This window comes from Rattus norvegicus, chromosome 2, assembly GCF_021556685.1.
Source record: "Rattus norvegicus strain SHRSP/BbbUtx chromosome 2, alternate assembly SHRSP_T2T, whole genome shotgun sequence".
NCBI classification, from domain to species: domain Eukaryota; kingdom Metazoa; phylum Chordata; class Mammalia; order Rodentia; family Muridae; genus Rattus; species Rattus norvegicus.
In genome coordinates, this window is record NC_141535.1 from 43,946,910 (window position 1) to 44,018,998 (window position 72,089).

Below are 72,089 nucleotides of genomic sequence, written 5' to 3' on the forward strand. Positions count from 1 at the left end.
ATCACCCTGTACAAAGCTTAAGTCCAAGTGGATCAAGGACCTCCACATCAAACCAGACACACTCAAACTCATAGAAGAAAAACTAGGGAAGCATCTGGAACACATGGGCACTGGAAAAAATTTCCTGAACAAAACACCAATGGCTTATGCTCTAAGATCAAGAATCGACAAATGGGATCTCATAAAACTGCAAAGCTTCTGTAAGGCAAAGGACACTGTGGTTAGGACAAAACGGCAACCAACAGTTTGGGAAAAGATCTTTACCAATCCTACAACAGATAGAGGCCTTATTTCCAAAATATACAAAGAACTCAAGAAGTTAGACCGCAGGGAAACAAATAACCCTATTAAAAAATGGGGTTCAGAGCTAAACAAAGAATTCACAGCTGAGGAATGCCGAATGGCTGAGAAACACCTAAAGAAATGTTCAACATCTTTAGTCATAAGGGAAATGCAAATCAAAACAACCCTGAGATTTCACCTCACACCAGTGCGATTGGCTAAGATCAAAAACTCAGGTGACAGCAGATGCTGGCGAGGATGTGGAGAAAGAGGAACACTCCTCCATTGTTGGTGGGATTGCAGACTGGTAAAACCATTCTGGAAATCAGTCTGGAGGTTCCTCAGAAAATTGGACATTGAACTGCCTGAGGATCCAGCTATACCTCTCTTGGGCATATACCCAAAAGATGCCTCAACATATAAAAGAGACACGTGCTCCACTATGTTCATCGCAGCCTTATTTATAATAGCCAGAAAATGGAAAGAACCCAGATGCCCTTCAACAGAGGAATGGATACAGAAAATGTGGTACATCTACACAATGGAATATTACTCAGCTATCAAAAACAACGAGTTTATGAAATTCGTAGGCAAATGGTTGGAACTGGAAAATATCATCCTGAGTGAGCTAACCCAATCACAGAAAGACATACATGGTATGCACTCATTGATAAGTGGCTATTAGCCCAAATGCTTGAATTACCCTAGATCCCTAGAACAAACGAAACTCAAGACGGATGATCAAAATGTGAATGCTTCACTCCTTCTTTAAATGAGGAAAAAGAATACCCCTGGCAGGGAAGGGAGAGGCAAAGATTAAAACAGAGACTGAAGGAACACCCATTCAGAGCCTGCCCCACATGTGGCCCATACATATACAGCCACCCAATTAGACAAGATGGATGAAGCAAAGAAGTGCAGACCGACAGGAGCCGGATGTAGATCGCTCCTGAGAGACACAGCCAGAATACAGCAAATATAGAGGCGAATGCCAGCAGCAAACCACTGAACTGAGAATAGGTCCCCTATTGAAGGAATCAGAGAAAGAACTGGAAGAGCTTGAAGGGGCTCGAGACCCCAAAAGTACAACAATGCCAAGCAACCAGAGCTTCCAGGGACTAAGCCACTACCTAAAGACTATACATGGACTGACCCTGGACTCTGACCCCATAGGTAGCAATGAATATCCTAGTAAGAGCACCAGTGGAAGGGGAAGCCCTGGGTCCTGCTAAGACTGAACCCCCAGTGAACTAGTCTATGGGGGGAGGGCGGCAATGGGGGGAGGGTTGGGAGGGGAACACCCATAAGGAAGGGGAGGGGGGAGGAGGATGTTTGCCCGGAAACCGGGAAAGGGAATAACACTCGAAATGTATATAAGAAATACTCAAGTTAATAAAAAAAAAAAAAAAAAAAAAAAAAAAAAAAAAAAAAAAGACTGCTATATCCTAAGTAGGGACTCTTTCTCTTTGACTTATGTCCTAGTCAAACACAGTCAAGTTTTGTGACTTAACCCCACAGTTATAGAACCCAATGACCAATATAAGTTTCATTCTGTTCTCTCTGCACAAATTAGGGCACCTATCATCCATTGTTCAAATTTTAATTAGACCCAAAATAAAAGCATGCACATATCCTGCACTTTGAGTACCATTCTTGCTTCTTTTTCACTGAGTAGAGAAAATAATAACCATGTTCACCACACACATTCTAAGGCCTATTTTGTGCTCTCTTTTTATCCCAGGTTACATCCTTTTCCACAGCCTGCAAGTTAGACAGATGGCTAGATAGATGAGGAACCAAATCCCTTCCTTATTACTTACTAACTCAAGAGAGTTAAAAAAAAATCATTAAAAAGTATAAAACCAGATAAACCATCAATTTTCTCATTCTTACAAGAATTACAACAAAAGCTGTATCATTCAATCGCTGGGCAAATTGAAGGAGATTATTACATGTAAATATTCATTACAAATAAATATTATTACATGTAAGTATGATGTGGCCCATAGACGGTTACTATTTAGTGTCTTCTTGCACTGTTTACTCTCACATTAAATAGACAAGTAACAGATTAGTTGAGTGTACCTGGGAGTAGTGACCTACCACGGGAAAGAACAATGACCACATAGTCCTTCAAAGTTGTCTTCCTGTTTTCATTTGCTCTATTCCTCCTGCGGCTTTTGAGCACTGCTAATGAGTGGATCTAGGAACATTTTGCTTCTGTTTCTTGTTGGTGTCATTGCTGAGTGATGAAGGTTATTTATCTGGTCAGGAGCTATAAGGTCTACGTGTGTTTCTTGCTTCGCTGCCTTCCCATCCCTGTCAGTTTGATGGAATGCCGAAAGCTTCTTTAGTGATTTACTTGCTTGTAGGCAGATTAATAGATACGGGGAACACTCATTTCCAGTCCAAGTTCAGAGGAATTCCTGTCTCTGATTTGATCTTGTATTGATTTTATAGATTTAGACAGCTCTGAGGCCAGTCTTTCCCTGTGCTGATAAGGAAACTCAGACTGAGCAATTAACTCTACATGTCCTGCCAGGGATAATATATCCAAATGAGTAAGGCATAAAACCCAAGGGTCTACCCAAAAAGGGGCACCCTTCAAATATGCCATTTATGAAATAGGCAGTGAAGAATTATCTACAGAGGCATTTATAAGTGGATACTTTCCCTCTGTTTAATACAAACAGTATTGTCTATCAAACCTTAGTAACCTTAACTTGGGGAAATAAAGTAATTACAGCTACACCACGTACAAAAAGGGGCAAAATTCATTTATCAATAAAGAAAAAACTGAGTATTTCTTTTATTTTACACTGTCCCCTAAGTTCTTTTCCAGCTTGTGTAGGTCCATACAGACACTGTACTGGTTACCATCTCTTCATACTTTGTCAAACTGTGATGATGCCTCAGTGACAGGAAGGCATGCTGGGTTTATGTCCTCGATAGGTTGAGATGCCAGAAGAAAAATGCAGTGTTTATAGTTAAAGAATTTAATTCTGGAACAGAGACTGGTATTTCTAAAAGAAAAGTGGAAACTAACACCATAGTAATTACACAGATCAATGAAAGAGACTGTGGAATTATTTCCAGGAGCATAACGGTTAGGACAAGAATAAAAGGTAAATAGATATTTCAAGGTCTACTTTTTTTGACTGTCTAAGATTCAGTAAATAAATGCCAGAGAAAAGGTACTGAAAGGTAACATACACAGCATTTTATCTGCACCTTGCTTAGGTTTTCTATTCTTGGTAAATTCTATAAACTCTAGATAAAATAGTATGTAGCAGTTGTAGTCACAGGAGTAAACAACTCACTGTGGTATCACTATAATTGACATAGGAATGTTCCATGATCACTGTGTTGCTTCCCCAGCATTTTCTCAAATGATCTCTGCACAGTTTATAGGTGCTGCGAATGCACACTACCTGAAGCACTGCAAGCCTTATATCATGATGGCCAGGCCTTGGCAGGATAGAGGGAGTCTCTGATCACAGCCCTCAGACAGCCATTCAGCACTCCAAGGAGCAGACAGAAATCAAGCTGGGCACCTAAGTGATCCCACTGGCTTCAAGTAGAGGGATTGAAAGGAGTTTCTACTCCTTTTTGATAGGACCAAATCTGAGCCCAAATAGAAGTCTGCAGGCCACACTGGAATCTCAGAAATGGCTGGTGATTTCCTTTGAGATAGTCTTGCTCTGTTTTCAGACTGAACTCAGACTCCTGGCCTCAAGAGGTCCTCTTACCGCAGGCTTCCATGTGGCTGGGACTACAGTTTCGTGCCATTGTGTTCAGCCAAAGACCAAGCCAAAATGGACAAAACAAAGGACTGAAAAAAAGAACCAAAGTAAAAACAAGAGAGACACATGCAGACACAAAAACACAGACATTTGTACACACCGAAGTCCCGTAAAGACAGAAAACCAGAAACTATTTCATATAAACAATGACCTGTAGACAGTGGAAAAACTTATATACAGCATTATGAACCATGCCCCCAAAAAGTTGGAGACAAGTCCTGTCCTGGTGTCATTTATGTACCACTGAGACTCCATTAGAGAAAATTATTCTTGCCTTTATGAACAGTTACCAACTGCAGATGGCTTCTGGGTTAGGAATGGGTGGGGGCTTGTCTTCTCTCCCTCTCTCAGCACTAGAACCCCATTGTACAGGCCCTGTCCATGCTGTCATGGTACCTGTAAGTTCGTACATGGGCCAGTCCTCTGCTGTCTGGAAAGCCTTGTTTCCTTGGTATCCTCTGTCCCCAATGACTCACAATCTTTCAGCCTCCTCTCTTGCATGCTTCCTCACTGCACATTTACAGTTTGTTATGAATGTTCTTAAGGGATGGATGTGTACAGGGCTTTGTATGTCTAGGTGGGCAATTATATCTTATCAATTGGATCAGAGGTTATTGTGTTGTGTGTTCTTTCATGTGGTGAATTAAATTCAAGAGAGTGTGGTGGCTACAGACACTAGGCCCTCACGGAATTGGGATGTGTGTGTCTGGCATGGTGGCAACCTGCCTTGGGAACTAGATGGGTAGAGAGATTGCTGCCAGGCTCAGAGAGAAACCATCGGCAGTGTGATATGGGATGGAGCAAAGTGGTGAAAGGCTTTGCTGACTGAGATGAAGATGTCTACCAGATATCTTGGGGCACTACAGTGCGGGATCAAGTGCAGGGTAAAAGGATAAAAGACAGCAATTTATATAATTTTACAGCAACAGGTGGAGCTCTGAGGAGCGGGATTTGATGGCAGCATCCCATTTAGGACAGTGTTTCAAGATCTCTCACTCTCTGCACGTTGTCCAGTTCTGAGTCTCTGTGTTTGTTTCTATCAACTTTGGGATTCATTTTAACTTAGATTACCTGCATCATACGCTTTGGCGCTTAGTATTGGAGCTCGTTTATACTTGATTCAGATCTGAAAATGCTTGGAGATGATCTCTGAACACTCAGTCACCTGGGTTCAGACCGTCAGGAAATAATGGGAAACCTCAGCCCTAAGGAAGGAAGGCTCCGATGTCACTTCAGTGCTCACATCGACATTTTCATTTTTCTTACTATTTCATTTGAGCCCAACCCTTTCCCTTCCACTCCTTTTGCTCTCTTCACTCCTGTCTACACACAGAACCATAATCACAAGCGGAGACATCATCTAGTGTGTTTGTAGACTTCATAAACCTTGTGTTGTTTTCTATTTTAGTAGTTTAAGTTGTGTCGATAAAAACAATAAAGATTGTATGGTTTACCTTTTTACCAAAGGGAGTTAATATGCACTGTTAGTTGTGGCTTCAGTCACCTGCACTGGCCACCCACTTTAAGTGTAAGCCTTTTCTTAGATGAAAAGAGAAGATTAAATGTCTGTATCACTCTTCATTTAACAATGTCTTCTCCTCTCCTCTTCCTCTTCTTTTTCTGAGACGGGATGTCATTACATAGCCCAGGCTAGCCTAGAACGGAGACCTGTGGATCCTCCAACACATAGTGCAGGTAGGCCTTAGACACCGTCTTGTTACCATATCACATAGCCAGGACTGAGGATGTCACCCAGGCGCCTGCCAATACTGTGACCAGTCTGCAGAAGGAGGCTCCATAACATACAAGTATGTGGTAGACAGGTGGGTGAGAAGGCAAAATGCAGCGTCTTAAGAATTAAGAAGAGGGATGGAACTGGAGACTCAAAGGAAGAGTAAGTAGCCTGCTGTGAGTGGCCAGCCCCACCACCTGGGCCATGGTGAGATCCCAGCCTGAGCTCCCACTGAAGGCCATATCTGAGTCTGTGACAAAATAACAACAGGGGCGGGTGACAATCTTCATGGCTCATATTACCACTAGAGAACATGGAGATGTCCTTGGTGGGGTCACCCTCTGGGAACCACATGGATGTCCAGGGGCTATGCAGAACTGTCCCTTACCCTCACTGACTGCAGCTCTTGGAAAGTTGGCCCCACCTCTCATAGCTGACAGTAATCAGGAGAGCAGTCCCTGAGCCTCACCTGGGCAGTCCAACCGAGCTGACCCTGGTGGTGGCAGCACAGGTGAGCCAGTCCTGAAGAGGAGAGCATGAGAGAGCTGGCCCTGCCACTCATCTAGTCTACCATGAGGTGTGAAGGTGGTGGTGGTGGTGATGCCCTCGTCCGTTCTCCATCTTCACCCGCAGCACTCTGTAGAGTTGGCCCTGAGAGCATGCGAGTGGGGAACCTAGCCTTGTACTATCACTGTCTGTAGCACTTAGGAGAGTGGCCCTGAACTTTGCCTGGCAACACAGTGGAGCTGGCCCTGATGCTGAAGGCACAGGTGAGCAAATCCCAAAGGTACCAGTGCAGAAGAAATGGCCCAGCCCCTTACAGGCTGTGGCACTTAGGAAACTGGGCCCAGCCCCTGGACTGGGCAGGACAGTGGAACTGACCCTAGAAACATGGGTGTGATAAGGGTGACAGGCCCAAGGGCACGAGAGTCGGAGAGCTGACTCTACAACCTCCTAATGACAATGGTGGCATTGAGTGTCCTAGCCGGAGCAGTGCTGGAGAACAAACTCTGGTGGTGTGGACAAAGGAGAGCAGCATGCTGAGCATCACAGCTACCCCTAGGCTCAGATCCAGGGCTCTGAGTTGACCCACCCCAACATCTACATCTTCTGTGAAAGTGCCAGTCTCTGTGATCTACATGCTGGATCTCCATGACACAGGGCAACAACAGGATAACTGGGATGAATCCCACTGAGGATCCAATGTTGATGGTGTCACAAAAGCCAGAGACCTTGAAGCAGACAAATGAACATTCGCAAGGGAAGATGTGTGGACACACTGTGACACAGTACTGCTTTTGCGATGAGATGTTTGTCCGTGCTTTGCTTTGTCTGGGAGTGTGCTTTTTGTTTTGAAGTGGGTGGAGACGAAGAGCTAAAGGTGTTTATGAGAGGATGGAGACTTGAAGGGGAAAGAGGTGCATGAGGTGAAACTCACAAAGAATCAATAAAACGTTTATTGTAAATGGGCCTGTTTAGTAGAAGGTGTTTATATTTGTGACTTCACGTCCATTTTTTTAAGTAGGTTGATTTGTATAATATGATACGCAAACCTGACTTGATAAAATGATGTGAAACAAACTTTCATCCAAATGTTCACTTTCACTGTTTGCATGACTTTGCAGCTTTTGTCTTGGGGAAGAAACCAGATAAGAGGGTCTCTTCTAAAAACGGCTGTGTGGTTCTTGCCATCTCTCCCTCAGATCCTTGAGGTCTGACAGGGAAAATATATTAACATGAGAGACAAAGCTTATAGCTCCTCTGTCCTGTTCCCTGCCCCAGGAGGTGTTGACTTATGGCCAGAATAAGCTTATTAATTTCTACAGAAATTTAAATTATATATTTTTACATGAATCAAATGATAGGTTATGAATGAAATTAATCATCTATAATTTCTCCTATAAGTAGAAGCTAATTATATTTTGATGTTCTTAGTTAATATAATATTGCTAGCAGCATATAATTAATATGCTCATGGAAAATACAAATATTAAAATATTTTCTGACTCTTTAACCCAGATCCCAAGCACCCATTCTTCTACTATAACAGGCTAAAACCTGAAATAGTCAAGCACTTTTATCATTGTTCTTACTATTCTCAGAACATGCATCAGAATAACGCCATTGCTGTATGAAATTCTAGATCTAACTAAATAACTTTGGTTTAAGGGCAACTGCAGAATGCAATATTTTATATTGTATACATGTATATATGCTATATTCATATGCTCACATGAGAACGGGTGTGTGTGATTATTTGCACATATATGCAGGCATGCATGTAGAACCCAGAGTTTGAAGTGAGGCATCTTCCTCAATCACAGTCCACCTTATTTTGAAGAGACAATCTTTCCTGAGTTTGGAGTCCATCAGGTTGGCTAGAATACATATATACACATATATTCTATATCATATATTCTGTATATATTCTCTATATACATATATACACACATACAGAATTTGTCACACACACACACACACACACACACACACATATATATATATATAATCTGCATCTTGTATGACCATTGCACTCTGTCTCCTCAAGAATACTGGAATTACAGATGCATATGCTGTCATGCCCAGTTCTTCATGTGGTTCCTAAGCACCCAAGCTTAGTTCTTTATACTTGTTTGCAGGTCAATTTACTGATAAAACCATCTCTTCAGCTCTTTAATAATTTATTATGTTAAAAATCTCTATAGGCAGGTAGTACAGAGAGGTATTCTTAGCATCTAAAGGCTAAGAGACAGGACAGGAAGTTAAAGGGTAATTTGAACTACAGAGCAAATTTGAATGAGCCTAGGTTACAGATCAAGATGCTGTCTCAAAAGATAAACAGCAAAGATAATTTGAAGGGTTATTTCCCTGGAATGCAGAATAATGTATATGTGTAATATAAATAGCAGTCATTGTAACCACTAACCCAAAAACCTAAAATTAGACAGAAATACAGAGATTAAAGATGATTGACATCATTGTCTTATAAAAATCATCATGGAGCTTGTTTAAATGTTATGAATTGAAAATATAATCTTGGATTATCTCTCTGAGTTTGTATGTATTATTCATGTATGAAGAAATACCACTGGGAAGTAAGGAAAATTCCCTAGTTCAAGTTCATGTGAATTAAACTTCCTTTGAAATCTTCAAAATTAGCCATTATTGAATCAATGGTGAACCACTATTTATGGCCTTCTTTGTGACAATTCCTAAAAAACGTTTGTTAATAATGCAATTTTAACAATTTCTCCTTGTTAAGACAGAGCCACAGAATTCTTTACATATCTTCTGTTATTAAGTGTCATGTTTAAAGGTACAACATACGCAGTGTCTAAGATTTTTTTTACTCCTTGGAACAAGCTTTTGCATGTCCTTCCAAAATAAATAAATAAAGAAAGAAAATCTCACAAAAGACAAAGGCATGATGGATAAACACACACACACACACACACACACACACACACACAGGTGCAGACACACAGGCATATGCAGGATCTTTTTACTTGATACCAAAAAAAGTAATTATTTTTTAAAATTTGTTGTGTGACATGCTAAAAGAAACATGTTTTAAACATGGATGTAGCTACCACATTTCTGAAAGCAGATCAAAGCTGTTTTGAACATAAATCCACTATGCCTGCCACATGTCGCTTCCGCTGAGCTCTCCTAACAAGAAAAGAAAAATCTATTTTTAATTTCCTATTTCACGAATTCTGTTTTTTTACTTTTCTAGGGCTGGGTTTTCAGGGGAATGATCTGTCTGGGAAGACAACAGTTGATGGATTTCTGGTGACTGACTGCAGGTAAGGTTGGCTCAAAATGAGGCTGCCTGTGTGTGCACCTGCAGTAAAAGCAGGAGGAAGAAGCTATGCAAAGACGACAGCCCTGTGTGGGGCGATGTTTTGCTGGTCATTCTTTAAAAAGAAAAAAAAATGACACTTCTTGTTGGCTTTCTTACTTAGAAATTCCAACACCCCTTCCTCTTATCTGTTTCATATAATCTGATTTTTCTTTTAGAAGAGGGTATCTTTTTCATGGGTGCCCCACCCTAATGTTTGACAGCAACTACAGGACAAGTCTCTTTGTTTCAACACAGATTGTATTTTGCCCACCGAGATCTTCAGCTTGCTCTGCCTCATTTATCATTGAGATGGGCTTCATGGTGTGGGAAGCAACCGCAGCAAGTGCTGTAAAATGCTTATGGCTGGTGGTAGCATGTACCAGATGTCCAGCCAAAGCAGACATGACCAAGAAGAAAACCACAACAAAAAGGGAGGCATTCTGAGAATGGAGGAGACACTGGTGAGGCCTTGCTCACTTGGCTTTTAAGAAATAGAGTCACCATCTTACTCCATGGCTCAAAGCATTTCATGTCCAGAGAAATTATTTTAAGTAGATTCTGAACCTGATCATGAAACCCTGACAGGTGGTTGAGCTGTGTTTCTAGTTGGTGAAAAGCTTTTCAGAACAGGACATGACTGGTTCCTCCAAGATCTGCAAAGGGGAGATCTAGAGACACTTCCCCACTTCTGCACTCAGCCATCCAGCACCCAGGAAGGTCCTTAAGAGGCTCTGTTGCTAATGTTTACCAACTGCTTTAATAGCTTGGGATTAGGAGGGCAGATCTGAAAGAAGAGGCGGGGCTGGAACTTGGAAGGCAGTCAGCAATCCAGCCCAGCCAGCCTAATGGTTTGTTTTTAGCCTTTATTTAACCACCTTCTGTTATCAAGAAACCTGCAAGTACTCTGGGGAAGTTTATACAGAAGGAAACGGAGAAAGTGTACATTGTTTTTGACTTTGTTTTGTTAAGACTCCTGGATGGCAAGGGTGTGTGTTTTATAATTATGAAAGTTTGCTCAGCTTGTAGAGATGTCGTAGGTTTCAGTCTCACAGCCAACCAAGGTCCGGTAGCATGCCGTGCCGCCTTGGAAAAGCAAATGCTAGAAAGCCCTTGAATCATCTTAAATTCTGCCCTTGAAATAGCTATAAATGAACTTGGCTGCTATCCAGCAGAGGCCAGCGAAGAGAACATGCCAGGGGGAAATGTTTTTGTCCATGCTGGAATGACCAGCTGTCACTGCATGCCAGCAAGTGGAGGGCACAGAATTGGCGGATCTGTGGGAATAAGCAAACAGTCCTGCGTTCTCCACAGAACCTCATTTCCCTCTGCTGCATATTGACAATTGTGAGCGATGTTGGCAAAACGGTTTGTGTGCAAGCAAAGCATCCAGCAGGGTAGAGGCAAATATTTACCCCAGCAGGTCTTAGAAGCTCAAGATCATTCTTCACGGGAACACAGATTAACACATTCTAAAGTGCTGGTTCGAGAGGAGAGCATTTGCGGACAGAAAATATTCTACAATTAATGTTTATTTCAAAGCCAGGGTGACATACGTTGCTAATTACACAATAGAAGAAAAGACTTGGACATTCCTGTATTAGGGGAAGAAAGGGTGATAGATATAACTTTTGGGGGTGTGGGATAAATGCATGTGATTGTTTAAATTAGCTTGATCAGACCCTACACTGGCTTTGATCCAGTCTGGTCTTTATTTGATCTATGTTTAAAATAGCTTCCTACCAGTTAACAACACTTTAGTCTTGAACACCAAGAATATCAACTTAAGTACTGTGTAACTAATTCAATATTACCCTTGGACAGCGTCAAAATTATTTTATAGTCTGTGTTAATATCTGAGACCTTGACACATGGGAACACTATGTAAATACTAAAGCAAGTATATCATTTAAAATAAAAGAGTTAAATAAAGGAATATTTTTTCTTTCCTTCTAATTAAAGAAACTATTTTTTATTAGGTATGTTATTTCCATACTAGATGACTTAAAATATTTTAACTGTTTATAACAGTCTAGAACAGTAGTAATGACCTGCATAGATATGTATACATATCATGCATATAGATAGTCAAGTATGTACAAGAGTGATTATTTTTAACAAAGTTTTTTAAATGGAGAGTCTAGACCATGTTGTCTCCTTGTCCCATTAACAATTCTTACAGTGACACTTGTCATGCACTAGTTGCTGCTTTAAGTACACACCACACTGACATATTTAATTCTTAGGCAAACCTAAAAGATATATTTGTTTTTCATACCTACTTTACTTGATGGAGTCCCTGAAGCTCAGAGTATTTGGCCATCTGCAAGATCTTGCCTTCTACCAAGCAGCATAGTGGAGGATAGAGGCCAGAACGTCTTCATAGCAAATCTTTGCACTTGGCTACTATACAAACCTGCCAGTCAAAAGACTAAGCATATCCTTGCATTAGAGTGAAGCCATACCCTCCATTACCACTCTGTTAAGCTTGCTTCCTGCTTATTGGTGATGCCTCACAATTATGACTAAATCCACAGGAAGATCATGAGTTCTGTTTAAACCATTAATGACTGGATAACACTTAATACTTCATACTTCATAGTTGAGAGGGTAAAAGTGCATATGGTAGAATTAACCTATTAAGATAGGCTGTTAACTTAAACTACTCCCTGCTTCCACATGCCACATCAAGGAAATGTCGGGTACTTAGAAAACTTGCTTTCAGATGATTTTAACATAGGGAGAATATCAGAGGTAGAAGCAGGAACTGGAGAGGTGGCTAAACTAAGGTGGTTCAGAGTATTTTCTAGACTTACAAAGGACCTGAGTTTAGCTGCCAGCATCCACAAGGCACCCTGACCACTAATCTCACCTCCCCAAAACCCCACACACACAAACACACACACATACACCACACACACACACATATGTATATATATAAAGAGAGAGAGAGAGAGAGAGAGAGAGAGAGAGACTAAAAGAAGAGTATCAGTGCTTTTATTCTTTTGATAAGGAATCTTATCAGCCTGGGTAACATTACCAGTTTATTTTTAACCAATGTACACAAGCATTGCTATATCTCTTGAGCCTTCCCATGACATGAAAGTCCTTTCCAGTTCGGATTGTAGGAGGTGAGAGTAAGGGAAGATTTAGGGAAGGAGCAAGTATAAAAACAGCGGGGAAAGAATCCTTTCCCACTCCGTGCTTTATTTTTGACTCCCAGTGCTCTGGTGGCTGAGCTCTCTAACATGCTCATTTGTGGTCGTGAAGTACTTTATAGACTTTGTCTATCACACCGCATCTTATTCTCACCTCAGAGCATGGGCCTAAAACTATTTCCATCCACTCCGGTTTTCCATGGAAACCCAATCCTTGTTAAACAACAATAGAAATATCTGTGTCATGTGCTTATTTTAAATTCCAATTATGATAGTGATGAATTCAAGCATCCCTAAAAGAGTAGTGGTGTTCTATCTGCAGCCTGGGAGAGAATAATTTCAGGAGACTTAATCACAGGTAGTTGGAATAGTGATTGTCCTTTCTAATATTAGAATAGACATTTAGTCCGCAGTGTCTAGTTCATGGGCATGAGTCTGAGGCCTCAACTCAGATTTGTAAGAAGTATGAATTCCTTCACTTTGAGAACTTGAATCATTTGTTCTGTTCTGTTTTGTTTTGTTCGTTGAGCGACAAACCTACCAGATAAGTAGGACTTTTAGACCACACTCTGTTCAAGAATTTTCTCACCCTTCATTCCTATTCTTCTAATGAACTTTGGTGCAGGGGACAGCCCTTTCATATTACAGTGCTCCCTGTTGGGGGTGATAAGAAAGAGCCTATATAGCATTGCTGTATTCTTGGATTTCCTAAAGTATCAATGGGAAGAAGTGAAGGGTTAGTGGCCACACATCCTCTCCACCACAGGGATCGGGCCACTCCGGGAATGGGAAAGCACAGTCTGGGAGCAGGCTGGTGGTCCCAGGCCTGCAAGAAGGCCGGGGCCAGGGCCGTTGGTTTCTCAGGCTCTTGGGCATTCAGATACCACTGGAAGCCGCGGAAGAGCTGAGAATGGAGAAGGGAACCTGCGAGCTGGATCTAGCAAAGGGCAAGGAAGAAAGAAGAAGAGCTCCAGTCTGTCCCCCGGAAGAGTCCTTGACTTGTGGGTTGCAGGCTTTGGTGGTGGAGGTAGCTGGGAGCAAAGGGAGGCTTTCGATGTGGATCTATAGGCAAAGGCCTTCTCTATGGCAACCCACAGCAGATCCTAATGAAAAGAGGCAATCCACAGTTTTAAGACATTTATTGCCATAGTGGAGAGTGGATGAGTAAAACAACTTCTCAGGGTGGGTCTGAGATTAAATATCTTTTGCAGGGAGCAGTGTCTGGAAAGGAAAGTTTATTAGCTACCCCCCAGGCCTTTAGGTATCTCGTTATAATGGAGATCTCCGTGGTCACGACCTCTACCTGTGGGGTAGAGGAATTTGTTGCCCTTGTATGATGATGGCCACAAATCTATAGACGGCTGTGGCTAGTGACAGGGCTTGGCTTTCCAGGGGTCAGGCAAAACATCTACTGTCCCTTTTAGGGTAACCAGGGTTTCAAGCCCTTGCTCAACTGGAAACCAGGGTGCCTTTCACGGTCCCACAAAGAAACAACTTTGACCTGCGAAGATGAGGATCATTCCCATTTCTTTGAAGCATTCTTACCCTGTTACAATCCATTTCCCAATCGGTTTTATTCATTGTATCTTCTTAGCAATCCATGGTCTCTGTAAAGGCTTGAGAATGCACAAACCATTTCTACCTTTAGCTGTAAAAGGAGGTACCGCCTTGGAGTGGAAGAGGGAAGTCAGAGGAAAAATAAGGGGAAAAAAACATGGTCAAAACACTTCTCTGGTTCATATGCCAACAAGCAGTGGGACACAGTCGAGAGAGGATAGACTCTGAATCCAGGTCATAGCAACTGACTGACTTGCAATTAGCCTACAGTCACCTTGAATACATTTCCAAGTCTGTGTCCACGTCTCTAGCTGTCAAATGAGGATGATGCTAACAGTATCATGTTATCATGAGATGCTTACATCCATCATATATTGTTTTTAGACTTAAAACACAACACAAATAAACTCGATGTCTCAATTAACTGCTGCTAGTATGTCTATGATCAAAAGTCATGTTGCTCTTTTATTCTTTTTTTTTTTTTCTCTAGACCAATATGGCTGTTAATTTCTGTACAGTGCCAACTCAACACAGTAAACGGGGATACTTTTTTCGAAAGTTGACAGCACAGGTAAAGTTTCAAAAAATTCAAATTATATATCTGTATATATATATATTTATATTTATATTAAAAGACCAATAATAGCAGTGTGTTATGCATCAACAGCAGCAACAGCTTTTCCAGGTTCTGCAGTCATCTGAACAAAACTGTAGAGACATCCAGCACACTCCATTAAAAAAAAAAAGTAAAAAAACAAAACCCGAGAAAACAGCACAGTTCTGTTACTCTTGTGGTACCTGGCACCATTTTTTTTAAAATTAGCTTCTCAATCATCATCTGGAAAGAAAACATTCTGAGCAACATCATTAAAAACAGCTCTGATAAAGCATGGTCACTACTACGTATCATAAAGCAGGTACAAGCTATTTTACATCCACAGAGGTATGATACAGTACTGTCCTACATCTATAATACTAGAGGATACAATTTAAAAGGCATTATTTGAGACTTGATTCTACTTTTCCAGCAGAGGGCCCAAAGGATGGTGTGACACAGCTTTGTAAAGAAACATACTCTAGACAGGATTTCCTTTCACTAGTGGCACACTTCTAAGGATTCATTCTCTCCATGAATGTCAGCTAAAACCGTTATTAAAAAAATGAAATATCCCTAGAACAAAACCGTATAACCACCGGATTCACATGAAGATGACCTAGTGGAGACAAGCTGGACCTCACCTTACCAACAAGCTATCAAATCTGTTATGTTTAAACAGTGAGACCTCCAAGGAAGGAGATGCCAAGTAGTGCTTCAAAGCTTCGGACCACAATCAAACACAGCATCCTTTTCAACAGAAGCAGAAGCTCATCTGAATATGCTCATGGATGCTGACATCAACATTTAATCATCTCCTCACTCATCCAGGAAGAGGGGGAGATCAGTTACTACTGTACTTTATTGTGTTCAACCAAATCACCATGTTACAAAAATAGCAAGCTGCCATAATAAAAAATAAGGCTCCTCTATCCAGCACCAGATAGCATCATTTTACTTTCAAGCCTAGAAATTGCACACTTGTATATAAACCAATCGAAGATGAGGATTGAGAGTTCATCTTGGTGGATTTTTCCTTTGATGAATATGAAGTGTCCTTCCTTATCTTTTTTGATGACTTTTAATTGAAAATTGATTTTATTTGATATTAGAATGGCTACTCCAGCTTGCTTCTTCTGACCATTTGCTTGGAAAGTTGTTTTCCAGCCTTTCACTCTGAGGTAGTGTCTGTCTTTGTCTCTGAGGTGTGTTTCCTGTAGGCAGCAGAATGCAGGGTCCTCATTGTGTATCCAGTTTGTTAATCTATGTCTTTTTATTGGGGAGTTGAGGCCATTGATATTGAGAGATATTAAGGAATAGTGATTATTGCTTCCCGTTATATTCATATTTGGATGTGAGGTTATGTTTGTGTGCTTTTCTTCTCTTTGTTTTGTTTCCAAGACGATTAGTTTCTTGCTTCTTCTAGGGTATAGCTTGCCTCCTTATGTTGGGCTTTACCATTTATTATCCTTTGTAGTGCTGGATTTGTAGAAAGATATTGTGTAAATTTGGTTTTGTCATGGAATATCTTGGTTTCTTCATCTATGTTAATTGAGAGTTTTGCAGGATACAGTAACCTGGGCTGGCATTTGTGTTCTCTTAGGGTCTGTATGACATCTGTCCAGGATCTTCTGGCCTTCATAGTTTCTGGCGAGAAGTCTGGTGTGATTCTGATAGGTCTCCCTTTATATGTTACTTGACCTTTTTCCCTTACTGCTGTTAATATTCTTTCTTTATTTTGTGTGTTAGGTGTTTTGACTATTATGTGACGGGAGGTGTTTCTTTTCTGGTCCAATCTATTTGGAGTTCTGTAGGCTTCTTGTATGCCTATGGGTATCTCTTTTTTTAGGTAAGGGAAGTTTTCTTCTATGATTTTGTTGAAGATATTTACTGGTCCTTTGAGCTGGGAGTCTTCACTCTCTTCTATACCTATTATCCTTAGGTTTGATCTTCTCATTGAGTCCTGGATTTCCTGTATGTTTTGGACCAGTAGCTTTTTCTGCTTTACATTATCTTTGACAGTTGAGTCAATGATTTCTATGGAATCTTCTGCTCCCGAGATTCATCTCTTGTATTCTGTTGGTGAAGCTTGTATCTACAGCTCCTTGTCTTTTCTTTTGATTTTCTATGTCCAGGGTTGTTTCCATGTGTTCTTTCTTGATTGCTTCTATTTCCATTTTTAATTCCTTCAACTGTTTGATTGTGTTTTCCTGGAATTCTTTCAGGGATTTTTGCGATTCCTCTCTGTAGGCTTCTACTTGTTCTCTAAGGGAGTTCTTTATGTCTTTCTTGAAGTCCTCCAGCATCATGATCAAATATGATTTTGAAACTAGATCTTGCTTTTCTGGTGTGTTTGGATATTCCGTGTTTGCTTTGGTGGGAGAATTGGGCTCCGATGATGCCATGTAGTCTTGGTTTCTGTTGCTTGGGTTCCTGCGCTTGCCTCTCGCCATCAGATTATCTCTAGTGTTACTTTGTTCTGCTATTTCTGACCGTGGCTAGACTGTCCTATAAGCCTGTGTGTCAGGAGTGCTGTAGACCTGTTTTCCTGTTTTCTTTCAGCCAGTTATGGGGACAGAGTGTTCTGCTTTCGGGCGTGTAGTTTTTCCTCTCTACAGGTCTTCAGCTGTTCCTGTGGGCCTGTGTCTTGAGTTCACCAGGCAGGTTTCTTGCAGGGGAAAAGTTGGTCCTACCTGTGGTTCCAAGGCTCAAGTTTGCTCGTGGGGTACTGCCTAAGTCCTCTCCGAGGCGGCAGCAACCGGGAAGATCTGCGCCGCTCTTTCCGGGAGCCTCCGTGCACCAGGGTTCCAGATGGCGTTTGGTGTTTTCCTCTGGCGTCTGGACGTGCACAGAGTGCAGTCTCTTCTGGTTTCCCAGGCGTGTCCGCCTCTCTGAAGGTTTAGCTCTCCCTCCCACGGGATTTGGGTGCAGAGAACTGTTTATCCAGTCTGTTTCCTTCAGGTTCCGGCGGTGTCTCAGGCGCAGGGGTCCTGCCGCCCCTGGGCCCTCCCCTACGGGAACACAGAGGCCTTATATAGTTGCCTCTTGGGCCAGGGATGTGGGCAGGGGTGGGCAGTGTTGGTGGTCTCCTCCGCTCTGCAGCCTCAGGAATGCCCACCTGATCAGGCGGTGAGGTCTCTTGCTCTTTTATTCTTAATAGCTGAAACAAAAGAAAACCCCAGCTTAGCTCATCATGAGCTAGATTTGTCTTACTTTTTTTCTACAATTTTTTAAATCAGTGTACAAGTGGAGTATGATGTGTTCTCAGACTCAAGACGGATTTATTTAAGATTTAGGATATGGCCAAGGGCTCTCGGTTGAAAGTCCATGGCTATAACATTAGAAAATGCCTTAATTTTCTCTTAGCAAAGGAAGCAAAGAACATTCTTATTATTTCTCATGGGGAGATGCAGTATACTGAAAGCAATTCTTTGAAAAATAAGAAAATCCTACATAATAATTTCACAATTATATGCATATTCAGAAATTTATTTGAAGGAACAATGGCCTAAACACATTGTGTTTTATTAAAGGATTAGTCAAAAGCAACACATTTTGCTCATTGGCTTTCTTCAATCTTAATTCAAACATTACCATTTTGTAATTTTCAAGCAATAAATATCATAGGCAAGACAAGCCTCCATTAGAAGGTGATTTTGATTTATAACTTTCAATGAAATATTTATATAGCTTTCGTGTTACCCATTTAATTTTTATAGTATTATGGGTGAAATGACATTAGAGCAGGGAATGAGTTATTACAAATCAAAATGCTGGAAATCACTAACAAAAAGAAAATGTGGCTTGATTCTATGAACTGGCTAATCACAAACGGTCACTAGGTTATTAAAACTCATGATTACCCCAGCATTGAGTGAGACACTGTAAAGCAGATAGTTTCCAGAAGTTTTCCCTTAGCCTTTGAGCACATCTACCACCACCACTAATGCTTGCTTGCTACACACAGGCAGCCTGTCTGCCACAGGGCAATAACAACAGCCTCTTAGCTTTGTATCAGCAGCTAGAAGGATTCTAACAAAACGTAAATGGTGCCTGTGATTTTGCTGGCTCCCCACTCTATCAGTGAGAGTTGGAGATTTTGCTCGGATCCACAAAGCCATAGGTGATTTGAGTCTCAGGCTGATCTGCTACTTACTCAACGGACTCCCCTTTCTCACAGAATCTGGTCCCTGCTCTTGAGAATGGCCTTGATCTTGAGGACTCTCTAGCTGGGTGATCTTTCACCTATACTCACATAGTTCACTCTTTCTCAATGTATCTTTAGTCCAAAGTAGCTGTTGCAATGAGGTCCTTTCCCATCCTGTAATGTCTAACCATCCCAGTCACTTCCCTCTTTTCTGCTTTCCGTTAATCCAGGTCTCTTTGCACTTACTGTAACCAATATAGTCTATACTTTTAGGGTACCCCCACAAAGGTGAAGGATGTTTCTCAGTCTGTTCATTGCTAAATCCTTACTATGAAGCATGTAGTAGAGCTCAAGAAATCTGTCTCATAAATGAACGCTGATTACATGTATGCATGTGTGTTAGGTCTCCTTGATGGAATATCTTATTTAATTTGACAACAGTTCTAAAAACTGGCTTATATTTTAATAGAATGATTCTGACTGGTAGTGATAAGTCATTGGCAAATACATTGGCATTGTAGAGAAGAGTAACTGTAGAGAGGTAGCAAGGAGTAGTCAAATGTTTGGCAAAACCCCTTAGCAAAATAATAATATAGAAGGAGAACCTGAGAAAGCTTACAGAGTAGCGGTCACTGTCTTTAGGTTCATTCTTAAATGCTGGGCTTTACAGTCCCTGTATAGTGTAGCAGACACTAAACAGCCAGCATGGCTTTGGAGTGACTCTTGCGCACAGCAAACTGTCAGTTTCATACCTGATTCTTAGAAAGACATAGCTTATACCTGTATGATCAGAACTTGAGACCTTAATGAAATACTGTGACGCATGTGACACATCACTAGTAGTTCTTGATATATTACAATTACCCAGGGGCCAACTATTCACTGTGTATGCATGTTTTAGATAGATACCTATATCTGTGATATGTTACAGATAACAAGATAGATAAAGGATTTACAAATAAAGTATTGTGTATACTTATTACCTGAATGAAGAACTCAAATTATGGTTTTGTTTCTCCTTTTTAGAAAAAACAAATGAAATAGTAAGAACCATATCTTGTTCTCTGCCTAAGGTAAATAAATCTTAAGAGAAAGAAAAGGGGATAGAGGAAAAAAGAAAGGAGAAATGACAGACAAATTATAAATACTACCCTGAAGGGTACGTGAATCTCATAAATAATTTCTTTAAGTCCCATAACATTCTGAGGACTGACTCTGACATTTTTGAATTTGGTGTGTAATTAGTTTGACAACGTGAACCCATCCTTTGAGTTGCCCTGGAAACCAATTTTGGTAACATAAAGAAGTGCTAGCTGTTAATTGGTATTCAGAGTTAGTAGCTGGTGTCTTTGCTGCTGTCTCCATGGTAACCTAGCTGTCACGTTTTCATCCCTAACATTGTGGTAAGATTCTAGATGCATGAGTCTTAATGCACATGTCTGTCGTCTCTGGCACAGCATCTTCTTATCTGGGAATGTAATCATTTGGGAGATGTTAGGGTTGTCGTTGAAAAGTGGTTGCTCTGGGAAATTTTATTTCATCAGCTCTTTTGACCTCCACATGGTGCAAGACTCCATAGTATCCATTTTGGAAGGTGGATGCATTTTTTTGTGGTTGTTAGTTGTCTGCACAGACTTAACTCTCTCTCTCTCTCTCTCTCTCTCTCTCTCTCTCTGGGTGTGTGTGTGTGTGTGTGTGTGTGTGTGTGTGTGCATGCAAGATAGAGACAATCAGAGAGAGAAAGAGAGAGAGAGAGAGAGAGAGAGAGAGAGGGAGAGAAAGAGAGATCTGTGTGTTTAAATATAAAAATAGAGTAATGTTGTATAAATTAGGAATGCTTCCTCGAGGCTGTTTATGTGAGAAAAGAGATAATCAATATTGCATCGGAGGAATAAATGCCAAATTAGAGAAATGAGACATTTACTGTTTTGAAAGAATATTCTCACATTGTGTTTGGACAATGTAGAGATATCTCATGAATTTAATGTATGGCAATGTCTTCTTTATCAAAATGCAAGACCCCCCACTATTTTAAATTATCTTTCCTCAGTTTTTTACATATTAAGCTTTACTTTGCTGTTACTCTTTTAAAATTTCACTAATCTTTTGTAGGTCCTTGAAGGTAGTACAATTATTTACTAACCATCACTGGGTAGCTAGGTAGCTGGTCAGTCTGGAAAATTATGCTGGAGACAAGTGGAATGGTTTGGACACTGTATAACAGTTAATTAACTTTTAGGACCAACATCCATACTTAAACAAATGCAGCCTCATCTTTCACCATGAGGTTTAAGGTCTGACCTTTCATAAACCAGTTTTCAGACCACTAGGAGAAGAAAAGTATTAGCAAGATTTAGAATACATATTAAAAAAACACATTATGATCAAAATTATAGCCAAAATCATTATGGTCAACTGAGTGCATGGGAAATCACTATGTTATCTGTTTCACCATGTAAATGTTCTTACCGTGGCTGATTTCATACTTGCTTTATGGAACTCTGCAGAGACACTAATGATCATCTCTCACAACAAAGCCCCAAAATACTACCACTTGTTTCAAACATTTCCAAGATAAAAATGCCAGCCTCAAAGATGTTAAGTCTTTGTCTCCTCAATTGACTTCATCATTTCTGTTATTCAAAGAGCTAATCTTATTATAGAGAAATAGCTCACATAGTATGCCATGCAAACATTTCATTTTCTGTTTTTAATATGTCTCCTGATGGACACCCTCTCTAATAGTTATTTTTATAATAGATCTGCATATGTGGTGGTGTCAAAATATATCCACAATTCTTTGATACTCCTCTGATCTTAACTGTGGATTCCATTTCAGCTCCTTTCGCCAGTGAGTTGTACCTAACAATGTGTTTCTGTGGGTAGCATATGGTAGCAATGGCTATAGATCAATTCTAAAACTGTAACTTTTAAAAGTATTTTTATTTTGTCCTTGCTCTTTCTTTCAGAAAAAAAAGACTTTGGAAAAAAGCTATCAAAACATTTGGCAGCTTTACAGTACCCTTTCTTCCGCGGAAAGGTCTATGTGGCCCAGAATTAAGGTCTCTGGCCAATAGTCCTGTCACTGAGCAATCTTGGAAGTTATTGTGACACAAGGCATGCCTTCTGCATGGTGTTGTAGTTTCCATATTGACTATAAGCTCACCCAATCGCCCTTGTTCCAAAGCACCAACTAAGCTGCTACCAACACTTGGCCAAGGACAGTTGGAGATTATTAATGCTTAATCTTTTAATCCACCAAATTCTGAAGTGATTTGTCACAAAGCAACAAATAATGGAACATATTTCATATTAGTCAAAAAACATAAGGGTTTCATTAGCATTCAGGTTTAATTATGGAATGTAGCAAGCATGTAGGAGAACACATTAATATTCCTAAGCATTGATAAAGAGCTTATACTGCTTTCAAGAGGAAGCTGCCACTTGAATTTGCTATTAATGACTTATTTACTGGGTATTAATGGCTTATCACTGTCAAGGACTTTCTGTAATGTATAGTCCTGTAAAGCTGTGTTCTGTTAATGAGCCACTTGTTCCGCAGTGATCTGTGACGTCTCTGGGAAGATGGGATTATATATAACCCAGAGGTCAGCTTGATGAGATTCCTGGAACTGTGTGAGGTTAATTAACAGTGTCAAATCTATCTCAATCCCTGGAATCTCAGCTATTAAACTCAGGAGCCAGTGCTTGGGCTTTATAGTGGTCACTGATGCAAGGGAGAGATGATATATATTTTCTTAAAGGCAGTAAATCCTCTTATCATTTTTAATAAGTTTTTTAAATAGAAATGTCATTGATATGCATTTTTTTAAACTTAAAGCTTTATTGAGTCTTTCCTTTTTATGGTGGGGGGATCTACAAAGAAGTAGATAAATTATTTAAACTGTGAATGTTGGCTTGAATTTCATACTTTACAGATTATTTGGCTCAATGGGACCAGAGATATGGCAACTTCTCCATGCTTCTGAGTGGAAATAATATCACTTAAAGAGCCATATTTTTTTTTCGGAGAAAGAGCCATATTTAACTTGATATCATTCAGCAGCATTAGGGGTAGTCATTAATAATGCTAAAGAATAATACTTGGGAGAGAAAAATCTAAAATAAGCCTTGGTTAGCTAAGTAAAATATTAAGTGAAACACACTAAAAGTGAACATCACACTTGCAAGGCTAAGTAGTGACTACACAGAACTTTGATAGATCAAAGAAGAAGGATAAAAATGAGAGACTTGTGAGCTCATGCTCCATGTGTTTGGGTCAAAGGTGCTGCTGCTCAGATTTGGTCTATAGAAGATGGAAAGACGGGTCCAGATGAGTCAACACTAAACTTTCCTTAACAGGCTGAACAATTTCTAGCTCTATGAGATGTTCTTCATTCCCTTTTATTCCCATTTTCCTAGGAAGAAGTTCTGGTTTTAGTTTGCTTTGTAGCCAAAGAAGAGGATCATCTGGCTGTATGGTTGCCTATATTGATGTTTATCTTTCCTCCTCACATTTTATGCTTTGAAGCTAATTTTTTTAAATTATTGCTTATGAAACCAGCTATTCTCCTACAGTCATAGCAAGAAGAACCCTGTTTTCTTTCATTCAAGCATCTATTTTATTAATGCTTGATGACAAATTATTTGGTGACAATTAATTTTCTGAATTCTTACTATTCTTGTTAAGTCTTCTTATTATAAACCTGTTAGCAGAATTAAGCAATAGATGCATGAAGAAGAATGTGTATTCTGATATCTGTAGGCTTAAGCCTCTGTTGAAAGTGACAAGATCCACACTGGCTTCTACTCTTTGGATTTTGGATAAAACCGTTGTCTTCCCAGAACTCAGTCTCAGGGGAACACAGGCATGCATTAGAAGATACATTAAGAAACTAATGATGCTGTGATGGACAGACGCAGTGCCACGACACAGAGAAAGCCATTAGCTTCTCTCCTGGGAATTTTCACCAGGGGAGCTCGAAAAGGGGCAAAACACTGTTAGGAATTGAAAATAGGAAGAAGTTTCTCTGAGAGGTGAGAGTCAAGCAAGGATAGAAATGTAGAATTTTCCAGGCTACCTCCTTCTTCAGAGTGGATACATCAGGAAGAGTGGATTCATGAACAAACAGCTGAGTTCACAGCTTCACCATGACCAAGATGTAGAAAGGTGTCAGTGCTAATTTGTAGTGAAGGCATAAAGAGGATACATAGATTGTGGGTTTTAAAAGTAAGCGATGAGATGATAGAGACAAAAAATGCGTAAATAATATTTTTATCTCGTATATAAAGGCTATTTTTTAAATAAGAAGGTTCCATGTCTTTATAAGCTCTATGAGGAAGGTGGGCCACATTATAGCTATGTTCTCTGGAATACCACATAGAAAACACTTATAATAGTTTTTGATATTATATAGTATTTGATATGGTGATTCTCAAGGATAGGTAGCAAAAAGCCTGATGGCTGTAGTAGTTTAGATGAAAAAGGCTTTCACAGGCTCACGCATTGAACACTTGGTCACCATTGGTAGTGTTGTTTGGGGAGGATACAGAACTGAGGGAGGGTGGGCTTTAAGTTTATAACTAAATCCATTTCCTGTGTACCACTTAGATGGGATCTCTCTGCTTCCTGCTCTTGTCATCTACCTTCCCAACCATTATGAACATAAAGCTCCCTGGAACTACAAGCCAAAATAAACTCTCCTTAAGTTGCTTTTGGTCATGGTGTTTTACAAAGCAACCGAAAGGTAACTGATTAAATTGCAAAGATGATATACTACAGAGATGAACAATAAATTATTTTCCTGTCTGCATTCCGGTCTACTTTAAAGGGTGCTTTCTCGCAGTCTGGGTCCAGCATGTATCCTTAGAACATTTAGCCATGGTAGGGAAGCAGGACCACATGGTATGGGAAGGATCCTGCTTCTGAGATACAGAAATGGGGCTCCTAGAGGAATAGGGCCTATAGTAAAACAGCTCAGGTTCCACTGGGGGTACATGGAGCATGTTTTATTGGGGTACATTTTTACAGTATATGGGTATCAGTTGTTCAGATGGTATCACACATAATCTGGACAGGCAGGCACAGGTGACACACGCTGTCTTCAAAAATTCAAGATCCAGTAGCCTCAAAAATATTTAGTCTTTCATTTAAGATAAACATCATTTAAGAATGTGGAATTGGCAGGGATTTTTTTCCAGGAAGGTTTTGGTCAGCAGTTAAAATAATATAAATACCGCAGCAGCTCTCTGCTCCCAGACCCGGTGAGAGAGAGACCCAACCGCCTGGTCAGGTGGGCACTCCTGAGGCTGCAGAGCAGAAGAGACCACCAACACTGCTCACCCCTGCCCACATCCCTGGCCCAAGAGGAAACTGTATAAGGCCTCTGGGCTCCCGTGGGGGAGGACCCAGGAGCGGCAGGACCCCTGCCAGAGACACCACAGGACCCTGAAGGAAACAGACCGGATAAACAGTTCTCTGCACCCAAATCCCGTGGGAGGGAGAGCTAAACCTTCAGAGAGGCAGACAAGCCTGGGAAACCAGAAGAGACTGCTCCCTGCACACACATCTCGGACGCCAGAGGAAAAAGCCAAAGACCATCTGGAACCCTGGTGCACTGAAGCTCCCGGAAGGGGCGGCACAGGTCTTCCTGGTTGCTGCCGCTGCAGAGAGCCCGTGGGGAGCACCCCATGAGCGAACCTGAGCCTCGGGACCACAGGTAAGACCAAATTTTCTGCTGCAAGAAAGCTGCCTGGTGAACTCAAGACACAGGCCCACAGGAACAGCTGAAGACCTGTAGAGAGGAAAAACTACACGCCCGAAAGCAGAACACTCTGTCCCCATAACTGACTGAAAGAGAGGAAAACAGGTCTACAGCACTCCTGACACACAGGCTTATAGGACAATCTAGCCACTGTCAGAAATAGCAGAACAAAGTAACACTAGAGATAATCTGATGGCGAGAGGCAAGCGCAGGAACCCAAGCAACAGAAACCAAGACTACATGCCATCATCGGAGCCCAATTCTCCCACCAAAACAAACATGGAATATCCAAACACACCAGAAAAGCAAGATCTAGTTTCAAAATCATATTTGATCATGATGCTGGAGGACTTCAAGAAAGACATGAACACACTTAGGGAAGCACAGGAAAACATTAATAAACAAGTAAAAGCCTACAGAGAGGAATCGCAAAAATCCCTGAAAGAATTCCAGGAAAACACAATCAAACAGTTGAAGGAATTAAAAATGGAAATAGAAGCAATCAAGAAAGAACACATGGAAACAACCCTGGATATAGAAAACCAAAAGAAGAGACAAGGAGCTGTAGATACAAGCTTCACCAACAGAATACAAGAGATGGAAGAGAGAATCTCAGGAGCAGAAGATTCCATAGAAATCATTGACTCAACTGTCAAAGATAATGTAAAGCAGAAAAAGCTACTGGTCCAAAACATACAGGAAATCCAGGACTCAATGAGAAGATCAAACCTAAGGAAAATAGGTATAGAAGAGAGTGAAGACTCCCAGCTCAAAGGACCAGTAAATATCTTCAACAAAATCATAGAAGAAAACTTCCCTAACCTAAAAAAAGAGATACCCATAGACATACAAGAAGCCTACAGAACTCCAAATAGATTGGACCAGAAAAGAAACACCTCCCGTCACATAATTGTCAAAACACCAAACGCACAAAATAAAGAAAGAATATTAAAAGCAGTAAAGGAAAAAGGTCAAGTAACATATAAAGGGAGACCTATCAGAATCACACCAGACTTCTCGCCAGAAACTATGAAGGCCAGAAGATCCTGGACTGATTTTATACAGACCCTAAGAGAACACAAATGCCAGCCCAGATTACTGTATCCAGCAAAACTCTCAATTAACATTGATGGAGAAACCAAGATATTCCATGACAAAACCAAATTTACACAATATCTTTCTACAAATCCAGCACTACAAAGGATAATAAATGGTAAAGCCCAACATAAGGAGGCAAGCTATACCCTAGAAGAAGCAAGAAACTAATCGTCTTGGCAACAAAACAAAGAGAATGAAAGCACACAAACATAACCTCACATCCAAATATGAATATAACGGGAAGCAATAATCACTATTCCTTAATATCTCTCAATATCAATGGCCTCAACTCCCCAATAAAAAGACATAGATTAACAAACTGGATACACAACGAGGACCCTGCATTCTGCTGCCTACAGGAAACACACCTCAGAGACAAAGACAGACACTACCTCAGAGTGAAAGGCTGGAAAACAACTTTCCAAGCAAATGGTCAGAAGAAGCAAGCTGGAGTAGCCATTCTAATATCAAATAAAATCAATTTTCAATTAAAAGTCATCAAAAAAGATAAGGAAGGACACTTCATATTCATCAAAGGAAAAATCCACCAAGATGAACTCTCAATCCTAAATATCTATGCCCCAAATACAAGGGCACCTACATACGTAAAAGAAACCTTACTAAAGCTCAAAACACACATTGCACCTCACACAATAATAGTGTGAGATTTCAACACCCCACTCTCATCAATGGACAGATCATGGAAACAGAAATTAAACAGTGATGTCGACAGACTAAGAGAAGTCATGAGCCAAATGGACTTAACGGATATTTATAGAACATTCTATCCTAAAGCAAAAGGATATACCTTCTTCTCAGCTCCTCATGGTACTTTCTCCAAAATTGACCATATAATTGGTCAAAAAACGGGCCTCAACAGGTACAGGAAGATAGAAATAATCCCATGCGTGCTATCGGACCACCACGGCCTAAAACTGGTCTTCAATAACAATAGGGAAGAATGCCCACATATATGTGGAAATTGAACAATGCTCTACTCAATGATAACCTGGTCAAGGAAGAAATAAAGAAAGAAATTAAAAACTTTTTAGAATTTAATGAAAATGAAGATACAACATACTCAAACTTATGGGACACAATGAAAGCTGTGCTAAGAGGAAAACTCATAGCGCTGAGTGCCTGCAGAAAGAAACAGGAAAGAGCATATGTCAGCAGCTTGACAGCACACCTAAAAGCTCTAGAACAAAAAGAAGCAAATACACCCAGGAGGAGTAGAAGGCAGGAAATAATCAAACTCAGAGCTGAAATCAACCAAGTAGAAACAAAAAGGACCATAGAAAGAATCAACAGAACCAAAAGTTGGTTCTTTGAGAAAATCAACAAGATAGATAAACCCTTAGCCAGACTAACGAGAGGACACAGAGAGTGTGTCCAAATTAACAAAATCAGAAATGAAAAGGGAGACATAACTACAGATTCGGAGGAAATTCAAAAAATCATCAGATCTTACTATAAAAACCTATATTCAACAAAATTTGAAAATCTTCAGGAAATGGACAATTTCCTAGACAGATACCAGGTATCAAAGTTAAATCAGGAACAGATAAACCAGTTAAACAACCCCATAACTCCTAAGGAAATAGAAGCAGTCATTAAAGGTCTCCCAACCAAAAAGAGCCCAGGTCCAGACGGGTTTAGTGCAGAATTCTATCAAACCTTCATAGAAGACCTCATACCAATATTATCCAAACTATTCCACAAAATTGAAACAGATGGAGCCCTACCGAATTCCTTCTACGAAGCCACAATTACTCTTATACCTAAACCACACAAAGACACAACAAAGAAAGAGAACTCCAGACCAATTTCCCTTATGAATATCGACGCAAAAATACTCAATAAAATTCTGGCAAACCGAATCCAAGAGCACATCAAAACAATCATCCACCATGATCAAGTAGGCTTCATCCCAGGCATGCAGGGATGGTTTAATATACGGAAAACCATCAACGTGATCCATTATATAAACAAACTGAAAGAACTGAACCACATGATCATTTCATTAGATGCTGAGAAAGCATTTGACAAAATTCAACACCCCTTCATGATAAAAGTCCTGGAAAGAATAGGAATTCAAGGCCCATACCTAAACATAGTAAAAGCCATATACAGCAAACCAGTTGCTAACATTAAACTAAATGGAGAGAAACTTGAAGCAATCCCACTAAAATCAGGGACTAGAAAAGGCTGCCCACTCTCTCCCTACTTATTCAATATAGTTCTTGAAGTTCTAGCCAGAGCAATCAGACAACAAAAGGAGATCAAAGGGATACAGATCGGAAAAGAAGAGGTCAAAATATCACTATTTCCAGATGACATGATAGTATATTTAAGTGATCCCAAAAGTTCCACCAGAGAACTACTAAAGCTGATAAACAACTTCAGCAAAGTGGCTGGGTATAAAATTAACTCAAATAAATCAGTTGCCTTCCTCTATACAAAAGAGAAACAAGCCGAGAAAGAAATTAGGGAAACGACACCCTTCATAATAGACCCAAATAATATAAAGTACCTCGGTGTGACTTTAACCAAGCAAGTAAAAGATCTGTACAATAAGAACTTCAAGACACTGAGGAAAGAAATTGAAGAAGACCTCAGAAGATGGAAAGATCTCCCATGCTCATGGATTGGCAGGATTAATATAGTAAAAATGGCCATTTTACCAAAAGCAATCTACAGATTCAATGCAATCCCCATCAAAATACCAATCCAATTCTTCAAAGAGTTAAACAGAACAATTTGCAAATTCATCTGGAATAACAAAAAACCCAGGATAGCTAAAGCTATCCTCAACAATAAAAGGACTTCAGGGGGAATCACTATCCCTGAACTCAAGCAGTATTACAGAGCAATAGTGATAAAAACTGCATGGTATTGGTACAGAGACAGACAGATAGACCAATGGAATAGAATTGAAGACCCAGAAATGAACCCACACACCTATGGTCACTTGATTTTTGACAAAGGAGCCAAAACCATCCAATGGAAAAAAGATAGCATTTTCAGCAAATGGTGCTGGTTCAACTGGAGGGCAACATGTAGAAGAATGAAGATCGATCCATGCTTATCACCCTGTACAAAGCTTAAGTCCAAGTGGATCAAGGACCTCCACATCAAACCAGACACACTCAAACTAATAGAAGAAAAACTAGGGAAGCATCTGGAACACATGGGCACTGGAAAAAATTTCCTGAACAAAACACCAATGGCTTATGCTCTAAGATCAAGAATCGACAAATGGGATCTCATAAAACTGCAAAGCTTCTGTAAGGCAAAGGACACTGTGGTTAGGACAAAACGGCAACCAACAGATTGGGAAAAGATCTTTACCAATCCTACAACAGATAGAGGCCTTATATCCAAAATATACAAAGAACTCAAGAAGTTAGACCGCAGGGAAACAAATAACCCTATTAAAAAATGGGGTTCAGAGCTAAACAAAGAATTCACAGCTGAGGAATGCCGAATGGCTGAGAAACACCTAAAGAAATGTTCAACATCTTTATTCATAAGGGAAATGCAAATCAAAACAACCCTGAGATTTCACCTCACACCAGTGGGATTGGCTAAGATCAAAAACTCAGGTGACAGCAGATGCTGGCGAGGATGTGGAGAAAGAGGAACACTCCTCCATTGTTGGTGGGATTGCAGACTGGTAAAACCATTCTGGAAATCAGTCTGGAGGGTCCTCAGAAAATTGGACATTGAACTGCCTGAGTATCCAGCTATACCTCTCTTGGGCATATACCCAAAAGATGCCTCAACATATAAAAGAGACACGTGCTCCACTATGTTCATCGCAGCCTTATTTATAATAGCCAGAAAATGGAAAGAACCCAGATGCCCTTCAACAGAGGAATGGATACAGAAAATGTGGTACATCTACACAATGGAATATTACTCAGCTATCAAAAACAACGAGTTTATGAAATTCGTAGGCAAATGGTTGGAACTGGAAAATATCATCCTGAGTGAGCTAACCCAATCACAGAAAGACATACATGGTATGCACTCATTGATAAGTGGCTATTAGCCCAAATGCTTGAATTACCCTAGATCCCTAGAACAAACGAAACTCAAGACGGATGATCAAAATGTGAATGCTTCACTCCTTCTTTAAATGAGGAAAAAGAATACCCTTGGCAGGGAAGGGAGAGGCAAAGATTAAAACAGAGACTGAAGGAACACCCATTCAGAGCCTGCCCCACATGTGGCCCATACATATACAGCCACCCAATTAGACAAGATGGATGAAGCAAAGAAGTGCAGACCGACAGGAGCCGGATGTAGATCGCTCCTGAGAGACACAGCCAGAATACAGCAAATATAGAGGCGAATGCCAGCAGCAAACCACTGAACTGAGAATAGGTCCCCTATTGAAGGAATCAGAGAAAGAACTGGAAGAGCTTGAAGGGGCTCGAGACCCCAAAAGTACAACAATGCCAAGCAACCAGAGCTTCCAGGGACTAAGCCACTACCTAAAGACTATACATGGACTGACCCTGGACTCTGACCCCATAGGTAGCAATGAATATCCTAGTAAGAGCACCAGTGGAAGGGGAAGCCCTGGGTCCTGCTAAGACTGAACCCCCAGTGAACTAGTCTATGGGGGGAGGGCAGCAATGGGGGGAGGGTTGGGAGGGGAACACCCATAAGGAAGGGGAGGGGGGAGGGGGATGTTTGCCCGGAAACCGGGAAAGGGAATAACACTCGAAATGTATATAAGAAATACTCAAGTTAATAAAAAAAAATAATATAAATAATGTTCCCTTGCTACTGTCTATTAATGAAGTGGCCTCTGCCTCCCTTAAAGTATCAAACACTGTATAATAGGGCAAGCCACAAGAGAAATGAAATTATGAAACTTATTTTACAAACATCTAATTGTTGCTATAGTTTTATATCTACATAGATATAAAGAGCTTGTGTAGATGTCAGATGTTTGACTGGAGTTCAGTCACAGCACTAAAGTCCTACTTAGGTTCTTATAGCCATAGTGAATTCATCTTAAAGAGTTTGTTCCTCTTTTTTACCTTCTAAACTCCACTAAGATTTCTAGTAATGTGTGACATTTTCAGAATTTTTTTGGTCAGAATTTTGGTGCACACTACCACTATATTTCTTTTTTCTTTCTTTCTTTCACTTTCTTTCTTTCTTTCGTTCTTTCTTTTTTTTTTTTCTTTTTCTGGAGCTGGGGACTGAACCCAGGGCCTTGCGCTTGCTAGGCAAGCGCTCTACCACTGAGATAAATCCCCAACCCCCTCTTTCTTTCTTTCTTTCTTTCTTTCTTTCTTTCTTTCTTTCTTTCTTTCTTTCTTTTGATTTTTTACTCTCTTTCTTCCTTTCTTCCTTTCTTTCTTTCTTTCTTTCTTTCTTTCTTTCTTTCTTTCTTTTGTCTTCCTTGCTCAAGTAAGTTTTGGTTGACACTTACCTCATACCTCATATATTGGAACACAATAGACCAAATGAAGAAAAATTAAGATGCAAAGATTTGGATCTGAAGTGCTCCCATAACTTATGTTGAAGCTTTGGCCCAAATCTAGTGACACCATTAGGAGGTGGTCATAAGAGAGTTGGCTGTTATAATGGGTTATACATTAGCTCAAACTGAATGACTATTAGAAAGTAGGACTTGATTGAAAAAAGGAGGCCCATGGAGGTGGAACTTTTGAAGGCTGTCTTGCCAGAGCCCACTTTTCTCTGTCCCTTTTTTTCCCTGGAAGTCATGAAGTGAGAATTGTAATTCTACCTCGCTATCTATTATGGTGCACTCAAAGAGGAGAGTTAAATGGCCATGGTCTAAACACCCTGGAACCATGAGTCAAAATGACTCTTTCTTCCCTGGAGCTGTTTCTGTCAGTTATTCCATCCCAGCGATGGAATGGAATCTATCCATCAGGGAGGTAACATCCATCCCCGACCTCCCCCAAACTCTTGTGCTACATCTCAAAGACGATTTTGAAATCTTCACAAAATTTTTGGAGAAATTATTATTTTAACTTTAAACCTTCATTTTTCCATATAAAATGTGTCTGTAAAATAAAGATTAATGATTTTCAATAAAATGTAATTTTACCCAAGATTGTTCTTTCTGTCATACAAATAGCATGTATGGATGACTCTCAGTGTACATGCATCCCATATCTGCTATATTCTAGGAAGATCCTAAGCTACACATAAGACTTAGTTCATACCCTAAACAAGTGGTTCTCAACTTTCCTAATATTCAATGCTTTAATACAGTTCCTCATGTTGTGGTGGGCCCCAGCTATAAAATTGTGTCATTGACACTTCATAACTGTACTTTTGCTACTGTTATGAATCATAATGTAAATACCTGATATGCAGGATATCTGATATGCAAGCCCTGGGGGAAAGCAAGGGTGTGCTCCCAACCCACCACTGCTGCCCTAAAAGCTAAGATATTTTATTCACATAAGATTTTAAGTGCCCTCTGGAGACAAGGATGAAGAGCAAATGCAATAGTAACTGTGGAATAATACTGATGTCCTTCAAATGAAAAAAAAGAAGAGGAGGAAGAAGAGCAGGAGGAGTGAGAGGAAGAGGAGGAAGAGGAGGAGGAGGAGGAGGAAGAGGAAGAGGAGGAAGAGGTCAAGGCACACAAGAGTGACATACAGACAAGTAGAGTCAACAATATTGACAGAAAGGAAACTGGTAGCAGAAAGGTGGAGAACAATGTACAGGGAAGGTCTGGAAAATTCAAACCATCCCTTACAGACCAATGCAAATTACATTAGGTACGGAACAGGCGCACTGACTTTGGAAACTTTGCAAGGCAAGAGGTGTGAGGACTGGGAGGGAACTCAGAGAATACATACCAGACCTTCAGGAAGCCAGAGAACAATCAATCCTGCTAAGGAAGTGGTGCATTCTGACCCCTCCCCATGTGGGAGGAAGCTCTTTAAAACATTCACATTTTCAGATATGAGAGAAAATTAACGGAATGTTCAGAATAACCAGTGAATAGCCAGTGATGGTGGCTGTCACACATCTGTAGTCTCACTTACTTGGAACACTGAGCCAAAGGTATCATTTCAGCCTACACACTTGAGGCTAGCCCAGCAATATAGTGGGGCCTATCTTCACAGCCACAACACAAGATGAGTAACCTTAAGGCATAGTGAAGAATGACATTTCAAGGTGAATGATTGCGTCCTCCTGGACTGATTTGAAACAATTCCCAGCCAGAGATATTTGGTGCTTGAGGGCACAATTGGCACTATCTAAAGGTGTTTTTAGCTCTCTCTGCCTTTGAAGAACTGCAGTACCAGGCAGCTCTCAGTAAAGCAGAGGCCATGGATTCTTTGAACATCGAAGGCTGCCCTCCGACAGCAAAGAATTACCCATATCTGACATGCTATAGGTTCGGAACGGAAAAATACTCACTCAAAAGTAATCTTAAAGATTCCAAGAAGTTAGTGCAAATTTAGAGCCTATCAGAATTTCACCATTATTAGTATTTTCTAGTAAATGTGGATGAATGTAGTCACATGCACTAAGGCTATGATTCTCAACCTTCCCAAGGTTGCGACCCTTTGATATAGGTCGTCAAGTTGTGCTGACCACAACCATGAGACTATTTTGTTGCTACTTCATAACTGTAAATTATAATTATAAATTGTAATGTAAAATACCTGCTATGGGGAGTCCCAATCTCGTGCTCCCTGCCTCCAGCTCACTGCTCCCAAACCCCGTGGGAGAGAGACCTCACAATGACGGAAGAACGCCCACATATACGTGGAAGTTGAACAATGCTCTACTCAATGATAACCCAGTCAAGGAAGAAATAAAGAAAGAAATTAAAGACTTCTTAGAATTTAATGAAAAATAAGGTACAACATACCCAAACTTATGGGACACAATGAAAGCTGGGCTAAGAGGAAAACTCATAGCGCTGAGTACCTGCAGAAAGAAACAGGAAAGAGCATATGTCAGCAGCTTGACAGCACACCTAAAAGCTCTAGAACAAAAAGAAGCAAATACACCCAGGAGGAGTAGAAGGCAGGAAATAATCAAACTCAGAGCTGAAATCAACCAAGTAGAAACAAAAAGGACCATAGAAAGAATCAACACAACCAAAAGTTGGTTCTTTGAGAAAATCAACAAGATAGATAAACCCTTAGCCAGACTAACAAGAGGACACAGAGAGTGTGTCCAAATTAACAAAATCAGAAATGAAAAGGGAGACATAACTACAGATTCAGAGGAAATTCAAAAAATCATCAGATCTTACTATAAAAGCCTATATTCAAAAAAATTGAAAATCTGCAGGAAATGGACAATTTCCTAGACAGATACCAGGTACCGAAGTTAAATCAGGAACAGATAAACCAGATTAACAACCCCATAACTTCTAAGGAAATAGAAGGAGTCACTAAAGGTCTCCCAACCAAAAAGAGCCCAGGTCCAGACGGGTTTAGTGCAGAATTCTATCAGAGCTTCATAGAAGACCTCATACCAATATTATCCAAACTATTCCACAAAATTGAAACAGATGGAGCACTACCGAATTCCTTCTATGAAGCCACAATTACTCTTATACCTAAACCACACAAAGACCCAACAAAGAAAGAGAACTTCAGACCAATTTCCTTTATGAATATCGACGCGAAAATACTCAATAAAATTCTGGCAAACCGAATCCAAGAGCACATCAAAACAATCATCCACCATGATCAAGTAGGCTTCATCCCAGGCATGCAGGGATGGTTTAATATACGGAAAACCATCAACGTGATCCATTATATAAACAAACTGAAAGAACAAAACCACATGATCATTTCATTAGATGCTGAGAAATCATTTGACAAAATTCAACACCCCTTCATGATAAAAGTCCTGGAAAGAATAGGAATTCAAGGCCCATACCTGAACATAGTAAAAGCCTTATACAGCAAACCAGTTGCTAACATTAAACTAAGTGGAGAGAAACTTGAAGCAATCCCACTAAAATCAGGGACTAGAAAAGGCTGCCCACTCTCTCCCTACTTATTCAATATAGTTCTTGAAGTTCTAGCCAGAGCAATCAGACAACAAAAGGAGGTCAAGGGGATACAGATCGGAAAAGAAGTCAAAATATCACTATTTGCAGATGACATGATAGTATATTTAAGTGATCCCAAAAGTTCCACCAGAGAACTACTAAAGCTGATAAACAACTTCAGCAAAGTGGCTGGGTATAAAATTAACTCAAATAAGTCAGTAGCCTTCCTCTACACAAAAGAGAAACAAGCCGAGAAAGAAATTAGGGAAACGACACCCTTCATAATAGACCCAAATAATATAAAGTACCTCGGTGTGACTTTAACCAAGCAAGTAAAAGATCTGTACAATAAGAACTTCAAGACTCTGAGGAAAGAAATTGAAGAAGACCTCAGAAGATGGAAAGATCTCCCATGCTCATGGATTGGCAGGATTAATATAGTAAAAATGGCCATTTTACCAAAAGCGATCTACAGATTCAATGCAATCCCCATCAAAATACCAATCCAATTCTTCAAAGAGTTAGACAGAACAATTTGCAAATTCATCTGGAATAACAAAAAACCCAGGATAGCTAAAACTATCCTCAACAATAAAAGGACTTCAGGGGGAATCACTATCCCTGAACTCAAGCAGTATTACAGAGCAATAGTGATAAAAACTGCATGGTATTGGTACAGAGACAGACAGATAGACCAATGGAACAGAATTGAAGACCCAGAAATGAACCCACACACCTATGGTCACTTGATTTTTGACAAAGGAGCCAAAACCATCCAATGGAAAAAAGATAGCATTTTCAGCAAATGGTGCTGGTTCAACTGGAGGGCAACATGTAGAAGAATGCAGATCGATCCATTCTTATCACCCTGTACAAAGCTTAAGTCCAAGTGGATCAAGGACCTCCACATCAAACCAGATACACTCAAACTTATAGAAGAAAAAGTGGGGAAGAATCTCGAACACATGGGCACTGGAAAAAATTTCCTGAACAAAACACCAATGGCTTATGCTCTAAGATCAAGAATCGACAAATGGGATCTCATAAAACTGCAAAGCTTCTGTAAGGCAAAGGACACTGTGGTTAGGACAAAACGGCAACCAACAGATTAGGAAAAGATCTTTACCAATCCTACAACAGATAGAGGCCTTATATCCAAAATATACAAAGAACTCAAGAAGTTAGACTGCAGGGAGACAAATAACCCTATTAAAAATGGGGCTCAGAACTAAACAAAGAATTCACAGCTGAGGAATGCCGAATGGCTGAGAAACACCTAAAGAAATGTTCAACATCTTTAGTCATAAGGGAAATGCAAATCAAAACAACCCTGAGATTTCACCTCACACCAGTGCGATTGGCTAAGATCAAAAACTCAGGTGACAACAAATGCTGGCGAGGATGTGGAGAAAGAGGAATACTCCTCCATTGTTGGTGGGATTGCAGACTGGTAAAACCATTCTGGAAATCAGTCTCATGGTTCCTCAGAAAATTGGACATTGAACTGCCTGAGGATCCAGCTATACCTCTCTTGGGCATATACCCAAAAGATGCCCCAACATATAAAAAAGACACGTGCTCCACTATGTTCATAGCAGCCTTATTTATAATAGCCAGAAGCTGGAAAGAACCCAGATGCCCTTCAACAGAGTAATGGATACAGAAAATGTGGTACATCTACACAATGGAATATTATTCAGCTATCAAAAACAATGACTTTATGAAATTCATAGACAAATGGTTGGAATTGGAAAATATCATCCTGAGTCCTCACTGAAATCACAGAAAAACATACATGGTATGCACTCATTGATAAGTGGCTATTAGCCCAAATGCTTGAATTATCCTAGATGCATAGAACACATGAAACTCAAGACGGATGATCAAAATGTGAATGCTTCACTTCTTCTTTAAAAGGGGAACAAGAATACCCTTGGCAGGGAATAGAGAGGCAAAGATTAAAACAGAGACAGTAGGAACACCCATTCAGAGCCTGCCCCACATGTGGCCCATACATATACAGCCACCCAATTAGACAAAATGGATGAAGCAAAGAAGTGCAGGCCGACAGGAGCCGGATGTAGATCGCTCCTGAGAGACACAGCCAGAATACAGCAAATACAGAGGCGAATGCCAACAGCAAACCACTGAACTGAGAATAGGACCCCCATTGAAGGAATCAGAGAAAGAACTGGAAGAGCTTGAAGGGACTCGAGACCCCATATGTACAACAATGCCAAGCAACCAGAGCTTCCAGGGACTAAGCCACTATCTAAAGACTATACATGGACTGACCCTGGACTCTGATCTCATAGGTAGCAATGAATATCCTAGTAAGAGCACCAGTGGAAGGGGAAGCCCTGGGTCCTGCTAAGACTGAAAGAGATTGTTGGGCGGAGGGCGGCAATGTGGGGAGGGTGGGGAGGGGAACACCCATAAAGAAGGGGAGGGGGAGGGATTGGGGGATGTTTGCCTGGAAACCGTGAAAGGGAATAACATTCGAAATGTAAATAAGAAATACTCAAGTTAATAAAAAAAAAATACCTGCTATGCAGGAGATCTGACATCAGACCCTGGAAGGGTCATGACCCACAGGCTGCACTGAGGAAAGTTAGCTTTGTGCCACCTGGTGTTGAGACTTAAGTCATTATTTACCTATTGCTACATTGCCCTGGGGAACACTTGATAGCTAATGACCAAGTCTATTCATCTGGCAGTAAAATTTCAAAGACAACAAACTAAAGAAATGTCACTAACATTGACTAACTGCAAAGCACCTCTGCTATTTAAAACCCTTTCCTCTCAAGAAAGGATCAGACCATGGACAAACATAGGAGGAGTAAAGAAGATGTTTGCGGTAATTTGTAGCACACACAGGCTTTTGCTTTAATGTTTTTTCTATTTTAAGCACCAAGCAAAGCCCCTTTAGAGCACTCAAATTAATGTTTAATGATCTTCTACTGTGTTTTTTTTTATCACACAAATGAGCTAGAGTTCTGAGGGAGAGCTGCAACTGTCAATTCTCTGAGCAGGTAAGACAGGCTTTCTTCCTTCTTCAAAGCAGTCAGTCTGTAGGTGGATTTTTCTAGAGCCTTTCAGAAAACTTCCTACTTTAGGAAACATAGTTTCTATGAACTTGGTCAAAATTTACCTAGGCCACCTTTTATAGCATCTTATAGTATCCACCCATTTTAATGTGGAGATGGCACCAACACTTGCAGGTTGAAGTTGAGAGAAACATCTCTGTGTCTTTGATGTTATTATTGTGTGCTTTTTACATGGGCTTCATCCCTTACTGAGGACATTAAAGCTAGAAAGGGAGGGCATGGGAAGGTACTTAAAGCTTGCTTTTGTCAGAGGTTGAGTTTTAGAGCAATAGAATTTGCTATGTAAAATGTAAGTCCTTGACCTTAATTCTGACACACTTTAATAACCTCTTGGTCACACTATTTTTAGAGAAAGAAGGCAAATAAAGAAAAAAATGAAGGAAGGAAGGAAGGAAGGAAGGGAGGAAGGAAGGAAGAAAGAAAGAAAGAAAGAAAGAAAGAAAGAAAGAAAGAAAGAAAGAGAGAGAGAAAGAGAGAAAGAGAGAAAGAGAGAAAGAAAGCCAAAGTGTATGTTAGTACTTGATTATGCTTGAGCTCAACAGATCTAGCCTCCTGCAGTATTGGGACATTAAACTCTTTTGGAAGGTGAACTTTAAATTGTCTTCATAACTTTAAAACTATTTTACTACTTCTGTGGTGTGTGTGTGTGTGTGTGTGTGTGTGTGTGTGTGTGTGTGTGTGTACTCATGCTCACATGTGATTTCAAGAGATTTCCTGGCCTGTATAATCAAGATTCAGGATTTCCAACTCTGCTCAGGGATTTTTATCCTCTGCCCTGACTGTTAAAAAAAAAAGAAAGGAGTAACCAGGAACTCAGTCTGCACTGTTCTTACTGTATTACTGTTTACTCTGTTGTTTAACAAGGCTAGGCAGAAAGTCTGCTCTTGGGAAAGACTTAGCACTCACTTGTGAAGATTTTTTTCATGAGCATTTTATAATGTCCTCAAAAGAACATTCAGTATTATCAGTTCAAGAATGCATGAGAGAAATTGATTCTTTGTCAAATATAAATGAGTCTCTGGAACATCCATAGACTAAAGAGTAGGAACATCAAACACAGGGCTGCTTTAGTTGTTACATTTCCCACATTCTATTTATAGAGGCAGAAATTAGGTTAAAGCAATTAGGGAAAGTAATCCTAAATTATTAAGGAGAAATTAATTTTTTTCATTTTCTCTTTTATTTTTTACATTTACTTTTAAATTCAGCCTTTACTGAAGAAAACTTTATTTCCGATTACAAATCACCTTTTAATTGTTTTCGTGTGTGTGTGTGTGTGTGTGTGTGTGTGTGTATGTGTGTGTGTGTGTTTGTAGGTGGAGAAAAGATGTATATAGCTAAGGTCTGGCCACATTGTTCTTACATGACAGAAAAGAAGCATGTGGTTGAACAGAGCATGGTCTACTCCCCCTCTGCCTTCACTTTGTGCAGAGGCTCTAAAGAGACGAATAAATAAAAACTGGACAAGTTCAATAAAGAGGTCAGAAAAATCAGAGGAGACCAGATGGCCTATTGCTTAAACTAAGCACACATGGTTCCCGTGGAGCCAGCTGTTAACACGCGAGTACCCAAGAAGTTTCCACCAGCAACGGAGGCTGTGTGTGCTTTAAAAAAAAAGCAGCAGAGGCCGGCCAATCTGGTGGTGTTGACCAACAGATGGAATGATTTTGGATAACTGATGTATTTTTACTTGTTAGAGAGGCACCGTAGGACCCAGTGAGTGGCAGTCCAGACTAGGGGGCAACAGGAATCCTCACATAAATCTGCAAAGCCCACAGCATGACTGTACATGTCCTCAGTTCCTCTATCCCTCTTGACCCCATGTACCCGTGTACCAGCCCCTCCTTCCGAAGGCTTTGATACCAGACCCTGCATATCTAGCTGTAAATCTGCTCAAATGTGCTTCTTTCTTCTCTTTATAATCACATGAGCTTGTTTTCTTCAAGCTAATGTTTCATTTGCATTTTCTATTGCATAAAACAGGAGCTAAGTGAAAGCGGATCCACTTGTGGCTCCTGTAGAACAAGACAGATTGAAAAATCAATAGGCCAGAAACATTTCTAACTAAAATTATTGTAGAAGCTAGATGTTCAACATGCTACCCGGAAACTCCAGATGAATCATACCATCAGGAGTTCACAACTTAGACCAAATACAGATTCAGACAGCAGGGTACCTTGGTGGAGCTCTCAGATAATTTAATGTTGTTGTGTTTAGTGTTTTCTTTCAAAGACTTTTTTGGAGACATTTAGGAAAGGAATCTGAAAATTCTCATTTGGAGAAGCACAAGCACTGCAATGGGCACACGATTTCAGAAGAGTTATACAGGCTTAAGAACCTGTTAAGATCTATGACGAATATTCCTGAGTTCCTCCAGGCCTCTTACATGTGTATGAATGATGAAGTCTAAGATCAATGCAAACTTTTAATAAATCAGCCCTATATATTCCAGCTCTTTTTGATCATGCCCTAGTTTCTGCAGAACTCTGAGATAATGTATAGACTTTTTAAAATGATTTTACTGGTCCAATAGCAGCAACAGCATCCATCCAAGTCACACTTGAAACCTCAAGGGGAGCCTTCGCAGATGTAACTGGAGATGATGAACTCATATTGTGTAATGATAAGCCCTAAATTCAACTGACTAGTATCCTTAGAAGAAAAACTGGTGGAGCTAGACAAATGTCACAGTGGGAAAAGCTTCACCACACAAATAGAAGACCGAGATTGGTTCTGTGAACTCACTGAAGGCTGGACATAGTACCATGGGTTTGTAATCTCACTGTTCCCATGGAAAAATGAGAGGTGGCAACAGCAAAATATCTAAAAGTTCATCTGCCAGACAACCGTGCTCAACAGCAATCAACAGAAGACCTGTCTCAACCAAGGTGAATAGTGAGGGTCAATGGCAGACGTTGTCTTCTGACCTCCATATATAGATGCTCTGTTGCACACCCATAGTCACATAGTCCCACATTTTTGCATATGCATACAATCACCAATCACACACACACACACACACACACACACACACACACACACACTTTTAAGGAAAGTACAGATGAAGAAGACACAAATGTCCTAAGAAAAAGCCAACTGATGGCGGCCACTGCCATGACCATGACATTTAAGGATTATACTGAGACAGCAGAGAGCTGGGTGACAGTTCCTCAAGGCAAACAGTGTTGTGGGCTGATGGCAGATATCAGAATCCAGGACAAAGGCACAGCATGGATTCCTTTTGCACCTCCAAGAGCACTGAATCTTCTAGACTTTCTGCAGTCTCTTAATGGGGATATTATTTTGTTCTACGAGACCCAGATGGGTAGTTGTGTCCTTTTGAGGCCCAGAGAGATAAGTAGCATTGTTTATTGCTATTCGCTTATATTTTCCAACCATTATTGTTAAGAGTTTCAATACTGATCTCATCCCTGGTCTGCTTGTTGTGTTTCTACTTTATTTTCAAACTAACTGACCTGTGAATTGATTCTGGGCATGACGGTGCCCTTCCTTTTCCTCATATTTTCTTCAAGCATTAGGATGAGTTATATTGAGGAGAATTCTCAGACCTACATGAGTCATACGACTTCTCAAATGGATGTGTGTTTCCCACGCTATTGATAGCTGCTATTGATCTTGCATGATAGTTTTAAAGCCAATGAAAACTGAAAAGGAAGTTCCATTTAAAGTTCCTAGTAAAATGGAAGTTTGGCTTATTCAAACAATGAAGAGACCTTGAAGATAATGATGTGGACTTCCTATGCACCAAAGTGCTTCAGGAAGATAACTTGATGAACTGAGGAGAGATGTCTGAAAATAACTGCCTCACAGACTCACAGCAATTACTTGGGATAAGTGAACTGATTTGCTTAATTTCCCTAATCCCAGTTTCAGAACACAAGGACCAGCTGTTATTTACTGATGAAGTTATTAGGACCCTCACTTAACCTATTCATTGAGGTACTTTTTGATGCTGCTATCAAAGTGTTTTAGCAATAATCTAGAATACATGCATAGTTACCCATAGTTCATTGACTGATTCTGAACTGGAGGAGTTGGGTTGTTTTTTTTTATTTGTTTTTGTTTTAATTTTTTTCTGGCCTGGAGAAAGGTCCAATGCCATGCTGATGTAAGAACCATTTGGTTATGTGGCTGGAAATAGAATCCACAGTTACGCCTATTTTCATGTCTAAGATTGCTTGGAAATATAGACCTTTAAGTGTTATGAGAAAAGGGATGGGGTGAAACTCATACCTCCAGGAATCGTGCTTTACCCTCAAGCTGCACGTCAACATGGCTTCTATTTGTAGAGCTCCCTCTGACTTCCTGTTTTTCAAATACTGAGTAACCATTCTGAGCTTCTGCTTCTCCATAAGCAAAATGGCAAAGAATACACCACTAGGAGCTGTGAGCATGACCTAAGCAGGGAGAGCCATTGGATTTCTATAAGATTTCTCCAAATTGACTGCAGGGATAAGTGTCTCTTTGAAAGGGACTTCTGACTTTCTTAAAGGGGCAGTAGTGAATGGCAGGAAGGTGCTGCAAGTAGAGCTACGTAGTTCCGGTGTAACTATGCCTGGGGACAATAAGAACAGGACCTGTACAGTGGCATTGAAGGCTCAGTTGTGCGTCTGTTAGTCACATAGGAAACATGCAAGGAAAAGCAAACCGACCCCAAATAATTTAAACACACACAATGCTAGCTGGGTACACTGAGGGCAGGAAACCTAGGAGAAGGGAGTAGAAGGTGGCCTTTGAGTGCAAAACTATGAAAGAGAACAATCCGGAGGGGAACAGTAGGAAGCAGGGAAAAGGCTTTGAAATGAAATTATTGAATAGCAAGCGGTTGCAGTGGCGAATAATCTACAAGGCAGATGTACGCCAACGCCTGGAGAGAGTAGGGAGCGGGGTCCTGAAGGCTCACCGGGAGCGGGTCCGGTCGTGAAGGCTCACTGTGTTTAAATCTCAAGTAAGGGTCCAATGGACCTTATAGTGTCAGCAAAGCCTCATCTACAGCTCTTTCCATGGCTGGCTGTTGGTGTTTTAGTTAAAACATGCATCTAGGTCCCTAGCAATATACAGTCGTGATTATTGATTAGCCTAATTAGGAACTGAAAAGGGAGGCAATTAAAGAAGAAAAAGCATGCAGTTTATATCTTTAGCTCTCATCTGCAGAGAATAAAGTAGGAGGGTCTACCTGAAGGCATCCATATCACGTGATACCCAGAAAGGTCCTTTAATAATATGCACTTGTCTCAAGAATCTCAAAGGTATTAGGGCTGTGTTGTCCAATACACCAGCCATCAACCGTGTGAGGAAATTTAATTTCACTACCTGCATTTCCAATAACATGTATTAATAGATTCCATATAGGGTGGGATACAGTTATAGACATACATATATGTAAATATATTATGAATGTATTCATGTCCCTATGACTATGCATATGTGTTTCCATGACCACAGAGACTTCTTTATCAGATCTCAATTTACTATAGTGGACTATATAAGAAAACTAAGATGTAACCTCGGGCTGCAGAGAGATGGCTAAGCAGTTAAGATTGACAGGTGCTCTTCCAGAGGACTCAGGTTTCAGTCCCAGCACCCAGTGTGATAGATAACAATGTGTAACTCCAGTTTCGGGTCATGTAATGCCCTCTTGTAGCCTCTACAGGCATCGTATACAGATACATCCCATATAGGAAAAACACATACAAAATCAAATTAATGACAGTAACACCAAAGACATAAACAAAACCCCATGGAGGTAGAGGAGTAGGGAGAGACGTTGCAAGGAATGTTAGCCTTTTGCCAAAGCTCCACTCTCTTTTCAGAAACGCCTAGGATGGTGTCAGCATTGATCAGAACTTTAGTTTCTTAATACAGAGAAACCTTAAGCTGTGATTTGCAAGTCCTGAAGGTGAAAGAACCCTAACCACTTATAAATGTCCTACAAAATGACACCTTCGTCTGCTGTGACAGAACATAATCTGTTGGTGACTGATATGGTGAACTCGAGTAACCTTGAGAGCTAAACAGAATCAGGCCCATACAATAATGGCAAGCAGGCGTTCACAAGTGGGTCAGCCATGTTACCCGTGAAAGGTTACATGCCAAAAGAATATCAGGACCAAAGGTGAGATGTTGTAATGTATGTATCAAAGTCCAGAGAGAAACAAGAGTACTAATAGTGAGGCCACAGAGTTTCTAAGATGCACATGGATGAATCTTTGAGTTACTGGTTAAATAGAAAGCATCAACAAGACCCATAAACCTGAAGATATAACAAGTTCTATTGCCACAGCTCACAAATAACTTGTGACCATGTCCAAGAAAGACATACTCAAGCTTGACTGGAACTGGGGTCTTAGTTAATACTATGACTATGATAATCCACCAAGTCCTTCTCCAGAAGCCAAAGTCTGCCCTGTCCCATTCAATCCTCAGGATTTCAAAGTGTTGTTAACTCTCATTTATAGGGTATAAAACTGTTTTAGAAAAGTCAAGACATCTGCTGTGTGAGGAAAAAAAAACAAATTAAGGTATTTTGCTACTGTACTTGCAGCTGACACATGCTTAGGTAAGAGAAAAAAATCGACCAAGAAAAGGGGGTAGAAAGGAAGAGAAACCATGTTTTTAAAGAGTATGCTGTCCTGCCCTTACCCCAGCTTTACTCATTAGTACAATAAAATACAACTAAAAACAACTGAAGTATAAGTGAAAAAAGCATGAAACCTGAGGCTTGGGTCTTTGGAAGGAGACTCTGGGAGTGGATGTGACAGTTCCAAACAATTTCAAGAAAGTTGAAGCTATCTGAGCTGCAGGAGGAGTGTGGCAGATGGGAGCCTGAAGTAGAAGGGTCCCCGAGGCTGTTCCAGTCTGCAGAGGCTTATTTGAGGATCTTATTCCTTCATGCGTAAGGTCTGGTGCACTGACAGATGGTTGGAACTGAGTTTCGCAGATGATGCTATTCTCTGAACAGAATTTTAAGCCTTAACTTACACTTAGCATTTTTTTCGAGTCATAATCTTCCATAGCAGATAGAACTGAACATACACAGTTGAACCACGTGCCTTTGATGTATAAAATAATTTATAGTTTTCACATGGAATATTGCATGATCATAAACCATGTTTTGTTGCACCCCTCAATAAACCCCTCACAGAGACCCCTTCAGATGATATTTTCCTTTTCTATATCAAGACGTGAGACTGGGTAGAGAATGGACTCTGCAGCAAACATCTTTGAATTTTCATATCCACGCATGCCCGAGAACCAAACAAGTGTCTTTTCATAGCTCTGCATTCATGTAGAGGAAAGCCCAAAATAAAAACAATGATATTATTGAATGTCCCTTTTTATTTTTCTGTCCCCTGCTGGTTGTGGCACTGAGTAAGCTAGCAGGGGCTGTGCTGGAGAGCTTGCCTTGGTGGTATGGGTGGAGGAGATCTGGCAGCTGAAAAGCTCAGATACAATCTAGGCCCAGATCAGGTGTTTGAGTTAGGCCACCATCCACCCATCTATGAACTGCGGAGTTCATGAAGAGGCAGTTCTGCAGGTCCAAAGATGCAATTCTCCATGACGACAAGTGTCTCCATGAGACAGGATATCCGAGAGGAGTCCTGTTGAAGATACAGTATTGATAGCATGCTCACATGATCTTGGTGAACCTTCGTTATTTCTCTAAAGACTCTTTTTGAAATAAATTCTGAGTCTATAAATGGTAAAGACTCAAGATTGGAAATTTAAAGGAAAGTAATTTGCTCCACAGTACAGGAAGAGTCACGTTTTATTTTGTTTTGTTTTTAACGTTTTATTGATTCTCTGTGGAGCTCACATTATGCACCACAATTCCACATAGCTTCTATCCCTTCATATCTACCCTCCACTGTAGAGGTGTAAATACATACCCTCTTGGTAGATCTCACTTGCCCACCCGACCAGAAGCTATCTTTGGATCCATGAATGAAAGACACACACACACACACACACACACACACACACACACACACACACACAAATATTAGCTTATTTTTAAAATGCCTTGGCTACCTCAAAGACTGGGCACTCCTAAACCTTCCTATGCTACCCCAGGCCCAATCATAAAAGTGGCCAGTGGCTACTTACCCAAATTCTCACATGGCTCATGGGCTAGCTCTCCTGTAGCTTTCCTCATACGTCTCCCACCACATCCTGGCAATCCTTCATCCTTTCCCCCTGTGTCCTAGTCCATGCAAGTCCCATCCTCCCTCCCTTTGCCCAGTCACTGGCCTCTGACATTTTTATTGATTAATCAAAACCCAACTGAGGACAAGGACCTTTAATATTTGGACACTGATTCCTGATTGAATTAAAGCATTAGAACCAATCTCTAACACTCCATCTTTACAACCTACATCCCAAAAGAAAACATACACACACACACACACACACACACACACACACACACACACACACACACACAAATCTCTATGTGGAAGTTTCACAGTGCGTTTCCCATAGTAAACCCTTTTGTTCACACATTTTTACTTGTAAACATTCATGTAGTGAGTCATTGGTCAGTTCAAAGCCTCTGGCTTATGCTATCAATACTGTATCTTCAACAGGACTCCTCTCGGATATCCTGTCTCATGGAGACACTTGTTGTCATGGAGACACTTGTCATCATGGAAGCACTGTGTCATGGAGAACTCGCATCTTTGGACCTGCAGAACTGCCTCTTCATGAACTCCGCAGTTCATAAATGGGGTGGACGGTGGTGGGCTAACTCAAACACCTGATCTGGGCCTAGATTGTATCTGAGTTTTTCAGTTGCCAGATCTCCTACACCCATACCACCAAGGCTAGCTCTCCAGCACAGCCCCTGCTAGCTTACTCAGTGCCACAACAAGCAAGGGGTGGGGACAACTCTCCTGTTCTCATTCTCTTGGGGCTGGCTCAGCACGGCTTCTGCCACCAGTGTCAGCTCTACTGCACTGCCCAAGTGAGGCTCAGTGGGTCATGGTGAGGGTTATGGCCAGGGTCATGGCCAGCCATCCAGCTCCATGTCCTCTTTCTTGCTGCCCAGCCTAGGGTGGGATCAGTTCTTCAGCCTGCCCCAGGAGGCTAGGGGTGGGGATACGGCCATCTCTACTGTACTCTTTGCCACCACATGGCCAGCATGGGTTAGAGCTAGTTCTCTCAAGCTCATACTATTGGGGGTGGCTCACCTGAAACCCCTATAACCAGGGCCAGCTCTAGCTACCCTGCTTTCTGAGTGAAGGGTTGGTGCGTGCTCTCCCAAGTGCTGCAGCAATTGGGGGTGGGGTACAGACAGCTCTGCACAGCCCTCACACACCAAGATGGCCCCAGGCAGAAGCCTGGACTGGGGATGTCTGCACGGCCTTTGGCGGTAACAGACACCTACCTTCCACTCCAGGCTCACTGACCCACACATGGCCTTCAGCAGTAGCAAGGGCCAGGACCTGAGCATGGACTCAGGTGGCATCAGTGGTTACTCACTTCAGGCTCACTGCCCTCAAGTCTCCAGTTTCCACCTCTCTTTACTCTGCACACACCTTTCTGCTTCTCTCCTGTTTTCTATCTCCTCACCATGTCCTTGCTCATCTCAGAGGCTTGAGGAGCCTCTGGGTGTTTGAGGTTGAGATGTGTTTGTTGCCCACATCTTGTGGCACTGGACTTGTGGAGTGGGGTGGTCTCAGACTTGGCCTGCCCACTTTCAGGCCATGTGACACCCAACAAGACATCTTTTACTCACCTCAGACTCTCTTCTTTCCTCTCACCCCATCATTTCATCGTCGTCCACAAAATCCTTCTTAGTGTTTACCAATCCAAGTTTGAAATGCAGTATAGCTTAGATGTCATAAAGAAACATGTAGCTCATTTTCTACCCAGGCATTGCATGAAAATCCAGGATTGGTATCCAAACTGGAGTTAGTTGTATGTAATCTAGACACTGTGAAAAGGATATAGAGTCATTGGATTAAGTTTTAATTGTAGTACAGACTATTGGTTTGAATATTGACTGTGACAAGAACTGCATTTTTTTCAAGTTCTCTGTCTAAAGAGCTTCCCATAATTGACTCTTCCAGAAGAGGAGGTACAAACCCATGTGACTAAAGTGATCAGTCAACTGATTAAAAGACTCGAGATGGGCCCATGCTATTAAGGCCATAACCCAAAAACATAATGAAAGAGAATACAACATTGTCAGTGTAATTAGCATTATTTCAGGGGACGCTGTGTGTGTGTGTGTGTGTGTGTGTGTGTGTGTGTGTGTGTGTGTGTGTGTGAGAGAGAGAGAGAGAGAGAGAGAGAGAGAGAGGGAGAGAGAGAGAGATCTGTGATATGCTATAAATAGCTGCACTGATTACTACGAAGGCATTAAAAGGAGATAGTAACAGTGATAGTGGATTTACATTGATTGGCTAGACCATAGGAGCCCAAAGATATGAGTAAATCCAATATACCAACATCAACTTCTTGCTCTAGCCAGTCATTATTCATAAACACGGATAAAAGACTAGAACTTGACTCTAAACTGAAGCTCCCAGAGGATGAGACACCTAAATCCCTATTCAATGGTCAATACACATTTGAGTGGGTTCTGGAGTCATGCCAATATGTCCCTTTCTACCATATAGCATTATGGTAACAGGATCTGTAACATTTTCCATGTCAGGAATGAGCTGTATCGAATAAAGGGCTATTGGTGAACACCATGAAACACATAACCCCTTGCAGTGAGTTCTATACCCAGAAGCTGATTGCATTCTTCTCAGTCAAGCAGATATCGAGCATTTGAACTGGCTGCCTCTGAACTTATTCCTAGGACTGACATGAAACTAGATATCATTATTTCTGACAGCAGAGTCCTCTGATTGGTGGTTTGTCAATCATAGTTGATATGTGTATATAACTATTTTAAAATAGGGACTACTTTGAAAATGTATTGATCGGATAAAGGAAAACAAATATTAACAAAAATATCTCAGAATAAAAGAAAAAGCAGGAATAAAGTTTGAAGATGGAGGAATAACAGATTTTAGGAGCTGGGGACATAGCTCAATTGGAAAAATATTCATAAAGTGTTTAACACACAAGCATGGGGACCTGACTCCCCACAAATCCATGAAAAAAATAGGAGTGCACCCTATAACACCAATGCTTGCAAAAGAGGATTCCTGGTTCTTGCTGGCCAGGTAGTCTCACCAAGTCAGTGGGCTCCAGGTTCAAGGAAAGAACTGTCTCACAAACTAAGAGGGAGAAGTGATAGAGCAAGATACCAGGCATTTAACTCTAACCCTGACTCACATGCATATACAAATTTATGCATAGCCACAGAAATATGCACAGACACACACACACACACACACACACACACACACACACACACAAAAGCACACACACACACAAACTTGTACATCTGCACATGCACACATAGGAATTTATGACAGAATTTTACTAAGGGTGCTGTGTTGTATATGTATTTTCTTTATTTTTTATTTTTTTCTTTATTAACTTGAGTATGTCTTATTTACATTTCGATTGTTATTCCCTTTCCCAGTTTCCGTGCCAACATCCCCACCCCCTTCCCCTTCTATATGGGTGTTCCCCTCCCCATCCTCCCTCCATTACCACCCCCCCCAACAATCACATTCACTGGGGGTTCAGTCTTGGCAGAACCAAGGGCTTCCCCTTCCATTGGTGCTCTTGCTAGGCTATTCATTGCTACCTATGTATATGTATTTTCTGATATATAAACTTAACCAACTGTCTCTACACAAGCTTGTGACACACACTACCCTCTTGATCATCCGTCCACACCCAAAACATACTCAGTCCAATGTTCCTTCCCAAATATCCTCAGCAAATAACTTAAATTCCATAGCTGAAGTCATGCCATCTGTACTGATATAAGATTATTTTCTATGGAATTGAAGTAACTTTTTAAAACCACAATAAACAGCCTTTAATATGCCTACTACACTCCAGAGCTTTGTTCATCTCATAATAATCTCCTTATTAGACATCTGTTTCCAATGATCTAAAAAAGCATCTTATGAATATAAATCATTGAGAAACCCAGCAAAGATGATTGGAAGAGCTTAACAATTCATTAATAAGATGTTGAAACAATCAGAAACTCAGATCTATTATTTAACTCGGTTATGACATTTTCAGAATTTTTCTGTTGCACCTGCTCATATATAAGGAGGGAAGGAAGAAAAAAATAAGGAAATGTATAAGAAACAAAAACATGGTTAGGTATTCATGGTTGGGGGCAACTATTACCCAGAGCCAAATGCTAGTTGTTAAGAGAAATGAAGCTTGTGCAAACTACAGTTGACTTTGTAATCTAAATACCCATGGTTGAAAATGGATTCTTGCTCTGCAGGATGCCTTCTCTAATGAATTCCTCTCCTTTGTGTTGGCCCACTTGCCACCAGAACCAATTCTTCCCTGGGGTCCATCCTCTCTGCTGCTAAACATAATAACAACAAATATTTGCTATTAAATTACCATAGGGATATAATAATATATCTAAGTACAGAAGGTGCATAGTAATATACCACACTGCACCACATATGCGAGGACTGTGGTGGTTTGATAGATATGGCCCCCATGGTGTCATGTGTGAATTCTTGGCTGATAAAGAGTGGCACTATAAGGAGGTATGACTTTGTTTGAGTAGGTACAGTCTTATTGCAGGAAATGTGTCACTGTAGTGGTAGGTATTCAGTTCTATGCTCATGCTATACCTAGTGTAAGCCTCAGTCTCCTTCTGATGAAGATGTAGAACTCTCAGCTCCTTCTCCAGCACCATGTCTGCCTGTCCACTATCATGCTTCCTGCCAAGGTGATAATGGACTAAACTTTTGAATCTGTAAGCCGGCAACAATTAAATGTTGTGCTTTATAGAAGCTGCTATGGCCATGGTGTCTCTTCACAGATTGAAACCCTAACTCAGACAAGTTCTTACCACCTAAATTTCCACAACTTTCTGAAGTATATAATCTTCCTGTCTACATTCAGTGGATGGGAAGAAGACTAAGGTTCAGAGGAGGTAAATAATTTGTCCAAATTTACACAGCTACTGGAAATCCTAGGGAAAGAGTCTAAATTAGTCATATTAGTCTATTGTAAGAAAGACGTATTTTAGTCTAAGAAATACAATACAGTATGAGTATGTATTACATGTTTAGGGTCTGTTAAGTGAACTGTCCAAAGATTACTTAATGAATCTGTCTTTCTAATTTGGAGACCAAAAAGGATACAAACAGTCTTACTTTGAGGATTCCCCTATATTAAACAGTGAAAGGAACAGAATCTCCCCCTATTTTTCTGGATGCCCATATTACTGTTTCTAGGATAGGAGAATAGGTTTGAAGACAGGTGCTATATTTTATCTATGGAAAGGAAGTAAAGATGAGGGGATTTTAGGACAACTTTGAGAAGAGCATGGAAACGGAAACCTTTTGGCACTTTAAGTATGGTGCTGGACACAAGGTAACATTAATCATGGCTACCCATTTCCTGTATAACAGGTCCTGCCCTAGCCTCTGCGGGCACTATGCATTCTCTCTTGCAAAAACTCAGTGTCAGATCGGGATAGAGATGAACAAACAGAGAGTTGTGCCAGAGTCATCCTTGCCCAAGGGTGTTATATGAGCGTGCAGCAGAAACACCTGTCTCTAGGAAGATGGCTAAGAACATTATATGTAGGCTAAGAGTTGCAGTATTAGAAACAGGTTATCCAGAGATTGTAGGAAAGGACCCTTGAGGCCACTGCTTTATAAAATTGGAAACTGTAAAATGTTCCTGAGACTGAGCCTTATGCTCAGAGATTCTGATGGAAGGGATGTGAGTATGAGCTTCCCACTGGGGTTTTCAAAGGTCCTCCAGGGATTTCAATATTTGGCCCTAAGAGTCAAGGCTGAGAGCTCTTGGTACTGATTGAATTTTAGTCCCACAAAAGCCTTCAAAATCTCCTCTTAGATTTGCAAGCAGATTTGTCTGGGGTGGTAATATCCCCAGTGACTCTGAAATTGCAAATTGTTGTCTGGGCCTTCAGAATGGTGCATGCAAGATCTAGAAGCATGGGAGATTCAGCCATTTCTCTGTGCAGGCGAAAACGTTGGGCTGCAAAAGAAAGGGAGGCTTCAATTAGGAAAAGGTTTGTCTGCCAAATTATGGGGTTTGGTCTTTCACTTGGTGCACAGTGATGCTGAGTTAAAGGCTTCAGAAACTCGTTGGCAATATAAATTGTCTTTCAAACAAATACAAGATGCAAGGTAATGAGCACACCTGGGTAGAAGTAACCCATGAGCAGAAAGATAGAAGTTTCCAGTGTGGCCCATGGAACTCAAGTTATTGCGATTTACATGTCTTCCAGAAGAAGGTTAGGAGAAAAGGTCTCATCTCTCGTCTTATGCATGTCTGTTATAGTAAAGAAATGTATCATTCATCATTCTCCACAGAGCCCCTGCTTAAAGAAATTAAGTAGATAGTAATGAATTGATTGAAAAGCTTGCATAGAGAGAGAACAGCGTACTGACCTCTGTGAAACCAGTGTATGAACAAAGGTAGGGTGAAGTCTGGTGTTTACAGGAGAACAACTCAGAAAATGTAGAAAACATTCTAGCCCGTGCCTAGCTCTGAGGAGCACCCCTGTCCTCTCCTGCCTTGATACATAGATTCTTGATCCTTGATACTTTTCTTGGACTGTTCAGGGGAAGAAAAGGAGCTAGAACATGGGGAATGGATGCAGAAGGAACTCTGTCCTTGTTGCTCAAGCTTGGAAAATAGCCCCAAGCCTTTCATGACTCAGAAGTTTGGGGAAGGGTTTGACTGTCACTGGTGGGAAAATGATGACTTGTCCTCACTCAGCAAACATGTCATAAGAGTACAGCATGAGGTACACCTGCACATATCCGGTTCACATCCTTCCTGTGTGCTTTGATTTGGTCGGCCTCCTGAAATCAGCATAAATCAACTCAGGATGCCCTGTAAGTCTTCAGCCTCCCTTAAGTCTGACAGCTGAGACATGTTGCCACACCACAACTGGCCCATCTGCTGAAGCAAGCTTGTGGAATCATAACACTTCTGGCCAGAATACTAATATTAAAGTATTAATATGAATTTATAATTTGATGTTATGTATAAAACTCTTTCATTAACATTCTGAGAAACTGGAAGTATTTCATTGGATGAAAATATTCTTTCTCGGCAAAGGGTCACTGTGATTCATTGTGTCCTTTGGCAACCATGGAAAGAAAAGACTCTCAGGTTCAAAGCTACAGAAACCTGATCTATAGTTGGGGTTAGATACACTTTACATGAAGTTGAGGCATGCCTCTTAGCTTTCCTTACTTTGAAAAAACTCCCTTAATTAGGTTAAAAAATGAGTAGCTGCCTTTTGTATAATAACTCATCCATATATATTAAACTTCTTTTTGCCATTTACTTTGGAAACTTATTTAATTAAATATTTCCAATAATACTGCAGGGCAGTATTATAATTCCGAGTCATATGGGCTAATGCTGAGAAGAATAAAAACTGAGTGACTGCCTCAAGCCAGTGAACCCAATTAACGTCAGAACCAGCTTGGGAGCTCATGTCTACCTGGCTTTCCCTTGTGATTTTCCATTAGAATTGGCTTTTCTCTAGCAGTTTCACATCTCTTGTCTCCAAGAAAGTAAATCGCTGGTCACCAAGGACCGAATAAAGTACAAGTCACATTGTACTGTTGACAGAGTCACACATTTCCTCGGATCTATCTAAGAGCCCACTCCATGCAATCATCCCTTCACTGGGACATGGGCTGAGCAATGATGCTCTGCTTTGAGTCAGGCAATGGGACACAGTGGTGATTCAAGCTTTCTCCTCTCAGGGTTTGTTGTCAAAACAGTGGAAGCATAGGTGGATAATACATGTGATAGTCACAGAGATTAACATGGAGGGGACAAAATAATGGCTGAAGATACAAAGGGGTTTAGGACAAAGAAAAAAGAACTCACTGAGTGTCTAGTGACTAATTTGTGCCATAAGAGGTGAAAATACAATGATGAGAATAAATGGGACAATCCAGGAAATGAGCATTCAAGGGGAGGGTATGGCATGTGCAAAGGCACTGGGGTTAGAATGTACATGTTGTTTGCTCACCTGTTTTTTTCCCTTCTGCATGCTAACTCTCCACTGTGGTATAATGCCTAGATCACCACTCGATGAGACAGGAGGTCTTATCATGAAACATGGGGATGTGGTTACCCATCTAAAGTGATGCTGCAAACATCTCTCTTGTGGGTTTATAGTTATTCCTGGAAATACAATACTGACTGGACACTTGCCACATGCTAGCCAGTGAGGTCCTGCCTGCTCTCGCTTGAGTTATGGGAACATGACATTCTTTGCCAGCCTCTATAAACAAACATAACCAAACTCTCTTTAAGTGTTTAGTGAATGAAGGGGTGATCTATTCAGTATCCAGTATGTTTTGCTGGTGCAAAACCATCTCCTCCTGGTAAAGCAGGAGGCTCTTTGGATGAGGATTACATTTAAACAAAACCTGGGGTTAAACAGATGGTAGATGATAAATACAGAACAGAAATTCTCAACCTCCCTAAATCCATGACCCTTCAACACAGCTTCTTGTTTTGTGCTGACCCCAAACCATAAAATTATTTTGTTGTTACTTCATAACTGTAATTTTCCTGCTGTTGTGATTTGTAATATAAATATCTGCCTTTTCCAATGGTCATAGGGGAGCCCTGTGAAAGGGTCACTTAAAAGGTCATGACCCATAAGTTGTGATATAGATACTATTAAGATGAAGCTAGATAGAACTAGATATTAGCTAGCTATATGAAGGATACATAAAAACATAGATAGATAGAGAGAGAGAGAGAGAGAGAGAGAGAGATAGATAGATAGATAGATAGATAGATAGATAGATAGATAGATAGATAGATAGACACACAGATACACAGATACATAGATGCACAGATACACAGATACATAGATTACATGCTAACACAGTGATTGATACCTGGGACATCTTCTTGAGGATCAGATGAAGAGTGTCGTCCCATGCTCCATAGTTGCTCTCCTATTCTTAATATGAAGTACACACCCTTCCAAAGACAAGTTAGCTGTCAGTAATGGCCATTCTGAGCAGCGACTCACGGAGACACAGTTCTCTACAAGCAATGAGGTGTAGTCCTTCCGGCTTACATCTTTCTCTCCCCTCTGTAGGGATACTTTCTCCAGCCTTGTCTTGAAACTGGTACCTTCCCCATTTATCAGTCTTGGCCTATGATTAACTTCTATGAGGAAACTTTTGGAATCAGCGTTTTTAAAGTGGCCTTCCATCCTACCTGCTGCCCTTCCCACAATGGCTTCATTACGCTGTCCCGTTGTGTCTCACGTGCTGCTTGTTGTAGGTACATAGCTTCCCTGCCATGTTTTCACTTCGCTCTTGCTCGAGTAACTGTTCTAAGACATCGGGAAAGTGAAGAACTTGGGAACCACAGTCAAGAGTTTTTCATGAGAATCCACCACACTGTCTGGCACGTACTAACTAGCTGTGCAGTGATACAGTGATGAAGTCCACAAAGCAATTGCTGCTTTGTAAAACTGTTAGGACTCAGACATTTATAGGGAAGACATTTTCCACCTACCTTAATAATACTCTGTATATAACCTTAAGAAATTTTAACTTCCAAGTCAGCGAGATGGTTGTGGCTAATGGTGTTTGCTATCAAGCCTAACATCATGAGTTTGATTCCTAGAACCCACATAACGGAAGACGATAATTGAATCCCATAGTTGTCCCCTGGCCTCCACATACCCACTGTAGTACATACACCCTCATACACAATGCATGCATGCACACATACATGTACTCATAAATTAATAAATACAGTTTAATTTTTAAGTATTAACCTCTGCTTGTTCACTTCCTAAATCATATGTGGAAATTTTAATATCCAGTATTTCAGAATGTGGCAGCATTTTAAGGCAGTGCATGTAGCGAGAGGATTAAGTTAAAATGAGATCATTAGCATGGAGCCTAATCTAATGAAGTTACTTGTGTTAGCCAGCTTTTTGCTACTGCAACAAAATGCCTGAGGCAATGAGTTTAAAGAGAAGGCTTCCTTCAGTTTAGAGTTTCAGAAGTTGCAATCCAATATCAAGAGGCTTGTTCCTATAGGACCTGTGGCACAGCTTCGTGGTATAGTACAAAAAATAGTGAAGCTGTTAAAGAGGGCACACACAGCAGGTTATATCATCCCTTTCCAAGGCACACCCCGGGCAACCTATCCCCCGGCCTCCGGATTCCAACTCCTAAAGATTCTGCCCCTTTAGTACCAACAGAGCCTGGGCACTGAAGCCTTTACGACATGGACCTTGGGAGGAGCATTTCAGATCACAAGGGTGTTTAAAAATCAAAGTGTAAATGAACACAGAAACATACAGAAAGAAAACCATGTATAAACACAGGGTGATGATATCTGCAAATTGAAGACTTTATCAAGGATAAGATACCAAAGTCTTGGTCGTAGGCTTAGCGCCTACAGTATTGTAGGAAAAGAAATAAACCTATATGTTGTAAAACATCTTAAAATTCATCATTGTTGTTATTCTCTCTCTCTTTCTCTCTCTCTCTCTCTCTCTCTCTCTCTCTCTCTCTCGTGTGTGTGTGTGTGTGTGTGTGTGTGTGTGTGTGTGTGTGTGTGTGTGTATGCCTTGTGTGTTTGCATGCATGTACCATGGTGCCTCTATTGACCGAGGTCTGAGGACAGCTCTCAAGAGTTGGTTTTCCCCTTCCACCTATATGAAAGCTGAGAGCTGAGGGACTGAACTCAAGCAGATGAGCCTTTTACTTGCTGAGCCTTCTTGGTGGCCCAAATCTGTGTTCTGAGCTACTCAGTTTGTCATACTCTTTCAGAACTACAGCAAACTGATGCATCTCTTCAAGCTATAATTCTTCATTTCTAAAGCAAGGAGAATGACAGTAACAATTACAAGATGAGGATTGAATGAGACTGTTTGATAAAGGTATACGGTTATAACAGTACAGACCCATGGATCACTCTAAGATATCAACAAATTGTGACTTTTGTCCTAGAACCTACCTCGTTCATATTTTAAAGTTAGTAAAATCATAACCATGGGAAGTTGTAAATAGAGAAAATATAGAATTATTCAACCACATATAAAATTTTGAAGTAACACACCTATTTTAATGTTCAATAATGTTGAATGGATTGGTACTTAAAAGTGAATTTATAAGCATAGCACATACACTGTTCTCTATTTCTTCATAGACAACTCCCTTCAATATAATACATGAAAACCTCATCTAATGAAGAAGGGAACTTCACAGTACTACAATAAAACAGAAGAAAAAAAAAAAACCCTCATCCACAACATGTGTTTAACTGTGAACCAAAGAACTCATCTCTGTGAAGAAGACATTGCTAATTTCTTTCTTAATTAAGCTTTCATCTGTCTCTAGTTCTTCCTCTCCAACCAGAATCCTTTTCCCAAGATGTCTTACAGTAACGCTGTATAAACAATTGCAAATAAGTGGGGCTGTCCACGGCCCCTCTTCCTGGAAGAGCTTCCTGCTTCTCAAAGGTACGCTCTGTCTGATGCCACACTGCCACCTCCAGAGTCTTCCTGTTGATGATGTCTGCAGGGCAGAAACACACCACACACACACACACACACACACACACACACACACACACACACACACACACACACACACATCAGCGGAAGGAACCAGAGTTAAGAAAGACTCCTTAATTTATGGAAAACTGTGCAGTTATTGTCATCTTTTATCTTTACCATCATATGAGGCTATTCCTGTGAGGCAGTTCCTCTCTGAGAATATGAACACCTAGGTATGCACCGTACCTTCTAGACACACCTCCCGGTTTAACTGCTTTGTTTACCGTTTCCCTAGCTGTCTAGCACTAAAGTGAATCTGTATCTCCCACATCTGACAGGATGTGCATCACTTACAAGGGAAGATGATTAGCTGCAACCATTGTGTCATGAAATCCATCCCCCAAACAGCCTCTTCTTACAATGAGGAAGACTGGGCTGGCAGAGAGGAAGCACACATTTTTTTCTTGCCGAAAGCTGACAATATAAACCTTAACACGGTGTAGAGAGCCAAGCTGTGTTTCCTTTCAGTTGAGCTAAACTTAGATTCCATGCACCAAAGGAATGCGGGAAGTATAACTTTATGCGTCTATAGGATTCCTTTATCTCATATGAAGGCGTGTAAACATCCTGCAATGGCTTAAGCATATGAAGTGTAGAAGTAACTGCCATTTCTACTGAGCAGGTAACAAAGCTGTTACTTCTTTTGGATGGTTTGACACGCTAGCATCAGATTGTTGAAAATACATTTCCTCATTTCCTGTGTTTGTATCATTACACTAATTACCATCATAACACTCTTTGTATAATAATATATTCATGTTAAATAGGGACCCTTGTCCTAAAATATTTCAGAGCTGTTTACCACCTAATAGACAAGTTAGAAGCCCCTCTCTGCCACATGTTCTCACTTGTCACTTTGCAAGCCCACAACTTTCTAACCACATGTCCCCATCTGCTCTGGAATGGCCTTAGAACCAGACAATGCTGGCAGTGTGCTCAAGGCACTCAGGGCTAGGCACAGTGTGAGGAGTTTACTCAGGAACCCGGCAAAGTAAGTTCAGTTCTGATTCCTAAGTCTGATCAGGAACCTGAAATGTTGAGAGAAGATTATCTTCTTTTCTGGGCGAGTCTTAAATCAATGAGACACACAAGACTATAAATATGTTATTTCTGCTAATGTTACAAAGAAGAGAACTGTTTAAACCCTATAAGAAAGTCTCTGTTGTTAAATTAGGAAGTTCGCCTTACTTGGCCTTTAGCCTTTGAAACTTATGTGTGCTGCCTACAGGTTTCTCTTTTCTAGAATGCTGAGACCGGTTGAGCTCTGCCCAAACTCATTTGCTTTTTCCCCTCAGAGCATTTATCTGTCCACTGCCAGCCAGCCTCGTTTTGCCCTTTAAGACAAGGCCACACCTGGGGGAACTCTACACCTGACAGGATTTTAGGAGAATGTATGTGACCACATCACCTTTTTCTCTTTGGATGGCAAGTGGGCTTCTTCCTCAGAGCTGAGCCACTGAGAGTAAGCAGCTATAATTAACGGCTTCTCTGCTGTACCTCCGTATCCACCAGAACAATCCATTTAGGCATACCTGGAGTTCTTTTTCCCACTAATTAATGCAATGTTTACAGGTTATCTTACAGACGAGGAAATGGATTTTGTTGGATTTCCATACATATATAAAGATTATTCTTTGTTATTATTCTGAATAAGATCCTGGAGAATCCAAGCCATAGATAAGGCATGGCTTAACTGCATGCCCATGCACCCACACCCACACCCATATCCATACCCTCACCCACACCCACACCCACACCCACACCCACACCCACACCCACACCCACACCCACATCCACAGAGGGTGGAGGAGAGAAAATACATAGGATAAATAAAAGAAAACACAGGGTTTAGAAAGGCCCCTTAATGGAGAACATACATTGTTATCGTTAGTTTTTATCTCCATCATCATGTGAGAATATTCCCATAGGGCAGTGTCTCTCTGATATCTGCTCTACCTGTCCTGCCCCATCCTACAGCTACATGAAAGGCTCAGAAAGGACCAAGTCTTTCAGGTTCTACATAACACTGACTCTACCTCCACTTTTCTAGTCTGTCCCTTATACTCTGCCCAACCCTTTGTCCTGGGACAGTGTCTCTAGGGGATCACATTGAGGAAAATCTCCAGGGAGTATCTTAAGAGTATTGGATTCATTAGAATACTGCTGGCGATGAACCTAAGGCTTTTTCTATTCTTTTCACCCTTGGCACTTATTCTACCTGGGAACTAGCTTTTGGTTCATTCAGGCCACTGCTCAAATGTCTTGCTCACCAATTATCCAACGATAACTGCTCTAGCACTATATACCAGATCACTCAGTTGGAATGCTTGAACAGTACCTTCATATTCTTGCTTTGTTCATTTCTTCCTCTTGTTCTTGGATCATCCTGTTGATTTTCCAGGTTACCTGCTGCACTGTCCACTGAGGTGCACACTCTGAGACAGCAGGACAGTGCCTCTCTCCCCAGTGTCTGGAACGATGCCTGGAATACAGTGTCTGAGTCCTCATAAATGCAACTGGATTTGCAACTGAGAGTTTCTCAGAGATTAGCCAATTTCGCTTCAAAAGAGAAATCTATGACCCAAACCCCACTCAAAGAAAGCTGGGGAATCAAAAATTATTTTTAAATATTTAATGCAATAATTTATTTTCTTCCAATTTCTTGTGAAGCAGACCGTATCCTATTGCTTTCTTTAACATCCAAGGCTGCATTACAATTTTGCCTTTGTCCATAATATTCTGGAGAGAACGTTTTCTATCCTGAGCTCCCAAAACATTTTATAACCCACTCTACAACAATGATCAAAGTGTTGAGGAGAAATGACAGCAAAGCAAGCATGGCAGCTGTAACACTTCCACTGCAATCACAAAGCAGAGCTGCAAGTCCTGCTAGGCTATGAACTCTCTAAGCCCTCTTCCCGTGCTGCACTTCCTCCGGCCATGCCACACTACGCCCCAAACAGCGCTACCAATCAGAGACCAAATGTTCAAATGCCTGAGCCCACTGGGGCATTTCTCATTCAACCCATTACACCATTATGTCAGATGCCCACTCTACCTGGTTTAAAATCTCCTTAACTACCCAATGGAAGAAGAATGTGTTCCTTAATGTCTTTGGAACTTAGTTTTCTCATCTAAGGGAGAAAAAAAAAACAATAACACTTGAATGTGAACAACTCTTTATTTTTAGGAAAATGCATTTATCAAAACTCCATTCCATAGAGTTTTCCTGAAAATAGGCAGTTAGCTGCAGTATTCTTTAACTAGAATCTCTGATTCCCCATGTTAATAAGAACTCTAACTTACTCTTTTGCAATTGTGGCACCATTTTTCCTATCAGAATTATCTTGGTTACCTGCTAAAAACACTGAGCAATCGATCTCCAGAACTTAGGCTCATTGGGTGTAGGAAAAGTCAAATAATACACATTTTTAAAAATTATAATGTAGCCTATTCTTATGTAAACTTCAAAAACTATTTCTAGACTGCATTCACCTTGCAGGCAATTTGTATTCTGCTCATTTTAAGTCACAGATTAAACCTATCTTTTATGTGTCATCATTTCACACAACTCATTCGAAAGATTCCTTTCGATGTCCAAGTAGTGTGCGTCATAGTTATACTGAGAGAAATAAATTGTCTGAATCCAGTGTTCTCAGGAGGACAAATAGTAAAAGCTGTGTCTTCAGGTTCCTGCACCAGACCCCATGTATTTTATTTATTGGGTCCCTCAGGAATGTTCAAAACACCACAGGAAGTTAGGCAAAAAGAGAAGAATGAGAATTTACAAAAGCTAAGCAAAGAATTGGAAATGTAGACAATGATACCATTTGTTAAGGGCAAAGAACTACAAATAGTTCAGTTGTTTTCATGTTTATTCTGCCCAGTGTGTATCTATCAATGCGCACATCACTACTAACTTATTAGAAAGTTAAACATATGCAGAGAGCAGTTTTTTAGAAAAATCAATTGCACAATATGCTTTAGGGAGTTTTTCAAAGTTTGCCAATATGAAATCACTTATTGTTTGTTTCTCAAGGAGAAAAAAATAAGCTCTATTCTGTAGTGCAAAGGATACAAAGAAACGAAACAATCTTTTTCCAGAACTCTTCAGGATCCTATGGCAGAAGAGAGCATCTGAGACGTTGGTGTGACAGCATGTGCCTATGATCTGGAGTAGAACCGGAAGGGTCATGCCTTCAAAGCCAGCCTGGGCTATGTGATGAGTTGAAGATCAGCCTGGGCTGAATAGTGAGATTCTGTCTCAAAACAAGTTAACTAAAAGCTACAAAAAGTTTCTAACTACTCTACATAGAAAAAGAGAGTTGTCAGCAAAAGCTGACATTTTTGTACTATCCAGCAACTAGAAAATCTTGACTTACCCCAAAGGGAAGAAGACCATATAAATCACTAACAGAGGGAAACAAAACTCTGGAGCTGTTAAGGGCAAAGCCATGATTGATGTCTTTTAAGCATCATTTAAGGACCTGACTTGTTCTAATGGCTCAGTAACCGTCTGGAGTCAATGGCAAACTCTGACTTACTTCAGCAGCGTCGAAGAGTCCTAACAGTCACAGGGAAGATTTTCTCTGAGAGAAACAACATAAACCCCAGGGATAAACACGGGATCATTTCTCTAAAGTGACATGATCGCTTCTGCGAGGGTCACATCTAACTAGAGCGCCATGTCATTAGAAATGTTTAAATGGGCGCACCCTCATAGAAGCATGGGGAGAGGGGATGGGATAAGGGGTTTCAGGAGGGGGAAATGGGAAAGGGGATATAACATTTAAAATGTAAAAAAGAAAACATCCAATAAAAAAGTTATTTATAAACCACTCTTGAATTCCTAGAATAAACCATTCAATGACAAAATAAAAGAAATATTTAAATGAGCCCTACCCCAACAATCTTCCTCTTCTTTGCTGGGCTCTGCTGATCTAAACGAGGGTCTGTTTATTTTGCCTCTTTTCCTTTCATAAAGACAGGACAGGAGAGATACACTGACATATTGAAGAAAGCAAATAGGATTTGAGGGTCTACCCCCAAATTCAGTGGCCTGAGCTGCACTAGGAGTAATCCTTGTTCCAGTGGAGATTAAAATTGAAGCAGGCCATGTGAAAAACAGATAAAAGCACTAGAAAGAGATTACTCTGTACTTGGATTGAATTACTTTCTTTTGGCGCGTGGACTGTTTTCTTCTGATGGTCATTTTGGCTACAGCAGTGAGCTGTGGCAGAAAGCACACCCCCTAATAGTGAAGTACCAGTCAGTTCTGAAAGGTATGGAAAATTAGTAATGAGGGCTTTATTTCAGGCATCGGACTCTTGCCTGTCTTGTTTCTGTCTTGTTTTACATCTGTGTTTCCAAGTTTCTCCATGTAGCATCAAAATGTGTTACTTAATAACCTATGAAACGGAGGGCCCTAGAGCTAGTGAGAAAGAAGTTGCTACAGTTATCAACAAAATTCATAAAATTTAAAAGAGGATATTCAATATACTCTTCACAAACATAGAAAAAAAAATCTAAAATTCCTGTGAGGCCAGGAAAGATGGCAGATAGTCAAGGCTCTCCCGAGATTAGAGGACACGCTGGAGGGATTATCATTCCAGACCTCAAGACAGAACAAAGGGCCATAGTAAAAAGAACAACACGGCACTGGTTCCAGTGTAGCAAACCTGTAGACCAATGAAGCAAGATAGAAGGCCTCAACATTAGTGCACATAACAGTCACCATCCGATATTTTACAAAATGGCCAACAACTATACCAGAGGGCAGAGTGCCTGCAATAAACAGTGCTTGGAAAGTTGTATCCACATAACAATGGTTGAATTTAGACCTGCATTTATGACTCTACACAAAATTAATTCCCGCTGGATCAAAGACCTCAAGGTAAACGCTGAAACTGATAGAAGAACACACAGGAAGGCATATACATGCTATGAGGCATAGACATAGAAAAAGAGTTTCTTAATAGGACTCTATTTGCTCAAGAACTAAGGCCAGCAATCGACAGCTGGGACCCCGTAAAACTAAAAAGCATCTTCACAGCTAAGGAAACAATCTAGTGAAGAAAAAACCCACAGAGTAAGAGAGAATCTTTATCAGCTCTTCACCTGACACATGATCCAGTTTAAATATGGTGAATGAGACTGAATGGAGAGTTTTCAATAGAAGGAATAAAAGAGGTTAAAGGTTGCATGAAAGAAGGCAGAAAGACTATAAGAGCCAGAGAACCAGAAAGCCTCCTATGAGATTCTATCTTCTAGATATGACCTCCTATATAAGAACAACGATAATGTCAATAGGGATACTAAAAAACCTGAATAATAACATCAATAGGTATGCGAACATGGAAGGGAGAAAATTTCACAGGGCCCCACCCCTAGACAAAAAAATATTGACAACTGATCGCCCCTGGATGGTTAGCCCATACAAAGTAGTCTTCCCTGGAATTATAGATACACAAGCAACAAAAATGGAATCAGATGATTGTATTTATATATTTGCACATCTATGTCTACCTATTTATCTATTATCTATGTATTTATCATAAGTCTATATAACCATAATAATTAGAGAAATGGAGGCCATCAATTTGAGATGGAATGGGGAGGGGTACGGGAGGGGTTGAAGACAAAGCAGAGGGGAAGTGATGAAATTATATTTAAATTAACAAATATATTAAACAATGAAATAAAATGCAAAGGGAAGTATGACCAGGGACCATATTATTATGGAGCAAGCATTGGCAGTATGTATGGTCAAACTGAATTTAACTATTACCATCCCAAATAAATCCAGGGTGTGGTTCATCATAAATAGTCACTTCACGGGAGTTACATTCACCCCTCCCTATATCAGGATCTCATTGCAGGTAAAGTGTCAAAATTAATTTGGCTTAGAGTTGTATATCGGTTGTAGAGCTTGATATACAATAAAATAAACTGACCATCTAACAACCTGGAGTTCCTGTTCTCTCATATTGTGAAGACAAAGTGAGAACACATCCAAGTAGCAAAGTGCTGAGAGGGTGGGCATTAGAAAGTACAGAATATATTACACATTTTTTCTTAGTATTATTTGTCCTGAATCTGTGAATGTCACCTTTATTTCTGGACCTGACATATTTTGTTGGAGGTTCTTTGGAGAGTTCAGACTAATCATATAACAGAATTCTCTGACAAATAATGATCTTGTGTTGTAAGACACTCTAGCCCATCACATTCCAATGCAAACCTGCCCACGATAATGAATTCAGAAAGGATGAGGAACTGGAAAGTTGCCCTCTGATTCATGACTCTGCTCCAGCTGTACTTAGGATAATGGATCCGGGCTGGTTCTCCCTTGGGAAAATGTGTATTTTGGGAAGGAAGATGCCTGGACAGCATACAGAGAAGTTTCCTGTGCTGCGCGAGCAATTTATGACTTAATGAGTATATTTATAGGAACATTATAAGTCCGTTATCATTTCAGAAATCAATGAAGCAGTGTCCAAAGGAAGTCAGTGATTTGTGGCTATCAGCTAACACAAATTATTTATCATAGGAAAAAAAAGAACTCCTCCAGGAAAGAAAATTGGCAACTGAGTGACATAACAGGAATGAAATCTTAACTCATGAACATTGAACATAAAGTTTGACAAAAATAAACATTGCTTAAACAAAAGACCATAGCGTGTCTACTGGTTAAATGTCTTTAAAAACTATTAGAACTCTTATTTTCTGATCATGACCAGGACGTAACACAGAGAGCTGTCATTTGCCAAGAACTCACTGCTACACTACGGATGCTTGCTACTACTCTATATGTTTTCTTTTCTTTTCTTATTTTTTTTTAAAGGATAGAATTTTTATTTCAGAGAGCTAAAGTCAACTTCAAACAAATAGTAGGAATCCTTTATACAACTTCCATAAAAAATGACTTCTTTTTTTTTCCTTTCCTTTTTAAAAAAATTTTATTGGTTATCTTGTTTATTTACATTTCCAATGTTCTCCCCCTTCTAGGTTTCCCATCTGCAGCCCCCCTAACCCTGCCTCCCTCCCCCCTGTTTCTATGGAGGGTGCTTCTTCACTTACCCACCCACTCTGCCTCACTGCCCTAGCGTTTCCCTATGCTGGAGCACCGAGTTTCCACAGAACCAAGGACATCCCTCCCATTGGTACCAGATAAGGCAGTCCTTTGCTACATGTACATCTGGAGCCCCCCAGGAATGCTGACACACCAAGGCTATACATTTTCTTTACCCCTTCAATCTTGATACCTCACAGAGTGTAACAGGGCTTTGAGAGATGTGCTAATTATTAAAGAGATATAATGGCTTGCTCGAAACAGGGGATGCCAAAAGGGGGTAAACCGTGTGATAAGCTCAAGTCTACCTTACTCTAAATCTATGCTTTTTACCCTCTCACACTACCACCACCGGATTCAAGGTATTTGATGAGGTCTGAAGCAAATGTGATTTCACTCTAGAATACAATATACTTCCAGGTACACACATATCAAATTTACGCATCCATCCCTTCAACAGATACCAGTCTGTTGTTCATCTATAGCAACCCCTTACTAAGCCTGTGGGAACTATGGATTGAAACCTAAAGCCTCTCGTCTCAGTGACTTAACAGGGAGACAAACCAGACAGCATTATATTGTATATGCGCAACTATAAAAGAAGGTACGAGATCATGAAACAGAAGGGCGGCACAAATTCTCTAGACCTGGCACTGTAAAACATCACCACCCTTGTCAAATTACCAGCTATTTTCCCAAAGCTACTGATCTCAGTTCCAATTGCAGATAACAGCGAAGGGGTTGAGATTGTTTATGTGGTTTTACGGAAAGTTCCATCTGGACGTCTGTAGAGCGAACAAGAAAGGGTGTATTTCTAGACAAGGGGAATCTCCTTCTCCCAAATGTAGAACCTCTAGGAAACTGTTCTGAATTTAGAAATCAACTTCAACCTTCAGTGTTTGTGAAATGGGTGGGTTGAGCTGGAGCGTGAGCTTGGAGTAGCTTACATGTATCACATTCTCTTCCTTCAATTGCCTTGGCAATTCTAGAGTTGGGTACAAAAAGACTTGCATGCAATAATCTTCTATTGTTTGCACATGATTATTGTTTGCACACAATAGTACTGTGTTTCTTTGGTTGGTAAAATGTGCGTTTCTCTTTTAAATTAACGCTTTCAATATAAGGAAAGTGGCTTTCAAAAGCTGCATTGTTCATCCTTTGAAAACCCACATTGAACAGCTTCGATACCAACTACATTCCAGTGTTTGTTCCTGATTAAAATAGAAACGTGCCTTATAAATATAAATAAGAGAAAAATGACAAGGACCGAGTTCAGGTTCTAAGCCGCACAGCATGCTGGGAAGCATGATGTGATTGTTGGACGTCATCAAAACGTGCACGAAGACAAGTTTATGCTTTACATAGTGCCCTCCGCTCTCGCTTATTTTCCGTTGATGTGATAAACACCAAAACTCAAGGCAATTGGGGAAAGGAAAGGCTTTATTTGGCTTACACTTCAATGTCACTGTCTGTCATTAAGGGAAGTCAGCTCAGGAACTCAGACAAGAATCTGGAAGCAGGAGCTAAACAAGAGATCACAAAAGAACACTGCTTACTGGCTTGCTCAGACGGCCTTTGTGTACAATCCAGGACCACCTGCCCCTGAGTGGAATCTCACAGTGGGCTGGACCCCCCACATTAGTCAAGATTATGCCTTCCCAGACAGCTCTGAAGGCCGACCTGATAGAAACACTTTCTGGATTGATGTTCCTCCCCGCCAGAGGAATTTAGCTTGTGTCATGTTGACAAGAACTAACTAGCAAACTATCTTAAGAGATGAATGTAGTGACTCTTGCTTTCTTGCCTTCTGATTGAGAAGCTAGTCTTTTAAGAGATCATAACCTCTCAGGAGCCTAACTAGTTAATATAAAGAATTCTAAAGTCAGCTCTTCCTGAGTCAAAGTTCAGTGCTCACCTCTGTGAGGTGGACAAATTGACCGTAGAAATATAAGGAAGCTTCCTAAATAAAAATAATTTTTCATCAGGTTAAGTAAGTGTGCTCTTAGGGAAACAATTTTTGTTATTTAATTTACTTATTGCCTTTATTTACTAAAGCCATGTCATTATACTGAGAGCAATAACAAGAATTTCCCCAATGAAATAGATTATAATTCACCTTTAGTCTATAAATGGCATGAACACACCTTGAGACAAAATGTGTAAAGTGAACATTGCCTCTCATTTTAAGATGTTTGGGCAGCTAAAAAGATAAAGAAACATATATAATGGCAAGAGTTATGTGTACATTTATGGATGTAGAGGTCAGAAGTTTACACTATACGTTTATGATTTTTCTCCATTGTCCTGTACTTTTGTTTTTGAGATAGGTCTCTCATTGGGTTCATTATTGGCTATATTGGCTAGCCACTGAGCTACAGGGTCCCAGCTATCTCCATTCCCACTGCTACGATTAGACATAAGCTACGATACCTAACATGTGTTCAGTTTCTGAACTCAGGCCTTGTGCTTGTGTGCAGCATGCCCTTGCTAACTAAGCCATACAGAGTTTACAACCTTACTTGAATATTTGAGATATACCTTATTTCACAAATGTCTTTGGATTCACCTGGTCTTGGTGGCTGATTTTCCTCTATTACAGTTTCTAAAATGTACTCAGAAATCACACACCAGCTGCAGGCAATACGGACACTTGCTGTGCAGACCTAACTTATAATTAAACTGCTAGATTAGGATGTTCTATAATCAAACTCTTGACAGTGTTAGACAGGTGAAGTTGACAATTTACTCTTTGCAGGAGTGAGCTGAACTGTGGATTCAAAAATCCTTATTACTTAGTGAGGCTGATGCACAAATGAATGGCCTTCCTGTCAATCAGAGTCCAGAAAATGACCTTTTGTGTTTCAGGCTGCAGACATAGACTTTCCATGCATGGGCATCTGGTAACTTCTATTTGCTTCTTCCTTTGCCCTGGGTTTTACATCCAGTCTTAGTTCTTGTCAGAGAATTTGCCCTCTCTTTTCCCCGAGAAGCACACAGTTCTTTGAACATCTATTTCTATGCCTTTTAAACTCCTTTCCGCCCTCCCCCAATGCAATCTTTACTTGAATTGATGTTCCTTTGTGGAGTTCAGACACGTCCATCAACTCATCACTCAAAATCCTGAGATGACTTGAAGTACACTCCCTGAGGTGAAAATCATTTCGTGAAAGCACTCTTTATTGTTTTCAGTTTCACAGCTCTGAGTTTTCTCCTTGACTTTCTAAAAAATTTTCACATTTTTTTTTCAATTCCTTAAAGTCACAAGCACATGGAATTATCAGTGAGTGCTTTTTAAAAAGATCATTAGGACAAGTATGCAGAATAATAAAAAGCATGTTGACCCTTATTTTTCCTCTAGCTTTAAACCCATCCTGGGCTCTGGACTTTACTTTCTGATATGGTAGGTTCCATGGTGTTAGGAAGCATATAGATGAACTCAGTGAAATACTAAGACTCCTATTCAATCCAGAAGTGATATCATTTCCTTCAAATTACTTAAAAATCTTTGTGCTTAAGAAGTCATTGTGTTACTGGGAATTTTATTGTTTCACAGTGGTTTCATTGTCCTGAGAGGGTTCTCCATGCCTGCTAGAAAAAGCCTGCCGAGGAGAAGGGTGAGGCATGAGATCATTTATTTTCATTACAGGGCTGTAATTTTGAAGGCGATATGCCACCAGCCCATGGTTAATCAGAGGTAAAGAACTGATTTTATACCTTGCCCTGAGTACCCTATATATATTTCTTAGTAGAAGAGAGATCAAAAACAGATCCCAGATCCTCTGCTGAGGAGATGAATGGAGAATCAGCTTGCTTTACTTTAATATAGAAAAAATAATTCGCTCCAGGGAATTTTGCAGAATTACCCAAAGATTACAGTAACTTCCTTGGCAAAGGCTTTTGAACCGTGAGTGCAAGATTTACATTTCAGATGGGTGCGCGCGTGCATGCACATACGCACGTGTATGTGTGTGTGTGTGTGTGTGTGTGTGTGTGTGTGTGTGTGTGTTTACAAGGCAACTCAAATGTATTTGAGCACTTATACCAAGAGCTAGTTTGGGAACTTTATTGTTTATTGATGGAAAACTCAAAAAAAGGATTACTTCCCCAATATCACGACTTTCTTGCATTGCCATGCTACTTCCCAGGAAGGTCGACATGTTTTACATCCCTACTTTCTTTATATCTTTACTTTACTGTTTGCCATAAACTGTTGATAAATCCTGTTTACTGAAAGGCCAGTGGTAGCAGATAATGCATGTGTTTCTTGACACATCCGTTAAATTAGATTCTGCCTCAACGTAAGAATGTGACACTTTCTAAAAGAACTTAAAGCCTTAAAATAATTAGTAGACATTTCCAGAAAGAAATATATGAGGGAAGGAAAGAAAAACATATACCACCCCAAAACAATTCCCTAGTAAATGGTAATGATCCTGCCAGAAGTAGCTAATGGAGAAGTCCAGTTCTCGCTTTGCTAGGTGACTGACAGGTTTGAATGGTGTTCCCTGTTGATATTGGTAGCATGCATATGTCACACTGGGCGGACCACACTGAAGCCTGCAGATGCAGGCATCATTTCTGCATATGATAATCTATATTAGTCTAAAGCATTGTTTCTCAACCTGTGGGTTGCCCATATCAGGTATCCTGCATGTTTACATTACGACTCATAACAGTAGCAAAATTAAGTCATGAGGTAGCGTCAAAATCATATCATGGTTGTGGGTCACCACAGCCTGAGGAAATGTATTAAAGGGTCACCACATTAGCAAGGTTAAAACCACTGGTCTAGAGTGGCTGAACTGCTAGGAGAGAAACTTATGGCATCATCCAGACAGCTCTGGATATAATGATGGTGCATTTAAAAACCCAACCGTAGTAGCCCTTCTCATATTTATTATAAAACACTTTCTAATATGTAGTGGAAATTTGTTTTCCTCATTTTTGCCATCAAGAAGAAGGAAGTTAAAAAAATACAAGCTGATAAATCAAACTCAGCAAAATTCACCAGAGTTCTACGTGTTGGGCTTACATATCTCTGAAGATCTCATTTTCACTCCCAGAAAGCACAGCATGCAACTGGACTTCTACCTTTGAACTTGCATTTGCTATATTTACCCTTGTTTTCTCATAGGATGCTCTCACAGGCAGAGTGGGAGCTAAATCAGGCT

The 72,089-nt window shown here is 40.5% G+C and overlaps 1 long non-coding RNA gene across 1 annotated transcript; it reads right to left on the reverse strand.

The window, feature by feature from the left end:
- Nucleotides 1–15,813: 15,813 nt before the first annotated feature.
- Nucleotides 15,814–47,383, reverse strand: LOC147996060 (uncharacterized). The gene is made up of 3 exons (XR_015677813.1): nucleotides 47,237–47,383; nucleotides 45,845–46,731; nucleotides 15,814–18,128 (listed from the first exon to the last, which is right to left on the reverse strand). It is a non-coding gene; the product is annotated as an uncharacterized LOC147996060 (long non-coding RNA).
- Nucleotides 47,384–72,089: the final 24,706 nt, after the last annotated feature.